General features: G+C 41.7%; 2 protein-coding genes and 1 pseudogene across 2 annotated transcripts; 2 read left to right on the top strand and 1 right to left on the bottom strand.

The window, feature by feature from the left end:
- Positions 1–4,272: 4,272 nt before the first annotated feature.
- Positions 4,273–41,043, bottom strand: LOC130028096 (regenerating islet-derived protein 3-gamma-like). Its single transcript, XM_056118828.1, has 5 exons — positions 40,953–41,043; positions 5,717–5,835; positions 5,352–5,489; positions 4,624–4,741; positions 4,273–4,340 (listed from the first exon to the last, which is right to left on the bottom strand). Exons 1-5 carry the CDS (start codon positions 41,020–41,022, stop codon positions 4,273–4,275), a joined length of 513 nt encoding a protein of 170 aa, XP_055974803.1. The 5' UTR covers positions 41,023–41,043.
- LOC130025722 (regenerating islet-derived protein 3-alpha-like) lies at positions 8,667–10,583 on the top strand (annotated as a pseudogene).
- A 3,496-nt stretch (positions 41,044–44,539) lies between the features above and the next one.
- LOC130028107 (regenerating islet-derived protein 3-gamma-like) lies at positions 44,540–46,431 on the top strand. The gene is made up of 4 exons (XM_056118836.1): positions 44,540–44,609; positions 44,892–45,010; positions 45,965–46,082; positions 46,364–46,431. The coding sequence occupies exons 1-4, from the start codon at positions 44,540–44,542 to the stop codon at positions 46,429–46,431; spliced, it is 375 nt and encodes a 124-aa protein (XP_055974811.1).
- The last annotated feature ends 25,658 nt before the right edge of the window (positions 46,432–72,089 follow it).

Here is a 72,089-nt window from a genome sequence, read left to right on the forward strand (position 1 = left end):
GTACTCATCAATACACTGGCTCGGCTCTTCACACGCTACCTGTCTGAATGCAAGGTTCCATCCCAATGGAAAACCAGCAGGACCGTACTACTGTTCAAGAAGGGAGACATCCATGACATTGGCAACTATCGCCCGATCTGCCTATTGTCTGTCATCTACAAGTTGTTCACTCGAGTCATCCTAAATAGGATTGGCAGAACACTAGATGAAGGACAACCATGCGAGCAAGCCGGGTTCCGCAAAGGATTCAGCACCATCGACCATCTCCAAACGATAACCAAGCTAATTGAGGTTTCTCGGGAGTTCAAGATGCCGCTCTGCTTAACGTTCATTGATTTAAAGAAGGCCTTTGATTCTGTTTAGACAGAAGTGGTCATTGAAGCCCTAGCCAATCAGGGCATTCAAGCCCAATACATGAGGATCCTCCGTGAGCTGTATTGCGGATTCACTACCAGGATCTCACCATTCTACAAAGAAGTGATCGTTGATGTCAAGAGAGGGGTGCGGCAGGGTGATACCATTTCACCGAAACTCTTCAGTGCCACCCTCAAGAACATCATGCGATGACTGGAATGGGAAGGAATGGGAGTGAAGATAGATGGTCGGCAACTACACCACCTCCGCTTTGCTGATGACATTGTTTTAATAACACCAAACATCAGCCAAGCGGCACAAATGCTGGCCGACTTTGACCGTGAGTGTGGAAAGGTAGGACTACAGCTGAATCTTACGAAGACAATGTTTATGAGAAACAGCCTCGTTCCTGACGCCCCATTCGCTCTCAACGGAACAACCATCTCCGAATGCAACAGCTATGTGTACCTAGGTCGAGAGGTCAACATGACAAATGACCTGGCACCCGAGCAGCGCAGGAGGAAGACAGCGGCTTGGAACGCCTTCAAGAATGTCGAAGAAATAGCTAAGAGGACGAAGAACCTCCGGCTCCAGGCACATCTCTTTGATTCCACTGTTCTTCCTGCATTAACATATGCCTCAGAGACCTGGGCCCTACGCAAACAAGATGAGAACGCTATTCAGGTCTCCCAAAGAAGAATAGAAAGAGCTATGCTTGGAATATCACGTTTCACTCAAATGAGAGAAAGAATCCAGAGTTCTGACATCCGTTGACGATCAAGAATCAGGGACGCTGTCTCATTTGCCAAGGTGTCGAAAATCAGATGGGCTGGTCACGTAATGAGATTTAAAGACGACCGCTGGACTAGAGCTGTTACTGACTGGATTCCACGGGATGTCAAAAGACCGCGTGGCCGCCCACCTACCAGATGGTCAGACTTCTTCGTCAAGATCATGAACGATCAGTTTGAGGCCCTCCATGTTCCTGGAGCGAACAGATGCCATTGGGCTACACTAGCACGCGACAGGGACAAATGGAGACGTTACTGGCGCCCGCTCGAGCAAATCGACGACTACCGGGAAGTTAAGTGATTAAGTGATTAAGATATATATATATAAAGAGAGACTATATAGACATAGCAGCATAAAAACTTGAAACCAATTTTAAGAAGCATGAGGAAAACCTTTTTTAAATTACCTCTAGAAATTTTAGCTATCAAAATCCACAGACCAAATAAAACACTGGTAGGGTAAGTTTTGCAACCAATTTTATAAATCTAGAAACTCATGTTTTGAACAAAACCAGTACCTTTTGAAACTGTTTTTGGATACCACAATTTATTTCAAGTCGATTTTAACAATCCAATGCAATGCAGATAAAAACAAACAAAACAAGAACAACAGCTATATATACAACTATATATAAGCTATATAAACGATATAAGCAACTGTATATATGCTTGTTTGAGGGTTCTAGCAGGGAAACACAGCTACTTGTATGCCCTCCACCGAAGACCAGTCCATCTATATTCAGGCAAGTGCGTCATCTTCGACAGAGCACGCAGCATTGGGAGAGATACACATGGAGCGGTAAAGGACACCCGCCTAGCCAACCAGATCAGCCGAAACAACCCTGACGATCAAAGGGGTGACAGATGTTCCAGCCAGATCGCCCTCATATCCGGGAGGTCAGTGACAGTGATATAGATAGATAGATAGATAGATAGATAGATAGATAGATAGATATAGATATAGGCATAGCAGCATAAAAGCTTGGAACCAATTTTTATGAAGCATGAGGAAAACCTTTTTGGACTTCATTTCAATAGTTTTTATACTTCAGTTATTTCAAATCATGAGCTTTCTACACCTAATACTTTAGCAAGTTTTACTTTAGGTTCAATATCTATCTCTACAGTTCTTCCTACATAGCGGCATATTTTTAAGTTCAAAAGAATTTCAACTGTTAATAACCATTAATTAATGCTTTTCCAATAGGAGATTTTAGGTTGGGATTTTGTTGAGATTTGTTGACATTTGAAAATTTGTTAGGATGTTTTTCAAAATGATTTGTTTTGTCATCAATGGAATTGGACAGAGTACAAAATAGAAACACACTAAAGGTGCTGAATATTACTGAGATCGCTACCAAAGGTATTTCTTTTGTGAGGTTATCCAAAGCAACTAACCAAAACACTATTCACTATTTCCACCAGTTTAAGACTCAAGTAGCTTTCCCTCTCTCTCTAGGTATCCATAGATGGACGGACCCTCCATATTCTGGTGATTAAGGGTGAAAAGCAAATAAAAACTTGTTCATTTATATGTATCTCCATTGCAAAAATACAAGAATTTGTACTATTCTGCCTAGGAAGCAGAATTCCAAGGTACAACTTTTACTGGTTTGGGTAAAATTATAATCCAGGGCACATAGAGAATTGAGGATAAATGCAATCATTTTGGATCAGTCAGATGCTACAAATAGGAGACAGATGTGTATCATGTCCCGATTTCGACTTGATGCCCGATGGTTCCCATAACACACCTGGATTCTCATGATGTCCACTGAAACTACAAGCACAGCAGCATTGTGGCGCTGTGCTCACATCACACAGCAGCCTGTGCCAATTGTTGATCAAACTACATATGATCGATCTCAGGTACAATGATCAACACTGCTGCTGCTGTGGATCAAAAAAACATGGATTATTACTGAACGAATGAGTTCAGAGGTGTTGTTCTGTAAATATCACGCTACAGGAAGACAGAACATGCATAAGTTACTAAGACCAGCACAGGCTATGGTAGGGCAGTGTGAACAACATCAGCACATCATGCTTACATAAAAAGGACCTAAAGATTGCAGAATCTCATGGGTGGGAAAAGGGAGTGAAACAAGTGTCGGACCCAAGGCCAACCCAGGTCTGCTCCATGGATGGTGAAAGAAATTAAAAGGGAGCTGAACTATGTAGGGAAGTCAATGAACTGAATGCAGGTCCAGTCATCAGATGGACACAGCTGAAGCCTCCGGTGAGAGTCGCTGATAGCACCGCTTTGGGATTTATAAATTGTGTGAGTGTCTTGGTTGTTTAGGCAGAAGGTTCTGCTTCTTATAAATCGGTTCTTTCTGGGAAGTGGGAAGCAAAGTACTTGAAGCAAATCTAGATGAGCAAAAGAATGGAGCTACGAGGCAAGGGGGGGTGCGGGGAGAAGAAGGGGGTTGGTCTAGGATGTCCCAGTATAGCTGTGAGCGGGTTTCCTGGGCGAGACTCAGCCTCTCAGACTTCAGAATCCAGGACATAAGCCAGGAGCGATAGCACAGCGGTAGGGCATTTGCCTTGCATGCAGCCAACATCGCTGACCTGAGTTCAATTCCTGCGCCCCTCTCGGAGAGCCCGGCAAGCTACCGAAAGTATCTCGCCCGCATGGCAGAGCCTGGCAAGCAATCCGTGATGTACTCGATATGCCAAACACAGTAACAACAAGTCTCATGATGGAGACGTTACTGGGCCCACTCAAGCAAATCGATGAAAAACGGGAGGACTGTGACCGTGATCTTTGTGGTGGTATGCTCTGGACAATCAGTGGGGATTTAAAACTGGAATTTTCCTAGGGATCAGGATGAAGGTGGATAAAAGAAGAACTAGATTTCTCTCAGGCACAGTTATTATTCAGTGATGGTCTAAGAACAGAACTCAGAAGACATCATATGGATAGAAGTGTTTATTGTAATTATTTGAAAAACCAGGCTTTAAACATAAAAGAAAGGCATTCAGTGAGACTGAGGGAGGAGGTATAAGGGACGTGGTGTCCAGGGTTGAAATTCGGTGGAGATCTCCTTCTAGAATGAATTTTAAGACCGGAAGAATAACCTCGAGAGGCTGCATGTGGATTCAACTAGCAGGTTGCTGACCTTATTTAGCTCTCAAACTTGCAGACGTATGGCAGTACAAACAGACAGTCATAATTTTGCCATTTTTCATAGCCTAAAGAGACAAGAAGAGGAGGGATCAGTGGAATGCTTAAAGCTGGAAACAGGAGAGAGAGGCATCACAGACAGGGCCAAAGTCCCTCCCTCTTTTTGTGTGTCATGCTCCTGCTCCAAGGAGAAGGGGCTCAGAGAAAAGAGAGCTGAGAGAGACTAGGAAAGGGCTAGTGAGTCATGAATTCAGGAATGTACCCCCTTCCAAAAGGTCAGGCTCAGAAACTGGTTTTGGGGATATGTCAGAAGTGGAACAGATATAAACATAGAAACCTGTTTGTTCTTACCTGTGTGGCTTAGAACGGCCCCACAGTACCCGGAATTGGTAGGGACTCCTTTCTCCCAGGCCTCATAGTTCAACACATCGCCATTACTCCACTCCCATCCACCTGCATTGGGTTTAGTCTGTGAAGACAGGACAGACGGACACCTGAGTCTCAGTTGCTCCTTTGATGCTCTGGCAGCATGTTCACTGGAATCCCTGAGTGACACCCAGCACCAGAGAATCTGTTTGGCCCTTTAAAGAGGAGATCTGGAGAGGAAATCTAAAAATTGTCTCTAAAGCCTTGATCTAGTGTGTAAGAATCAAAGTCACCAACACCACTGAGAGTAGCAGGATTGTTGAGCACAACATGTGGTGCAATCCAGGCTAGGCACCTCTGGGCCACAAAGGTCACGCAGATTCTGAAGTGGACAGTGTACCCACCCTTCACTGATGAACAACTCAGCACATCTTAGGCACACCATCACTGGCCGCAACAAAAAAATTGACTTAGGAAGTCTTCGGTACACATTGTTTGAAAAGGGGGACTGACATCAGCTAGAGATGAGGCCATGCCGCACAAAGCACAGCTGCATATGGGCTCAGGGCTTCATTCTCCAGAAGAGCATCTGAATACTCTGGAATTCAGGGTGGCCTAGTCTAGTTATTGGGCAGACTAAGGGAATCAATCGGATGACTCAGAAGGGCAAATGGAGCTGTAAAGTTACCCGAGAACAGAAGACGCAATCTCACCTCTGTGTTGTCATGGAGTCCAATCCAGACAAGAGAGGGTGCTGTCCCACTGTTCTTGATGAGGGAGCCCACGAAGTAGCCCTCAGACTGAGTGGACACAGACACGAGGTGTCCATTGCGACGTTTCTGGCATTCCGACTATGAGAGGAAGAAAGAGATTGGAAGAAGCTTGCATTACACTGGGACTTAAGACGTGGAGGAAGATAAGGAACTGCAGGTGTACTGTAAATTGTGCTTGTCATTCTACCTAGTATGTCCCAATAAAATGGAAGCTCCCCTGAACACCATTGTCTAAGGGCCCCACCCCCCAACCCCTCCCACCCCCAGAAATACACATCATTCCCCTTTCAATTACAGTTACTCACATCCGCATCCATCCAGGATTTTGCTGTCTTAAAGAAAGCATAACAGTGGTTGCCATAGGCATTGGAGCCTTTGGGGCACCTGGCTCGTGGAGACAGCTCTTCATTCTGCAGGTCTTCCCCTGACATAGGAAAATGTAAAGGAGTGACGGAGTAAAAAAAGAAGAATGGGTATTGTGTTGGAATGGGCACCACGGGGATATGCGTGAGGGCAGTACTTGAAATAGTGAACCATGACCATCCCTCAGCCTTTCCAACACATTCAGAGTGTTTTCAAGAGTCACCAGAAACTTTTGATGAGAAATCCTCTGTTCCACTCTTTCACATGGATTTTGTAAAATGCCCAAACTGTGCTCCCGGATCTGAGTATCCCACGACACAGGGGCTGGATATGGGAACGCTTACCTTTCACCTGGGCTTGGAGCACCAGTTAGGAGAGCACCAGCCAAGGAACAGTGGCCATGGGAGGCAGCATCTTGTCTCACGTGAGAAGGCTGTCAGAGGCAGGGATGGAATTTGGGTCAGGCAGAAGGCAAGGAGAAGTCACTGCTTCATCTCCCTGTCTCCTTTGTTTTATTCTCATTGACCTGACTAACTCGAGTCTCGCAGTAGGGTGCCAGAAGTGATTTGATATTCTGAGATTCTACCCATGAAATCTCTCAGGTTTACCAGTGCTGAGTCTGACAGTGCTTGTGTCCTCTCAGGATTGGGAATCTTTCCCAGCCTTCCCGTGGAATCTGAGAATGAGCCCTGACTTGGAGAGCATCTTGTATCAACTCCCACTCACCTTACTTGCCGGGTTGGTTAATGTTGTGTCAGATCAAGAAGGAACACACTTTTAAAAGATGTTCTGAGGGCGGGGCACTGCAATGAATGACACCAAATTCTGACCTTGTTAGAGCTGCTGGGAAAGGCAAGTCAGGGGTTTTACAAATTTCTGAAATGGGGAGGAGTCTTCCTCTAAGTGGCTGGGAATTGCCACAGGTGTAGCCTCTTTCAGGTACCAAATTCACACCTCCTCTGGACTACTGCCATCTGTAATTTTCCCCATATCAATTTTTGCTTATAGCCTACAAGATATGAAATCAGATTGCATCACTTTTTTCCTTTGGTACCATGTAGAAGAGGAAGAATTTCTAGAAATCAGGACAGGGAGACTAAACTTGAGAGAAGAACTCTGTTATGTTTCATCAGCACATTGTTCATGTTGTAGGTGCTCTAACTTTGTCATGTTTTTAATAAATAATTTTATAGTTATATTACACCATCATATGAATTAGAAAGTAAAATGGTATTTGATCAGTCAATACCTGCACAAAATAATACTATACATGATACATACCTACTGGTGTAGCCCTCAACACAACACAGACACACACACACATATGCACACATATACACACTCACACACATACACATGTGCACCTTCAATCTGAAAGGCGGAATGATTGTGCGTTGACAAAAGGCAGCACCTTTCATGCAACAACCCGTGTTAAAACACTGTTCCCTGAAAGACCCTTGTGTGTTACTTTGAATATCTTGGACTCTGTAAGATATTTCCAGTAATGCCTAGCACTGACGGGCCAGGGTGGCACCTCATTCTTGGACGCCCTCCTTGATGAAGTGCTGTCCTGTTGTCATGTTTCACCATATTGTACCTGGAAGTCCATTGAATCACTTGGAATATCGCAGTTCCCAAAACCCAACGCACAGGAGCAGACACATTTTGAAGACAAAATAGTGAAATGGATAATCATCAGGAGATATAGCCTCAGAGAAAAGAAAATTAAAAACAAATGGTTAAAGAAGCGACATGAAGGTGGTTTGGAGGAAAGTGAACTGTAGTTCCCTAAGATCTGGCTTTGCTGGCGTTGATATATTCTTCCATCTATCAATCTCCTTAAGATTACACGTAATATTAGAGCAACATATCTACACATTATTACTTGCTTTCTTTTTCAAATTTTCTTTTTACTTCACTCTAATTTAACTTTAAAACACCTATCAAATCACAGACTCATGTTTCTTTGAAAAAATTTCATTGAAAAATTGTCTCTAAGGTTATATGGAGAGATTAAAATATGTTACTAATTAAACCTGTGTTTCAGTTGAGAAATGTATCACCCTTTTTGTTCACATTTACATCTTATATGAAATTATAAATATACTTTCAAATGAAAAGTATGTCTGTATATATATATGTTATACTGATAAATTCCTTGTAGACTGCTTATGAATAAAGGGAAGTTTTCTGTGATTGGCATGAATGTTTCTCAATGGAATTTTTCTGAAAACAAAATTTTCTAAGTATATATAACATGACACTGTGAAAATTTTATACATAAAGAGAGAAGACCAAAAGAAACCACAAGAAAATTAGTGCTAAAACTCTATTCCATGTAGTCGTGAGAAAAAACTAATGTATAGGTTGTTTGTAGTCCTGAGGAGATATTTCTCTGGTATCTGAAAGAGGCACAGCTGTGGCAATTCCCAGCCGCTGCTGGAAAGACCCCTCCATATCTCAAGAACCTCCAGGAATCCCCGCCTACTCTTTCCCAGCAGGCCCTCAAGGTTGCAACTTTGCGTTCTTCATTGAAGTTTCCCAACCCCAGAACATCTTTTAAAAGGATGGACTCTCCTGACCTACAGACTCTCAAAAATACCTACAAGAAAGGTAAGTGGGAACTGATGCAAGACACTAGAGGGAGGAGGGAAAAGACTCACACTCCGAAGAGAATACAAGCGCTGACAGGCATAGCAGTGATAACTTTGTAAGGCATCCTGGGAAGAATATTCAGAATATCAAATCTGTTCTGTCACCGTACTTGGAGATATCAGTCGTCTGGGAATTAAACAAATATAACAGGGAAATGGAGCAGTGGGTTCTTCTCCTTGCCTTCTGCCTGACCCAAATTCCATCCCTGCCTCTGACAGCCTTCTCCCGTGAGACAAGATGCTGCCTCCCATGGCCACTGTTCCTTGGCTGGTGCTCTCCTGCCTGGTGCTCCAAGCCCAGGTGAAAGGTAAGCGTTCCCACATCCAGCCCCTGTGTCGTGGGATACTCAGATCCGGGAGCACAGTTTGGGCATTTTACAAAATCCATGTGAAAGAGTGGAACAGAGGATTTCTCATCAAAAGTTTCTGGTGACTCTTGAAAACACTCTGAATGTGTTGGAAAGGCTGAGGGATGGTCATGGTTCACTATTTCAAGTACTGCCCTCACGCATATCCCCGTGGTGCCCATTCCAACACAATACCCATTCTTCTTTTTTCACTCCGTCACTCCTTTACATTTTCCTATGTCAGGGGAAGACCTGCAGAATGAAGAGTTGTCTCCATGAGCCAGGTGCCCCAAAGGCTCCAATGCCTATGGCAACCACTGTTATGCTTTCTTTAAGACAGCAAAATCCTGGATGGATGCGGATGTGAGTAACTGTAATTGAAAGGGGAATGATGTGTATTTCTGGGGGTGGGAGGGGTTGGGTGGGTGGGGCCCTTAGACAATGGTGTTCAGGGGAGCTTCCATTTTATTGGGACATACTAGGTAGAATGACAAGCACAATTTACAGTACACCTGCAGTTCCTTATCTTCCTCCACGTCTTAAGTCCCAGTGTAATGCAAGCTTCTCCCAATCTCTTTCTTCCTCTCATAGTCGGAATGCCAGAAACGTCGCAATGGACACCTCGTGTCTGTGTCCACTCAGTCTGAGGGCTACTTCGTGGGCTCCCTCATCAAGAACAGTGGGACAGCACCCTCTCTTGTCTGGATTGGACTCCATGACAACACAGAGGTGAGATTGCGTCTTCTGTTCTCGGGTAACTTTACAGCTCCATTTGCCATCCTGAGTCATCCGATTGATTCCCTTAGTCTGCCCAATAACTAGACTAGGCCACCCTGAATTCCAGAGTATTCAGATGCTCTTCTGGAGAATGAAGCCCTGAGCCCATATGCAGCTGTGCGTTGTGCGGCATGGCCTCATCTCTAGCTGATGTCAGTCCCCCTTTTCAAACAATGTGTACCGAAGATTTCCTAAGTCAATTTTTTTGTTGCGGCCAGTGATGGTGTGCCTAAGATGTGCTGAGTTGTTCATCAATGAAGGGTGGGTACACTGTCCACTTCAGAATCTGCGTGACCTTTGAGGCCCAGAAGTGCCTAGCCTGGATTGCACCACATGTTGTGCTCAACAATCCTGCTACTCTCAGTGGTATTGGTGACTTTTATTCCTACACACTAGATCAAGACTTTAAAGACAATTTTTAGATTTCCTCTCCAGATCTCCTCTTTAAAGAGCCAAACAGATTCTCTGGTGCTGGGTGTCACTCAGGGATTCCAGTGAAAATGCTGCCAGAGCATCAAAGGAGCAACTGAGACTCAGGTGTTCATCTGTCCTGTCTTCACAGACTAAACCCAATGCAGGTGGATGGGAGTGGAGTAATGGCGATGTGTTGAACTATGAGGCCTGGGAGAAAGGAGTCCCTACCAAATCCGGGTACTGTGGGGCTGTTCTAAGCCACACAGGTAAGAACAAAGAGGTTTCTATGTTTATATCTGTTCCACTTCTGACATATCCCCAAAACCAGTTTCTGAGCCTGACCGTTTGGAAGGGGGTACATTCCCGAATTCATGACTCGCTAGCCCTTTCCTAGTCTCTCTCAGCTCTCTTTTCTCTGAGCCCCTTCTCCTTGGAGCAGGAGTATGACACACAAAAAGAGGGAGGGACTTTGGCCCTGTCTGTGATGCCTCTCTCTCCTGTTTCCAGCTTTAAGCATTCCACTGATCCCTCCTCTTCTTGTCTCTTTAGGCTATGAAAAATGGCAAAATTATGACTGTCTGTTTGTACTGCCATACGTCTGCAAGTTTGAGAGCTAAATAAGGTCAGCAACCGGCTAGTTGAATCCACATGCAGCTCCTTAAGGATATCTTTCCAGGCTTAAAGGGAGCCTGGAAGGAAATCTCCACCCGCTCTCTACCCTGGACACCACATTGCATCTACCTCCTCCCCAGTTGAATCCTGGTTTGCCAAATAATAATAATAAACACTTCTATCCATATGATGTCGTTTGAATTCTTTCCTCTGAGCATCACTGAGGAATAATTCTGTGTGAGAGAAATCCAGTTCTTTCTTCATCCACCTTCATCCGGATCCCTAGGAAAATCTCAATTGTTAATCACCACTGAGGGTCCAGCAACACATGCCTGCAAAATACTTGGCTTAAGTCCTGGATTCTGAAGCATGACAGACTGAGTCTCACCCTGCAAGTCCACTCAGCTGTCCTGTCTCTGCTCCCACTGTCCCCTATACCGGGACACTCTAGAGCAACCCTTCCGCTCCCGGCCCCATAGCTCCACTCTGTGCTCATCTAGATTTTCTCCAAGTGTTTTTGCTTCCCCCCCCCCCCACACCTGAGAGTACTAATCTATAGGCAGCGGAAACTTCTGCCTGAGCAACCCAGCATCACACACAATTAAGGGATCCCCAAGGCTGCGCTATGCGCGACTCTCACTGGAGAGTTCAGCTCTGTCCATCTGAGGACTGGGCTGGCTTTAGGTTCATTGACTTGGCTACATAGTGTGGCTCCCTGTTAATTTCTTTCACCTCCCATGACGCAGACCTGGATGGGCCTTGGTTCCGACACCTATCGCACTCCCTTCTCTTTGCGATATGTTAGGGTCCTGTTCAAGCACAGGTGCTGGCATAGATTGTATTGCTCTGTCACATCCTCTACTGCACATTATCTTTGCTTACATGATTAGGTCTTCCCGGAGCCTGAAATTTGTAGACAGTGTCTCTGAACTCATTTATTCAGTATAATCTATATTGTTTTTTAAGTCTCGGCAACACCTGAGTGGCTCAGGTTATCCTGGACCACTGGTAGCTTGACCAGCCAGCGGCACATGTTTTGGTTTGATGTGAGGTCACAGAGCTGCAGTGCTGCTGATCTTGTAGGTTCTGTGGACACCACTGAGAACCCAAGTGTGATGGGGATCATCTTGTATCTGAAGTTAAACTGAGGGATGTGGATATGATACACATATGCCTACAATTTTCTAGCATCCCACTTGTCCTGAATGATCGAAATGTCTCTTCAATCCTCCGTCTACCCTGGATTATAATTTATCAAGTAATACAAAAATTTTACCATGGAATTTTATTATCGAGAATAGGAGAAATTGAAAGTTCTTTTCCGTGAAACATATACATTTAAATGAACAGCTTATCATGTGTTCTTTACTCTTGATATCTGCAGAGGGACCAGAAGATGTAGGGTACATCCATCTATGAGTGCCTAGAGAAAGATAGAGTAGCTTGAGTATCAAACTATTGGAAATAGTGATATTGCTGTGTATAAACTTCTAGTGGAATGTTCTTTGGGAACTTTCTGAGTGTTTCCGTTTTGCACTCTGTCCAGTTCAATGTGGGAGAAAATAAGTCATCATTTTGAAAAACAGCTCAGCAAAGTAGCTTAAAAAGATAGATTTTATTTTCTATAAATATATTTTATTTTTATTTGTATATATATATATACAGTTCTTAAAAATGATCCGTCATCTTAATCTAAAAGTATTGAAGAGGTCACATACAATGCCAAAAATGAGAAAGTGTATTTTCATTGCAGGTACCACTCCATTTCAGTAAATAGCGTTGCGGCACCTAATTTATAACACAAGCTATAAGACCAACAATCCAAAACTCTGCTAATACACTGAAATAAAATTTCAGAATCTATAGTTTACCATGGAAACCACAATTAATAGCTAATTATTATACATTTAAATATATGAAATATTAAACTCCATGTAGGTGTTTTACTAGCCAACATCTAAATTAAAAAATTAATAATAAAGAAAATTAAATCAAAAATTCTTACAACTTATTTTGTTTTGACTGCATCGTATATTTTTGTTATAATACACTAATTGCATTATGTACATTTTTCTATATAAAATTATACCCATGGTACAATGGGTTGAGCTTGTGCTGTGTAGGCAGCCGACCCGGTTCAATCCCCAGCATCCCATATAGTCTCCCAAGCACCACCAGGAGTAATTCCTGAGCGCAAAGCCAGGAGTAATCTAGAACATTGCGGGGTGTGACCCCCCACCCCAAGAATAAGGCAAATAAAATTATGTCCATAAACTTCAAATGTATAGGAATCAACTATATAAACGATGCAGAAAGGGAGACAGAAAACCCTAATAAACCGAATCAGAAATGAAAAGTCAGACATTAAAACGGAAACTACAGAAATTCAAAGGGTCCTCAGGAAGTCCTTTGAGAAGCTTTATGCCACAAAATACGAAAACCTCGAGGAAATGGATACATTCCTAGTTTCTTAGAGGGTCCCAAGGTTGAACCAAGAAGACCTGGAACACCTGAACAGACCTATCACCATCAAAAAATTGAAACGGTAATAAAAAGTCTCCCCAAGCACACAAATCCTGGCCCAGATGGATTCACTAGTGAAGTTTTCCAAATCTTTAAAGGGGACTTACTCCCAATCTGTTCCACGAAATTGAATTATGAAAAACACTTCTGAACAGTTTCTATGAAGCAAATATCACCCTGATACCAAAAGCAGACAGAGATACCACAAAGAAAGAGAACTACAGGCCAATATCCCTGATGATAGACTCAGACCCCCCATCTTCCAGTAGGTAGGCGTCACACCCGCCAGCTGCTGCCAGCGCCAGGTTGGTCCCATCAACAGCCAAGATGCAGAGACTATAAAACCCAGCTCCCGGAAAAGAACAGCGCAGAGTCTCCTGCCCCCTCGCCTGGCTGTCCTCACCAGGGCCCCTTGGATGGGGGTGGTTGAGTTTCCCTCCCCCCACAACAGAGCCCCAGCAGCTGAGGACCTCCGGAGCCAGCCACAGCCATCCATGCTGGAACCACTCTCCACACTTCCAGACAAGCCTCATGCATGAAAGAACTGGCAAAGGAAGCCAGGCACGCGGGTCTCCCAGGGCTAAGATCTCCAAGCCTGCTCAAATTGGGACTGGGCCTTTTCCACCCAGACCCCCCCATTTTCTACTAGGTAGGCATCACACCCACCAGCTGCCTCCAGCGCCAGGTTGGTTCCATCAACAGCCAAGAAGCAGAGACTATAAAACCCAGCTCCCGGAAGCGCACGGCCACATTTGCAGCACGCAACGTCTTATTTTTTTTTAATTTTTCCATTGGAGAACCTGGCAGGCTACCAAAAGTATCCTGCCCACTTGGCAGAGTCTGGCAAACTTCCCGTCTCGTACTCAATATGCCAAATACTAGTAACAATGATGGGTCTCATTCTCCTAACCCTGAAAGAGCATTGAAATGGCTCTTTTAAAATCTCAGGGCTAGGAAGAAGGAGACGTTACTGGTGCCTCCTCGAGGCAATCGATGAACAACAGGATGATCGTGATCATGATCCCTGATGAACACAGATGCAAAATCCTCAACAAACTGTTAGCAAATAGAATCCAAAAACTCATCAGAAAGATCATACACCGTGACCAAGCAGGATTCCTCCCGGGGATGCAAGGATGGTTTAACATTCGGAAATCGATCAACATAATCTGTCATATCAAAAAAAAAAAAGAAAAGATAAAACCCATGTGATCGTATCAATAGACACAGAGAAAGCACTTGACAAGATCCAGCACGCATTTATGATGAAAACTCTCCACAGAATAGGTGTTGATGGAACTTTCCTCAATATAGTCAAAGCCATCTACCACAAGCCCACGGCAAGTATCATTCTCAATGGGGAAAAACTAAAAGCCTTCCCTCTAAGTTCGGGCAGAAGACAAGGCTGCCCACTTTTACCACTCCTATTCCGTATATTACTGGAAGTCCTGGCCATTGCAGTTAGGCAAGAGAAAGGTATCAAGGGCATACAGATAGGAAAGGAAGAGGTCAAGCTATCACTATTTGCAGACGATCTGATACTATACTTAGAAAACACAAAAGGCTCTACAGAAAAGCTCCTAGAAACAACAAGTCGATTTAGTAAAGTGGCAGGCTACAAAATCAACACCCAAAAGTCCATGCCTTTCTTATATACAAATAATGAAACAGAAGAAACAGACATTAAAAAATCAATCCTGTTCACAACGGTACCTCAGAAAATCAAGTACCTCGGAATCAATTTAAGCAAAGAGGTGAAGGACCTACACAAGTAAAATTACAAAACACTACTTCAAGAAATAAAAGAGGACACTAGGAAATGGAGACACGTCCCCTGCTCAGAGATAGGGAGGATTAACATTCTATCAAAATGGCAATACTGCCCAAAGCACTATACAAATTTAATGTGTTCCCTATCAGGATACCCATGACATTTTTCAAAGAAATAGACAAAAAACTCGTGAAATTCATAGCACTGTCCACTGTCCTCCCATTGTTCATCGATTTTCTCAGAGCGGGCCCAGGAACATCTTCATCGTGAGACTTGTTGTTACTGTGTTTGGCATATCGAATGCGTCACAGGTAGCTTGCCAGGCTTTGCCGTGCGGGAGAGATTCTCTTGGTAGCTTGTCGGGCTCTCCGAGATGGGCAGAGGAATTGATCCCGGCAGGGCCGGGCCGGCTGCGCACAAGGCAAATGCCCTACCGCTGTGCTATCGCTCCAGCCCTGAAATTCATCTGGAACAATAAACCCCCACGAATAGCTAAAGCAATCCTTGGGAGAAAGAAGATGGGTGGCATCACCCTTCCCAACTTCATACTGTACTACAAAGCAGTAGAAATTAAAACATCATGGTACTGGGCTAGAAACAGACCCATAGGCCAATGGAACAGAGTTGAATATTCTGTCACTGACCCGCAAATATATGACTACCTAACCTTTGACAAGAAACAAGAAATTTGAGGTGAAACAAGGGAAGCCTCTTCAACAAGTGGTGCTGGGAAAACTGAATAGCAACCTGCAAAAAATATGAACTGTGACCTCTGTCTAATGTCAGGCACAAAATTCAGATCAAAGTGGAGTAAAGACCTCAATATCAGGCATGAATCCATAAGGTACATAGAGGAAAATGTAGGCAGAACTCTCCATGACATTGAAGCTAAAAGCATCTTCAGGGACGAATGAAACAGCACTGGCCATGCAAGTGGAAGCAAACATAAGCAAATGGGTCTACATCAAACTAAGAAACCTCAAAAGAAACCTCAAAAGAAACAAGTGACAAGAGTACAGAAAGAACCCACAGAACGGGAAAGAATACTTACCCAATATCCCTCTGATAAGGGATTAACATCCAGGATATACAAGACACTAGTAGAATTGTACAAGAAAAAACGTCCAACCCCATCAAAAAATGGGGAGAAGAAATGGACAGAGGTTTCCTCAGAAAAGAAATATAAATAGCCAAAAGGCACATGAAAAAAGTGCTCCACCTCGCTAGCCATCAGGGAGATGCAAATCAAAACAACCATGAGATATCATCTCACACCACAGAGACTGGCATACGTTCAAAAGAACAAAAACAACCAGTGCTGGCGTGGATGTGGGGAAAAAAGGGACGCTCTTTCACTGTTGGTGGGAATGCCCACTAATCCAGCCTTTCTGGAAGACAATTTGGAAAGTTCTTCAAAATCTAGAAATTAAGTTTCCATAGGACCCCGCAATACCACTTCTGGGACTATATCCCGAGGATGCAAAAAAGCACAGTAGAAATGACATCTGTATCTATATGTTCATTGCAGCACTGTTCACAATAGCCAAAATCTGGAAACAACCCAAGTGCCCTAGAATGGATGGCTGGTTAAAGAAACTTTGGTACATCTACACAATGGAATACTGTGCAGCTGTTAGGAGATGGGAAGTCATGAACTTTGCTTATAAATGGATAGACGTGGAGAGTATCATGATAAATGAAATGAGTCAGAAAGAGAGGGACAGACATAGACATATATTCCACTCATTTGTTGAATATAAAGCAACATAACATGAGGCTGGCACCTAAGGACTGTAGATACACAGGACAGGAAGATTGCTCCATAGCTGGAAGCCTGCCTCATGAGCAAAGTGGAGAAAGCAGCTGGAATAGAGAAGGGATCACTAAGAAAATGATGGTTTGAGGAACTGGTCGGGATGGGAGATGTGTGCTGCAAGTAGCTAAAGGACCAAACATATAACCTCTCAGGGTCTGTATTGCAAACCATAATGCCCCAAAGTAGAGAAAGGGTATGGGGAATATTGTCTGCCATGGAGGCAGGGGAAGGGTAGGAAAGGGAGGGGTAAACTGGGGATATTCGTTGGTGGGGAATGTGCACTTTTGAAGGGATGGGGGTTTGATCAGTGTGATTGTAACCCAAACATGAAATCTTGTAACTATCTCGCGGTGATTCAATAAAATTTTTTAAAAAATGCAGAAGTCTTCTGCCATTGTAATATTTAGTTTCTCCTTAAAGAAGTAAAAGAGGATACTATAGAATAGAATTATATTCCATATATATTCATTCGAATAATCAAAATTTCCTGAAGTAGTCATATTCTACCCAAAGCATTATGCTGACAATGCACTTTCTATGAGCATCCCAAAGACAGTCTTAAAGTACCAGGTTGTACATCATATATTTCATATGGAAGCTTCCCACCACATAAGTAGCCAAGATTATCCTGAGGAAGAGAAGTTCAGCTGTATTACATTTCCTAATTTTATTTATACGACACTACTATAGTAATCAAACTGCATGGTGCTGGTTGTCATATCAAAGTGTTTGCAATTTAGAACCAGATTTAGACCTCAGATAAATATTTCACAAAGGTGCTAGTTACATTGGTGGAGCAAGGAATGCTGTTTTGTCAAGTGATGTTGGGGGGAAGAGAGTATAGGAAAACAGGCACTTGTCTTGCAAGCTGCAGAGCCTACTTCTTTTCCATAAACCATATATGTTCCCACATGCACTGACAGCAGTGACCCCTGAGTGTAAAGCTTGCATTAAACTCTGTAGAATATGAACGGTGTCCCACAAACAAAATTGAACAGAAAAGAATATTGTTTTAAAACTGAATACCCACTATCAATAAAAATCAATATGGATCCATAAAAGTTCAAAGTAGATCAAGGATGAGATTAAACCAGATACCATAAATTATGTTAAAGCAAATATAGACAGATATGTCCAGGCTTTGGATTCCAGGCATGTTTTCAATGATTTAATTGCACTAGAAACCATAGCAAAAGCAAAAGTAAGCAGGTGGGAATATGAAAAGTATAAAACTTATTGCATGGCAAAAGGAAAGCGGGCTGAAATAAAAACACTGGAAGAAGTTGTTTGAATATAATACATTAGATAAAGCACTAACATCCCATATTTATAAAACATTAATAAAGTTAAGTAACAGAAAACTACAATACCCCTATCAAAAATTGGGGAGAAGAAATTAAGTAACTCTTCTAACATGGAGACATAACTTGATAGGCAATAAGAATATAAAAAGGTGATAACCGTCATTTAGTGTCAGGGAACCACAATCAAATACACACAAATATGTTTATATACACACACATTTATACATATAGAAAGATACATGTATATATGTTCATATATAGATATATGTCCAGAGTCTCCTGTCCCTGTACCTGGCTGTCCTCACCAGGGCCCCTCGGAGGGGGTGGATTGAATCCCCCCCCCCCCCCCACCGAGCAGAGCTTCAGCAGCCGGAGACCTCCAGAACCAGCCACAGTCACGCTGCGATCACTCTCCACTCGTCCGGACAAGCCTCATGCATGAAGGAACCGGCAGAGGAACCAGGCATGCGGGTCCCGGGGCTGAGATCTCAAAGCCTGCTCGGATCGGGGCTGGGCCTTCTCCACCCAGATCCCCCATCTTCCAGTAAGTTGGCGTCACACCTACCAGCTGCTGCCAGCGCCAGGTTGGTCCCATCAACGGCCATGACCCAGAGACTATAAAACCTAGCTCCTGGAAGCTCCCGGACATCTTATTATCTCATTCTTACTTTGTACAAACTAGCAGGCTACCGAATGTAATCTGCCCACATGGCAGAGTCTGGCAAACTCCCCGTGGCGTACCCAATATGCCAAATACCAGTAACAATGATGGGTCTCATTCTCCTAACTCTAAAAGAGCATTGAATATGGCTCTTTTAAAATCTCAGGGCTAGGGAGAAGGAGACGTTACTGGTACCTGCTCGAGGCAATCGATGAACAACAGGATGATCGTGATATATGTCCAGGAGCATATATATATATATATATATATATATATATATATATATGACAATGGAAATATTTCCTGGAAACAGGGGTGGCAAAAATGAAACAGTTATTCAATATTAGTGAGAATGTTGTCTACTAGTGCCTTTTTAGAAAATGAAATGTATAGTTCTCATAAAAATAAGTTGGAGCTCTCATGTGACCCAGCTATCACACTTCTATCCAACCACCACCCAAACAAAAAAATAATCTTAGAAAGATATACATATAAGTATATTCATATTCAATATGAATATGGATAAATTAAAATGTCTAGTATAATAAAATGGATAAAAATACATACACAATTGAATATTATGCAGACACGTGAAAAATAGTTATGGAGTTATGAAGTGCATAACAACTAGGATGGGATTGGAGGACTTCTTCGTGTGACAAATAAATTAGGCGCAGAAAAACAAATACAGCATAATCTCTCATCTAGAGAAACAACTCAAGTTTAAGGATGATATTAATGGTAGTAAACTGTGGTCACTGGGTTACAGACCAAGAGTGCCCGGTTGCAGGGAACGTGGTGTGGGGAATGATGGGGTGGACTTAAAGTAACACAAATTACAGAAGGAGGGTCTAAAGCACTAAGATTGTATTTCACAGAACATGTCAAATTCCATTCTCCTTAGTTTTTCAGAAAGCTAAACTGTGGGGAAAGCTCGGGTTGGTTGTTGCCCTGGAAAGAAGTTAATCTGCTACTAGAAAGAGATCACATCTTCGACATTTCCCATTCTTTGCTGCAGCTATTCAAGGAATCTCCCAGAATCCCTCCTACTCTTTCCTAGCAGTCCTTTCCGGGCCCCATTTTTGTATTATACTTTTCAGTGTGCTTCCCTTAGAATGTCCTCTACAAGGCTGGCCGTTCCTGACCTGACAGAATATCACAGATCCCAGCAAGGAAGGTAAATGGGAGCTGAGACAAGATGCATTTCCAAACATGTCTGCGTCTCAGGTACCGGAGGGAGGGCGCAGAAGAATGTCTTTCCTAAGGAGACACAAAACACTCTCAGACTCAGTCATGTTCCGCCTAAGAGGTGGAAGGGGTCGAGTATCAGAGAATCAAACCTGTTCAGTCACCAGACAGAGAGGTATGTCAGTCAGGTCCACTTCTTCCTGGGGATCAGACAAAAGGAAAAGGGTGGTGGACCCTGTGCTTGCCGCCTGCCTGAGCACTTCCATCCCTGCCCCTGACAATCTCCTCTAGTCATGTCAGATGCAGCATCCTGTGGCTGTTCCCATTGTTGCTTGGGTGCTGCTCTCCTGCCTAGTGCTCCAATTGTAAGGCCAGAGATAGAAATGTAAGGGCCGCCTGGGCAAATAGTCATGAAAGAGTTAAGTGGTAGGAAAGAGTTAACCAGAAAACTGTAAAGGCTGTGAAAGCTAGAGTTGTAAAAGCTGGCTGGAAAGAGTTATAATGCAGCTCCCACCTACCCCCTGCTAGGACCTTGTGGTTGGGCCTGATATGGGGACATGTGCTCAGATGTTCAGAAGGAGTTAATCTTGTGCAAGTGTCGTTCTGTTCTTAGTAAAGCTGCAGATTGCTGTACTGTAAGATTCCTTTATACTTGATTATAAAAACCCACTGTTCTTTGGCTCGGGGCTCTCTGCCTCTGTCCTGTTTTCGGGACATGCAGTAAGCCCCAGTATGTTGGACAATAAACCCTGTGCCTGTTGCATGAGAAAGTCTCTTGGAGTCTTCCTTCACGGGCGGTGAGCATCTCGACCCTAACACAATCCCAAGTGAAAAGTAAGTGTGCTCACATCCACCACTCCCCTTCCATCCCCCGCACGGTCATGGAATACTCAGATCCACAAGAGCATTTTGGACTTTATGACAGAAACAAGGTTACATAGTATAGTTGGTGGACCCTCATTAGAGGTTTTAGGTCATGTTGAAAGCATGCTGAACGTGCTATTTACTGTGAGGGGTTATCATAGCTCACTCTTCCAAGTACTAGATTCATGCATATCCCCTGGGTATCTTTTCCATGCCAGCTCCCATTATTCTTTTCACCCCACCACTCCTTTAAAATTTTCTATGCCCGGTCAAGTTTTGCAGAAGAAAGAGCTATCTCCACGAATCAGAGTATCCCAGTAGCAACTGAACTTCTTTGTGACCACTTCATATCTTATGCTACAGAGCTTCCAACCCAATCAAGGTGGGTAGGAGTGAATTAACCATGATGTGCTGAACTGTGTTACCCGGGAAGACAATGTCCTGGCTAGATTAGTCTGCAGCGAGAGTCTTTATCAGAGCAGCTGCTACATCAGGTTCTTTCCCATCAACTTACCTCCAATCTCCGAGCCTGAACTTTTGGATTTCAAGATGAGGAGGGAAAGTCATGTTAGTTAACCTACTCCAACCCACTCTCTATTCTCCTTTCCCCGAGTCTCTTTTTCCTAACGCAGGATACGGATGGAAAGGAGGGAGAGACTTTGACATATCTGGAAAGCTTCTCCATCAGGTCTGTTGGTGCCCAACTAGATCATGAAGATGAGTCCTTGGACGCTGCCCTGCAAGCACGAAGCAGAATCAGAAAAGCACATTGCATTGAGTGGTCGAACCTAAGCTTGAGAGTCTGACTGAGATGGAAAAGGCCAAAACTGACCCTTCGTGCTCAGCAAGTGCCCGTAGCACAAAGCAGCAGATTCCTCTTCTCACATATTAAACCTAGCTCAAATTTAGATTTTAACATCCTCTACTGTTTATCACAGACCCCGGGTGTGAGGAAGTGGTGACTTGTGGAGCTTAGTGTTGGGCATGTGGAGAGTGTAACTGACCATGTTGTCCTTCCTGTAACTGATAATGTTTCCTTTACCTGCGGTTCTTTGGTTTGATTCTTCCTAGCTGTTGCGTTTCATTGGACATGATTATAATAAGCCGGCAAATACAAGGAGGCTGAGAAGGCTGCTGTTGGTCACAAGATATGAGTGAGCCTTGTGATCCTCCGTGAACAACAATTTCTCTCGCCTTCCTTGTCTCAGTGCCTCAGACCACCCAACCCAACGTTTGTAAAACACAGGTCCATTTTTTCTTTCACTCTTCCCATTCACTTCATTTCTTTTATTTCTCTAGGTTGTAAAAACGGAAAGAATTGTGACTATAAAATGACCTCATCCTATATCTGAAAGTTTGAGAATTAGATCAGGTTGGAAGAATACAGGCTGAATATAGTATTCCGCTTTATGTGTGGATACTATAAGTTTAATATAAGTATTATAAGTATCTACCCTGGAAGTAAATATACTCCACCCAGTCTTCATACATGAACTCTACTTCAATCTCTCTCCTCCCCAGTCTCACTTCAAGCCATTTTTTATTTTCAGCGCCTAAATTATCAGCGAATCGCAATATGCATTTTCATTGAAAATTGTATTCTGGTCTTAGACCCATCAGCGAGGAAGAATTGTTTTTGAGAAATATCTAGGTTTCTCTGTTTTTCTGACTTCCTACAGAACCCACTTCGCGCTCCCCCCAAAAAATAGGAATTGATTTTCAATCCCCGGCAAAGTTTTTATACATTGTAGAACCACTTTGTTGCTCTTTACCACTGTACTGTTTTGGGGCCAAGATATTTGTTCTGGAATCTTCCAAGAAAGATCCAACCTGAGACAAAGAGAATCTTCCTGTAGGCAGGCCTCTGTTGCATATGGGGCCTATTGCTCAGAGAGAGGCACAAGAAGTTGGAGGCTAATGATTTTCTTTTCTTTTTCCTTTTTTCTTTTTTTGGGAAACTTCCAAATTGTTCACCTTTGAGAATATACTAGAGAATGTTTTCACCAAGAGTGCAAGAGAGCTCATTTTCCACAACATCCCTGCCAACACTATCTTCCATCTTTTTAATATATACCAATCTCACTGGAATCAGATAATATCTCATTGTCATTTTTGTTTTCCAGGAAGTAAGAGATAGCTAGCACTTTTTCACATTACCTAGTGTTCACATGCTCTCTTTGGGGCATATTACTTCGCTTTCTCTCCCAAGTTTCAGTGATTTTTTAGGATTTTTATTTGCTGTTGAGATTTATTTAATTTTTGATTTGTGGATCACACCTGGCGATGCTCAGGGTCACTCCTGACTCTGCACTCATGAATCACTCCTGGCGGTGCTTGGGGGACCATATGGGATGCTGGGAATCGAACCCAGGTCGACTACGTGCAAGGCAAACGCCCTACCCACTGTGCTATCACTCCAGTGCAGTGGTGTTTACAATTAATTGATCACAGCCAGTTACAGATTTCTTCCCTCTCTGAGAGCCCGGCAAGCTACCGAGAGTATTCGGTATGCCAGACACAGTAACAACAAAGTCTCCAATGGAGGCCCACTCGAGCAAATCGTTGAGATTTATGAGATCTTTTTAAAGCTTTGATTTTAGCATTTTATCTGACATGTGATGTGCATCTATTTCTTCAACTCTTTAGACTGCCTGCATATCTTTTAATTGAGTTAAAATTTCTTCTATAAAATATTTGTAAGTTCTTTTCCCCCTACACTTGAGGTAAGCGCTGTGGTTTACAAAGAAGTTTGGGATCATTTATTTTAGCTCCAATGTCCAAAACCAATCCCACTTCACTGTCACCTTCCCTCCACCGTTCTCCCCAGTTTCCCTACAACCCCTGAGCCTGCTCCCATACCGGGCCCACAATAACATTTTATATTGCTTGTCACCGTTAATGTGCTAACGGAATGATAAAAGTACGTGCATCTTTAGAAGAAAATTTGTCTAAGATGTATCTCACCTTGGAGACATCAAGTTCATGTAGAAGGAATTACTAAAATGCTGTTACAAGTTGACCTTTCTGGGTTCATGTTTTCCTTATCAAGACTGGTTGTCTTCTACATTGCATCCCGTTCAACTTGGTATGCTGCTACTGGATTATCAGTGCTGTAGAGTTTGGAGATGTTGCATGGCTGTGAATGAGTCTGTGAGCTCAAGGAAATCTACACTTTTTGATTGGGCAGTGCAAAAGTAGACTATGGACTGAACATGTTTGCCTCTCAATGCCTCTTTTGCAGACCACAACGCCCAAAAGGAGAGAGAGAACAAAAGGGAATGCCCTGCCACAGAGGCAGGGTGGGGTGGGGGGGATGGGGGTGGGAGGGATATTATCCATGGTGGTGGAAAATGGGCACTGGTGGAGGGATGGGTACTTGATCATTGTATAATCGAAACCCAAGCACAAAAACTTGTAAATCTACAACTGTACCTCATGGTGTTTCACTAATAAAAAAATTTTAACGGGGTGGCAGCTTTCAGGGCTTCTGAAAGTAGAGGAGGTGGTGGGGCAGGGGAGAAAACTGTGAGAAAACCTGGAGATTTCAGTCACAGGGACCTGTGTACCTCTGTTTTGGACGGGTTAATTTCTCTATGAGGCTCAGCCCAAGATGAGGGAGTCCAACCAGAGAATTGGTAGCAATTTTGGAGTAAGGGAGTGAGCGGCTACTGGGGTTTTGTTTGGGTGGGTGCTGCCCCACCCCCCTCACCGTCTGCTGTTCTATGCTCTGGTCTCTTCTGATAACAGATTTTAAGTTTCATTTTGGAATTAAAGAGCCACGAGTAACAAAGTGATTCATAGTGGAGTCTCAGGCTACAATACTCCAATACCAATCCCACCACGAGTATCTACTTCCCACCTCTAGTGATCCCACACTTCCTCCCCCCGCTTCCTCACCCCTGCCCTGCCACCTGCCCCCTTGACAGCTATGTCTTAAAGTTCAGTGGTTTTAGTTGAGATTTCATGTTGGCTGATTTCAGTTGCTAAATCTCTTCTTTGGAATTATGGCTATACCTCTCTCCCACGTCACTGGCAGATCAGATATCCCTAACGCATGTTCCTCCATTACTTCACTGTCTCACCTTCTTCCTTCACACCTCAATTTCTTTCTTGCTTTTTCCTTCTGTAAGTTATACAATAAAGATTAAACAATTTAAGCTGACCTGAGTTTTATCTTTCAAATTCAGAAGGAACACTCCTTCCTTATTCTACAAGATTCATTCAATGAGTTATGATACATTGCTCATAATATTGATCAGCTTAAATTCACTGCTTTATAAACGTGTCTGTGCATACTTACCATCCCCCTAATGAGAAGAAACACAATTAACACTTAAGTCAGTTTTCTTTTAAATTAATCGTTGAGTTGTAGCCACCGGTATTTTAGTACAACTATTTGTGTAAAACTACTAAGATTTTCCTCTTCTCTATGACAAGGTCACATTTAGTTCTGTGCATCCATATTAACAAGAAGAGAAGAAAAATTTAGGATGTTCTTGTTCGGAAGAACAGAACTAACATCTCCTAAATATCCTACTAGAAATCCATCAACTCTATCTTTATCTTTATTTTCTCATTAATATTATTAGCACACCATAAAGATACTCCCTACATATTTTTCATGATTACCACACCATATTCGATGGGGTTCAGACAGTAGACAACAAATCATAGAGGGATATATATATATTATGTATTTATAAATATATATTTATAAATATATACATGTATATTTATTAAAATATATGCTTCTCGGAGAGCCTGAAAGTTACCATGAGTATCCTGCCCGCACAGCAGAGCCTGGCAAGCTACCCGTGGCATATTCCATATGCCAAAAACAGTAATAATAATGGGTCTCATTCGCCTGACCCTGAAAGAGCCTCCAATATGCCAGCATTGGGAAAGACGAGCAAGGAGAAGCTGCTAAAATCTCAGGGCTGGGACAAAAGGAGACATTTCTGGCACCCGCTTGAGTAACCCGATGAACAACAGGATGACAGTAATACAGTGATTATTAAAGTATTGTAGTGAACATTTTTATAGACCACGCGTGTTATTCTTCGGACTGAAGAACTGTTTTCTTCATTTTTCCTGTAATATTAGTTTTTGATGGCTCCTGTCTGAGTCTCTCCTTAGGAATAGCATATATGTGAAAAAATTTACTCACTAAAGAACACACTGCCCTCGAAACTTTTGTACACAAATAGCTCAATATGGGGTCTTGTGAAGCGCCTTAGTCCATGAAGTCTCTTGAGATACTTTCCAACTCTAAAGTTCTCGCTGGGATCAGTTGAATGGATTTTCCCTATCAATCGCAATTCAAATTATACCAAATCACAATCTTATATTTCACAACTAGTATAGATTGCTATTTACTAAGATCGTACCATAATTACCTGCATCAACACCACCGTGAAAACAAGAGTCTCTGAATCTGTTATCCAGGGAAAATATTAACAATATTTGGTGTATATTATCTTAAGAGCAAAATTCTAAATGGGATTTGGAATCTATATCAACAGTCATTGGCTGGCAGGATCGATGTTATCATAGGGATATGAAACATAACTGTTTTTATCATGTCGGTTATGGAAGTTTAGCTAGTTTACTAGTAGTATCGAACTAGAATGAACACCAAAGAATAAAAATGCATTAGGAAATGCAATACTAGAGATGTTCAAGTGTTTTGATTAAGGAAATAGGTATGTATATTTTCATGTCGGTGTTAAAGGGTGAGTCCTTTCTCATGGAGTAGTAGGCAATTTCTACAAACTGGGAAAAATACTAGTTGAAGGGACATGATATCATGTCTTCATAGTCCTAGAAAATTAATGCAACAGAGAATGACTGCACCAATTTGTGGAATATAACATAATATAACATACTATGAGAATAACACGTAATGATAGTAGAGATAAAGGCCAGGAGGGTGTTCCCACGGCTTGGAAGCCGATCTCATGAGCTTGGGAAAAAGGGAAGGTGGGATGGAGAAGAGACCGTTAAGCAAATGATGGTTGAAGAGATCATTCTGGATGGTAGATGCATGCTGAAAGTAGGCTATGTACCAAACATGATGGCTGCTAGTTGCCTCTGTTGCAAACCTTAACACCTCAAAGGAAAGAGATAGAAAGAGGGAATGTGTCTGCCACAGAGGCAGGGGGTAGGAAGAGATGGGGGTGGCAGGAGGAACAGTGGGAACGTCGGTGGTGTAGAGTGGGCACTGCTGGAGGAATGGACACTAGAACATTGTTGGATTGAAATGTAATCACGAAAATTTGTAAGTCTGTAACTGTATCTCACGACGACTCGTTAAAATTAAAAAAAAAAGAAAATTAATGCAGGATACTGATAAAATACAATTAACAGCTGAAAATATTACCAATCATCTGAGTGATAGCTTTCAGGTTGAGCTTAATTAAATAAAAAATATTAAGTATGACAAGACATTCATTTGTAGCTTAGTCGTTTAGAACTTTCACACTTTTCAGCAACAAGGGGTATATATTAGACATGTAGCTATGCGGTGATCATTTACTTGATTATTATCTGTTAAGTGACATATAAGCATAATTTGAGATGGGAACTAAAATGATATTTTTAAACATCTCCATTAAAATTAAACCCTAATATTATGGCCCATTTCAAAGATGTCTATTGAAGTTTTGAAGTGTCAAAATATCTGGATCCAGGATGACATTAGGAGAGTGAACTACTATTACGGAGTAAACAGTTCTTGAGCGTGAAAGCACTTTTAAATGTGTTTTCATTTCCCCCAGGGCAAGACATCTCAGCTCTGAATAATTGTAGACTCCATGCCTTAGAACTGGTTGGGAAATTATAATTTTGAATAAAAGGAAATCTATAAAGGATAACATTCCAAGCACTATAAGAAACTTTTTACTTGTCCCTTTTTCAATGTCTCTCCAGCAAGACGTAAAGAAAATCTAATATACTTATTTAATTTTGAGCTCATTAGGCCAAGTTCAAGTATGGTGGGTTCATTCATATAACTTGGCATTTATTTTTATGGACTGTCTGATTCTTCTTTCTTCGTAGTAAGAATTACAGGAAGGATCAGGGCCCAGGAGGAAACTAGTAAGCTTTTCTATCAAACCTTTCCTTCTTTTACTTTTTTGTGTCTCTTTCACTGTTTTCTCAGTTTTGCATGATTTTTGCTCCTTATATCTAGGTTGGCAGTTATCCTTAGTTTTCTGTGCCTACAAAAATTAGAACAGATACAGGCCGATCATATAATGGTTATCATAAATAGACACCAAGTATGGCTCTAGTCATCATATTTGAGGCAAATAACAGACAATAATGGGAAAAACATGAGTTCTCGAGAGTAATAATGATAAGATTATAAGTAACTTTATTGTGTCGTCGTTCTATTTTTGCAGTTAAATCGTATCTCAATTGATGGGAATAATACACGACTGAGTAAAGTGCTCTTTTCTGTTTTTAAGTTTTATTTATTTATTAAATATTTATTTATTTATTCACATATTTATTTATTTATTTGTTTATTTTATTGAATCACCGTGAGAACAGTTACAAAGCTTTCCAGTTTAAGTCTTGATCATGCAATGACCATACACCCCTCCCCCTGCCTGTGTGGGAGATGATTTCCACTTTTTACTCTCTACACTCTGATCACATTCAATATTTCTACAAAAGACCCACCATTATTCTTTGGATTTTTCCCCAACAATCAGAACTGCTGACCAGACATCTTTAGATAATTTGTTTTCTGTTACTGATTATGAAGAGTATATGATGTCGTGGGGCTGCTTTGTGTGATTTTGGATTTCTGAGGTTCTAGTCATAAGCCTGGAGGGATTTCTGCTATAAGTCGCTGGGTTCCGAGATTGGTTTGTGTGCCTCTGGGTTCATGTCCGTTCTGGAGCCAGAGGAGCCACTTATGGGTGTCAACTTGGGGCCTCGTCAGGACAGGGAGATGGGACGGTTCCACCCCCCCATTCAATGAGGCCCCGCGTGCCGTGTCACTGCAGGCTCAAAACGCTCTGTCCAGTAGACCCTGAAAGGTGGCAGCCACCGTGCCGCCAGGGGGAAAAGGGAGAGGGACAAATGCCTCTCCCCACCCGGAGTGGCACAACGTCGTGGTTTAATGCTCAGTCCAGATGTATTTCTGTCAAAAGCAGCTGCATTCTGAGATTGGTTTGTATGCCTCTGGGATCATGGCCATTCAGAAGCCAGTGGAGCCATTCGTGGGTCGCAAGGGTTCTCTTCTTGAAAAGTTCGTCTGATCCTTTGCACTCTTTAACAAGTAAGTCTTACTGATAAAAATATAATTTTCACACTAAACATTTAGAAAAATATGTGCACAAAAATGTTGATTTTATATTTATAACAACTTACATTGAAACATGATGCAACACATCATAAGAAAATACCCATCTTCCAAGATTACCACACCATATTTGATGGGGTCCAAATATGGTTTGAACCATGGGAACACCTGCAATGGTGATTAAAGGCCACCTTAAAAGACTCTACCACTGTCGGAGAGTCCAGCAAGCTACCGAGAGTATCCCGCCCACACAGGAGAGCCTGGCAAGCTATTTGTGGCATACTCGATATGGGAAAAACAGTAAATGCAACTGTTCTCATTCCCCTGACCCTGAAACGGTCCCCAATATGGCAGCGTTAAGAAAGAAGATGAAAGAGAGGCTGATAAAAATCTCAGGGCCGAACCAGGCTGCCAAAATGAAGAACTAAAACGACTGACTGTCTATACTTTCAACGCATGTACACTGGCATCAGATGAATCTGTTGAGGACCTGATGGTGCAAGCATGAAAGATCAAGTACGAAATCACAGGTCTGACCAAGACGAGAAGGCAAAAAACACATCACGTCATTTTTGACACTGGAGAAGCACTGTTCCTCAGAACACACGACACAAGAGGTGTCGGTGGTGTCGGTGTCCTTGTCAACACGAACTTGACCATGAGCATTGATTCATTCAAATTCCTAACAACCCGAATCGGATGATTACACTTGAATAGATTTGGCTCACTTCTGGCAGATTCTATCTTTGTTGTCTATGCACCAACATCCAACTACGATGAAGAAGAAAATGAGAAGTTCTACATGGAGCTGAAGAAGTTCGATAAAGAAGACCTCACCTTCTACAAGATCATTGTCGGTGATTTTAATGCCAAGATAGAGCTGAGAAGATCAGCTGAAGAACTCCACATCGGAATCCGTGGCCTAGAATGGAATGAACACGGTGAAAGACTGTCTGAGTTCATCATGTCGACCAAGACCATCCACGGTAACTCACAGTTCCAGAAGACCGAATCTAAACATTGGATATGGGGGCATCTCCCAATGGACAGTTCCAGAACAAAATCAACCATGTCATATTCAGCTAACGGTTTTGCCTGACTGTCGCTCTTGTCCCAAAATTCCAGACAGGTTTGGACCACCATCTCCTTTGTGTAAATTCCACTATATGGAGTGGGGAGAAAAGGATGCAAAGTTTAAGGAGAAAACTCCCAGAACGACCACCACTCATGAGCTCTTTGACACTATTGCTGCAACATGAGAAGATGCAGTCCTTGAGAACATTGATAAAGAATACGATCGACTGGATCAGCACCTCCATGATGTGCAAAGAACACCAAGAGAGAGAAAGTCACAAAAAGTGGCCTGTCTTTGAAAACTCTCAAGCTCATTCGCCAAGGAGGCTTGGCGCGAGCCTTAGGAAAGCAAAAGTGAACGTCCGATCTCCAAAAGCACTGCAGAGAAGCGATAAAGGAAGACCTCAAAGAGAGGAGCGCAGCAGTGCTGGCCGATGCGGCAGAATCCGGGAAAAGCACTCGCAATGCCCACCTATCCTTCGCAAACTACAAGACCAAGATGACTGCCCTCTGAAATCTTGATGGACATATCAAATCTTCCAGAACGCCAATGGAGAAGATTACCCATGACTTCTACTTGCATCTCTTCGATAGCCACGCCCACTTGTCAAGACACCAAATTCCACAGAATGGATATGTCATTTCCCTTATTCTTCCTTCGGAAATCCGACAGGCCATTTCCCCAGAAACAAACAAACAAACAAACAAACAAAAAACAGCCCCCAGCCCAAACATGGTCAGACCCGAACACTTGAAGAATCTGCTGTCAGTACTCATCAATATACTGGCTCAGCTCTTCGCGTGCTACCTGTATGAATCCAAGTTTCCTTCCCAATGGAAAACCAGGACTAGAAGGGAGACATCCACAATATTGGCAATAATCACCTGATCTGCCTGTTGTCTGTCGTCTACAAGCTGTTCACTTGAGTCATCCTGAATAGGATTGGCAGAACACTAGATGAAGGACAACCATGAGAGCAAGCCAGGTTCTGAAAAGGATTCAGCACGATCGACCATATCCACAGGGTAACCAAGCTCATTGAGGTTTCTCGGGAGTTTAAGATGCCGCTCTGTCTAACGGTCATTGATCTAAAGAAGGCCTTTGATTCTGTTGAGACGGAAGCGGTCATTGAAGCCCTAGCCAATCAGGGCATTCAAGCCCAATACATCAAGATACTCTGTGAGCTGTATTACGGATTCACTACCAGGATCTCAGCGTTCTACAATGAAGTGATCATCGACATCAAGAGAGGGGTTCGACAGGGTGATACCATTTCACCAAAACTCCTTCGACATCCAAGATCAGGGACACCGTCTCGTCTGCCAAGGCAGCAAAAATTAGATGGGCTGGACACGTAATGCGATTTGGAGACAACTGCTGGACTAGAGCTGTTACCATCTGGATTCCACAAGATGTCAAAAGATGTATGGCTGCCCCCATACGAGATGGTCATACTTCTTTGTCAAGACCCTGAACAATCGGTTTGAGGCTCTTTGTGTTCTTGGGGCGAGCAGACGCCTTTGGGCTACACTAGCACACAACGGGAACGAATATAGACGTTACTGGCTCCGCCCAAGCAAATCGATGAGTAACAGGATGTCAAGTGATCAAGTGATATCGGAACAATCTCTATTAACCAACAAAATCTTTAAAGGCTATCAATGTACAGGATATGAAAAGGTAATTTAAGAGAGAATTATGAATGTGAGTAAAATGTGCATAATTCAGCAAAGATCTGAGAATGAGTAAAATAATCTTTCCAATACATTGTCATGGATGCATTTACTTAACAAATCTGTAGGATAAAAATAATAATAATAATAATAATAATAATAATAATAATAATGAATACTGGCTAGTAATCTTATTGAAAATCTATTCATTCAGTCAGGTGCTGTGTGAAGTACGTTCCATACACTGTAGCAATCAATTCCCATTGTAAATGATATAGCTGTTTTCTTATCTTTATTTATAAAGATATAAAGTTAAATTCAAGGAGTGAATAATTTTTCCGCTTATTTATTAACTGATAAGCTCAGGTTCAAGACTACGTGGCTATAAAAGCAGATTATTTTTTTTTAAATTATTTATCGAATCACGGTGAGAACAGTCACAAAGCCTTTCAGTTTAAGTGTCGGTCGGTCATACAATGACCAAACACCCATCCCTTCACCAGTGCACATCTTCCACCACCAAGAACCCCAGTGCGGCCCCCTCCCTCCCCTCCCCCTGCCTATGTGGCAGATTTACACTTTAATCTCTCTCTATGTTGATCACATTCAATATTATGACAAAAGACCCACCATTATTATTTGGAATTTTCCCCAACATTCAGACCTGCCAAAAAGACATCATTAGATAATTTGTTTTCTGTTGCTGATTATGAAGAGCATATGATGTCGCACGGCCGCTATTGTGGCCACGTGGTTTGGGATTTCTGATATTTTGGTAATAAGTCTATGGGGATTACTGCCAAAAGACGCTGCTTTCTGAGATTGGGCTGTGTGCCTCTGGGATCTTGGTCGTTAGGATCCGAAGAGGCATTAGTGGGTGGCAATTCGGGACCTTGTCAGGGCGAGGAGCGAGCTGGTTCACCCCCCATCCCATGAGGCCCCGTGTGCCTCATCACCGCATTTTCATAATGGGCTGTCCATTAGGCTCTAAAAGATGGAACTGCCAGGCCCAGTGGCCCCATCCGGTTCCGGAGAATTGCACTGGTGCCCACACACCGGAGCCATGCTTGTGGAAGCACACGGTCACCGGGATTCCATCTGGCGAAGGGGGGAAGACTGCATCTACTCCATCTGACATAAGAAATGAATTTCAAAATGTGATAGCAGCAAAATGTGTATACCAAAATATCAATGCCATTGAATATATTGACTGTTTTCACATTAGTAATATTGAAAAATAAAGCACTTATACAGTTTCTCCTTTACTTAGACCTTGACTTCTCAGCTCCATCCTGGTTTATGCCAAAGTGGTCATAGACCACAGGGCCAGGAACACTGGGAAAATTTCAGTCTATGTATAAGAAAGTCATTCCATACTATGCAGCTGTAACGAGAGATGAAGTCATGAAATTTGCTTCTATGTGTATAGACATGGAGAGTATCATGCTAGGTGAAATGAGTCAGAAAGAGAGGGAGAGACATAGAATGACTGCACCATTTGTGGAGTATAGAATAACATAACACGAGACTAACACCCAAGGACAGTTGATACAAGGGACAGGAAGATTGCTCCATAGCTGGAAGCCTGCCTCATGAGCGGGGGAGGAGTGGGCAGCAGGGGGCAGCTGGAATAGAGAAAGGATCACTAAGAAAATGAAGGTTGGAGGAATCAGTTGAGATGGGAGATGTGTGCTGAAAGTAGATAAAGGAGCAAGCAAAGTAACCTCTCAGTGTCTGCATAATGCCCCAAAGGGGAGAAAGTATGAGGAATGTTGTCTGCCATGGAGGTAGAGGGAAGGTGGGAAAGGTGGGGGTATACTGGGGAGATTGGTGGTGGGGAATGTGCACTGGTGAAAGGATTGGGTGTTTAATCATTGTGTGATCTTAACCCAAACTGGAAAGCTTGTAACTCTATCTCAAGGTCGTTCAATTAAAAAAAAAGAGAAAGTCATTCCATTAACCACCTGTGTAGACAAGGGGTGATCCTGTGACCCTTCAAAGGATGACAGTTTTTAAACTGTTCATTGAATGCTTGTAAGGAGGAAACTACTCTATTTAGGAGTAATTTTAACAGAATTTTATAGGAAATTGAAAATTTACTTTCCCAACTTTAAAATTAATTTTTAAACACTTTACCTTAAATTTACATTTTCAAAATATTGTAATTTTAACAGAGTGAACTGAAACATATCTTGTCCCAAAATTTTCTATTTTTATATGTTTTAGCATAGAACTTGCTACAACAAATTAATTTTATGGATGCATCCATACTAATTAAAACTCAAAACTGCTTCAGGTTTTTTTTTACTTTTCATATAATGTCCTTTAAACTTATATTTTTGTGTGTCTGTTGAGACTACCAAGCAGTGCTCATCGGAGACAGCTGGCTCTGTGCTCATGTACTCAGGCATCATTCCTGAAGATACCCAGGGGAACAGATGCACCACAAAGGAATAAGCTAAGGTCAGCGCAGCAAGACCCTGAACCATTATATATTCTCTCTGGCCACCAGGTTTGTCTTGTATTTAGGTTGCCCTTGGGAATTTGAAGTGTTAGCCAGAGATTGGTCACATACAATTATTGAAATTTGTCTTATTTTTACTTGTGGGGGTTAGTCTGATGTCATGTATTTGGGTTTAAAGTTTCATACAGACAAAGAGAATAAAAGGTAAAGGCCCTTCCGTTGATCGTCGATTTGCTCGAGCGGGCCCAGTAACGTCTCCATTGGAGACTTTGTTGTTACTGTGTTTGGCATATCGAATACTCTCGGTAGCTTGCCGGGGGGGCTGGAGCGACAGCACAGCGGGTAGGGTGTTTGCCTTGCACGCAGCCGACCTGAGTTCGATTCCCAGCATCCCATATGGTCCCCCCAGCACCGCCAGGAGTAATTCCTGAGTGCATGAGCCAGGAATAACCCCTGTGCATCGCTGGGTGTGACCCAAAAAGCAAAAGCAAAAAAAAAGTCACAGACAAAGAGAATATTATCTTCATATTTTTATCAATGACCTAGAACATCAACAAGACAGAATTTTGATTGATCTGCTGATGAAGTCTATGAAACTTTTTCAGAATTAAATTACATATCCCTTTCTCCTCCCCCTCAAAATTCTCTTTCCCATTTTGCAAGCATTAATTTTGTCACAAAAAAATTTCAAAAACAACATAAAAAAGTGCTGGAAATTATACTCGTCCTGTTTGATGAGGGAAGTGACACATGTATTGCTTACCTTTTTTTTTTTAGGAAGATAGTCTTTCTCTTAGTTTTTATATGTTACTTTATTATTTATATTTTATTTGTTTTTATATCAATATTTATCTGACAATACCTAGGTGGGTAACGCATTGCTTTGTTTTGTTCCCAAATTCTTCCAGAATTGCAAATAAGAGCGCCTTTCTTTTTTTTTTTTCTGTTTTCCTTTTTGGGTCACACCCAGCGATGCTCCGAGGTTACTCTTGGCTCTGCACTCAGGAATTCCTCCTGGCAGTGCTTGGGGGACCATATGGGATGCCGTGGATCGAACCCGGGTCAGCCGTGTGCAAGGCAAATGCCCTACCCGCTGTACTATTGCTCTGGCCCCTGCACAGAAGCGCTTCTTAATTTGTTTTCTTGCTTAAAAAAACAATATTGAAAATGTTTTTTAATATCTTTCAAAAGTTTTGTAATAAGGGATAATAAAAATGAGCATATAGATGTTTCAGAATTATCTTATGTATATGCTACCCAGAGATATATTAAATAATTTCTTGAGAAAGTACTGTTTCTTTTGTTAAAGTAATATATGTAATTTAAGATATGAACATCATTTTTGATAAAGTTCTTGAGTTCTTGCTTATTTTCTCCAGCAACAATGAAACAATTTAATATAAAACAGTTTATGGCTAATGCATAAAATTCAGTAAACTACAGAAATTGAATACAAGTCTTCTTCTAAAAAATATATATATACATATATATTCAAAAATCCAATTTCTGTTGTTTTTCCAATTTGAGTTTTATTTTGGGTTCTAAAACATCTAACAAAAGTTTTAATACTTATCAATTTCTACGTTTTTATACCTTGTCATTGTAATAGTCCCTTAGTGGTAATAGATGCCTCAAGATTTATCTCACAGTATTAGCTTGGTATTGGAAATTTGGTGGTTCAACCTGTTTTATTAAGGTGGTGCAACATAAATATATAGTTGAGAACTACATCATAAGATAGAGTGGCACCAGTAAATAAAATGTAGTTTTCCAAGGTTTGTGATAATTTTAGCAAGTTGTGGGCTGGGAAGATAGCACAGCAGGTAGGGCGTTGGCTTTGCAGGTGGCCGACCGGGATTCGGTTTCCTCAGTCTCGGAGAGCCCGGCATGCTACCGAGAGTGTTCTGCCCACACGGCAGACCCTGGCAAGCTCCCCACGGCATATTCAATATGCCAAAAACAGTAACAATAAGTCTCACAATGGAGACGTTACTGGTCTTCAGTGCTGTGAATTTAGATGAGTGAAAAGATTTAAGAAAATGATCATTATAAATTTAATATAATAATAGTCTTTCAAAACTCGCTATCTTCTTGGACTTGTTTTGTGGGGATCACTGTATCACTTTATCATTGTCGTCCTGTTGTTCATAGATTTGCTCGAAAGAGTACCAGTAATGTCTCAATTCGTCCCTGTAGCCCCAAGGCGTATTGGGAGCTCTTTCAGGGTCAGGTAAATGAAGATCATTGTGACTGTCTTGGGCATATCTAATACACCATGGGCAGCTTGCCAGGCTCTGCCAACCTTATGACGGGTAATAATCAGCCCGTCATAAGATTGCTAATTAGCTCTAGAAATTTTAGCTACCAAAAGCCTCATATCAAATAAAACACTGGTAGGCTAAGTTGTGCAACCAATTTTATAAATCTAGAAACTCATGTTTTGAACGAAAGCAGTACCGTTTGAACCTGTTTTTTAGACACCACAATTATTTCAACCCTCATTTTAACAATCCAGTGCAATACCGCTGCAAACAAACAAAACAACAACAAGAACATTATGTAGCACTGTCCTGTAGCACTGTCCTCCCGTTGTTCATTGATTTGCTCAAGTGGGCACCACTAAGGTCTCACAACAAATTGTGAGACTTGTTGTTACTGTTTTATGGCATATTGAATATGTCACGAGGAGCTTGCCAGGCTTTGCCGTGTGGGCGAGTACTCTCGGTAGCTTGCTGGGCTCTCCGAGAGGGGCAGAGGAATCGAACCTGGGTCGGCTATGTCGGCCAAGTGCAAGGCAAACAAGTTACCCGCTATGCTATCACTCCAGCCAAACAACATTATATAGATAGATAGAGATATTGATACACATATAGATATAGATAGGTAGAGATAGATGTAGATATAGAAACAGATAAAGATATAGCAGCATTAAATCTTGGAACAAATTTTTACGAAGCATAAGGAAAACCCCTTTTGGCTCAATTTCAATAATTCTTATACCGTACTTATTTCAAATCATGAGATTTCTACACCAAATAAGTAAGTTTTACTTATTCAGGTTCAGGCTCTAATTCTACAGTTCTTCCAACATAGCAACATATTCTTAAGTTGAAAAGAATTCCAACTGTTAATAACCATTAATGCTTTTCCAATAAGAGATTATATGTTGGGATTTTGTTGAGACTTGTTAGCATTTGAGATTTTGTTTGATGGTTTTCAAAATGATGATTTACTTTGTCATCAATTGAATTGGACAGAGTACAAAATAGAAACACATTAAAGGTGCTGAACATTACTGAGATAGCTACCAAAGTTATTTCCTTCGTGAGTATATCCAAAGAAACTAACGAAAACACTATTCACTATTTCCAACAGTTTGAGACTCAAGTAGCTTTCTCTCTCTCTCTCTCTCTCTCTCTCTCTCTCTCTCTCTCTCTAAGTACTCATAGATGGAAGGACCCTCCATATTCTGGTGGCTGCAGCTATGAGGGTGACTTGTTCATAAAACAAGTCCACTTGTTCATAAAAATTTGTTCATTTACATGTATCTCCATTACAAAAAAGTACAAGAATTTGTACTATTCTGCCTGGGAAGCAAAATTCCAAGATACAACTTTTACTGGATTGGGTAAAATTATAATGCAAGGCACACAGAGGATTGAGGATAAATGCCATCATTTTGAACTATCAGATACTACAAATAGGAGACAAATGTGTATCATGTCCTGAGTATCACTTGATGCTGCTGGTCCCCATAGCACACCTTGGTTCGCAGTGTTGTCCGCAGAACCTATAAGCACAGCAGCACTGTGGCACTGTGCTCACATCACACAGAAACTAGTGCCAATGGTTGATCAAACTACATATGATTGATCTCAGGTACACTGAGCAACACTCATTTTGTCATAGATTATTTTTTTAAAAAATGGATTATTACTGAAAGCATGAGTTCAGAGGTATTGTCCTCTAAATATCAGGCTCCAGAGAGAGCAGAACATGCATGAGTGCTAACATCAGCACAGGGTATGTCAGGGCAGTATCAACTCAGCACTTTACGCTTACATAAACAGGACTGAAAGATTTTACAAACTCATAGGTTGGAGAAGGGACTGCAACAAGAGTTGGACCCAAAGTCCACCCAGGTCGGCACCATGGGTGGTGAAAGAAATTACCAGGGAACCAAACAATGTAGGCAAGTCAGTGAACTGAATGCAGGTCCAGTCCTCAGATGGACACAACTGAAGTTTCCAGTGAGAGTCGCGCAGAGCGCAGACTTGGAATCCCAATCAAGTCTCAATCATGTGTGCCTCTGGGCTGCTTAGGCAGAAGTTTCTGCTTCCTATTGATAGGTTCATTCTGGGAAGTGGGAAGCAAAGAGACTTGAGAAAATCAAGATGAGCAACAGAATGGAGCTACGAGTCGAAGGGGGGTGGGGAGTGGTCTGGAGTGGCCAGGTATAGCTGACAGTGTGAGCAGAGACAGCAGACCTGAGTGGGTTTCCAGGGTGAGAATCAGCCTGTCAGACTTTTGAATCTAGGACTTAAGCCAAGAATCTTTGCAGGGGTATGTTGCTGGATCACCTCAGTGGGGCTTTACAATTGGATGAAGGTTCCTAAGGATCTGGATGAAGGTGGATAAAGGAAGAACTAGATTTCTCTCAGGCACAGTCTTTCCTCAGTGAAGGTCTGAGAACAGAACTCAAAAGACATCATATGGATATCAGTATTTATTATCATTATTTAACAAATCAGGCTTTAAGCATAAAAAGAAAGGATATCAGTGAGACTAGGGAAGAGGTACAGGGTATGGGGTGTCCAGGGTTGAAAATGGGTGGAGATTTCCTTCTAGAATGTATTTAAGACCAGAAGAATATCCTCGAGGAGCTTCCTGCGGATTCAGTCTGTAGATATCTGACGGGATTTAGCTCTCGAACTTGCAGATGTAAGGCAGTACATTCCTACAGTCAAAATTTTGCCATTTTTCATAGCCTAAAGAGACAAGGAGAGGAGAAATGAGTGGAGTTTTGAAAGCTGCAAGTGTGAGAGAGAGGCATCACAGACAGGTCCAAAGTCCCTCCCACCTTCTGTAAACCATGCTCCTGCACCAAGAAAAAGGGCCTCCGTGAAAAGAGAGACAGAGGCTAGGAGAGGGAAAATGAGACATGAATTTTGAAATTCATCCCTGTCTAAAAGGTCAGGCTTAGAAACTTGTTTTTGGGGATATGGCAGGAGTGGAACAGATCTGCACATAGAATCTTGTCTCGTTCTTACCTGTGTGGCTAAGAACGGCCCCGCAGTACCCGGAATTGGTAGGGACTCCTTTCTCCCAGGCCTGATAGTTCAGCAGATCACCATTACTCCACTCCCATCCACCTGCATTGGGTTGAGTCTGTGAAGACAGGACAGACGGACAGCTAAGTGTCAGTTGCCCCAGGGATGCTCTGGCATCATCTTCACTGGAATCTCTGAGTTACACCCAGCCTAAGAGAAATGTTTGGCGCTTTGTGGGCTCCTCTCTAAAAATTCTCTCTAAAGACTTGGTCTAGTGTATAAGTGTCAAAGCCATCAATACCAGTGAGAGTAGCAAGGATTGTTTAGCACAACCTGTGGTGCAGTCCAGGCCATGCACCTCTGGGGCTCAAAGGCATGTAGATTATGTAGTGCACAGTATACCCACCCATCAAGAAACAACCACTTGACAACCTATTCGGCACCATCACTGGCCACAGCACATAACTGAACTAGGAAGACTTCAGTACTTATTGTTTGAAAATAGGGATTGATATCAGCTAGAGACAAGTACACACCACACAGCACAAACATCAAATGGACCCAGGGCTTCATTCTCCAGAAGAGCACCAGACTACTCTGGATTTCAGGGTGGATGGTCTAATTATTGGGCAGAGTAAGGAGATCGGCTGACTCGAGATGGCAAATGGAGCTGTAAAGTTACCCGAGAACAGGAGCTGTAATCTCAACTCTGTGTTGTCATGGAGTCCAATCCAGACAAGAGAGGGTGCTGCCCCACTGTTCTTGATGAGGGAGCTCACGAAGTAGCCCTCAGACTGAGTGGACATAGACACGAGGTGTCCATTGCGACGTTTCTGGCATTCCGTCTATGAGAGGAAGAAAACATTGGGAGAAGCTTGCATTACACTAGGACTGAGGAAGTGGAGGAAGATAAGCAACAGCAGGTGTAATGTAAATTGTGATTATCATTCTACCTAGTATGTCGCAATAAAATGGAAGCTCCCCTGAACTCCATTGTCTAATCCCCCTCCCTGCACACACACACGAATACACATTCCAGTTGCAAGTCCAACTACTCACATGCGCATCCATCCAGGATTTTGCTGTCTTAAACAATGCGTAACAGTGGTAGCCATAGGCCGTGGAGCCTTTGGGGCACCTGGCTCTTGGAGAAAGCACTTCATTCTGCAGGGCTTTTCCTGAGATAGGAAAAGTAAAGATATGACAAAGTAAAAAGAAGAATGTGCAATTTTGTTTAAAAAGGCATCAAGTACTTCATGAGGGCGGTACTTGGAACAGTGAACCATGACCATCCCTCAGCTTTCCAACACATTCAGAATGCTTCAAGTGTCACCAGAGACATTCGATGAGAAATCATCTATTCCACTATTTCACTTGGATTTTATGAAATGCCCAAACTGTGCTCTCGGATCTGCGTGTCCCAAGACACAGGGGCTGGATGTGGGAAGGCTTACCTTTTACCTGGGCTTGGAGCACCAGGCAGGAGAGCACCAGCCAAGCAACAGTGGTCATGGGAGGCAGCATCTTGTCTCACGGGAGAAGGCTGTCAGAGGCAGGGATGAAAACTGGTTCAGGGAGAAGGCAAGCAGAGGGGCCACTGCTCCATCTCCCTGTTTTGTCTCATTTCCAGGTGAATGGTATCTCCTAATAAGGTGACAGAACAGGCTTGATATTCTGAATACTCTACCCAGGAGGCCTCTGCGATTTATCACTGCTGAGCCTGACAGCGTTTTTGTCCTCTCAGGAGCAGGAATGTGTCTCACCCTTCCTCTGGAATCCAAGACTAAGCCCTGTCTTGTAGAGCATCCCGTATCAAATCCCACTTACCTTACTTGCCGGGGAGGTTTGGTGGTGTGTCAGATCAAGAACGACCAGACTTTTAAAAGATGTTCTGAGGGAGGGGCACTGCAATGAATGACACCAAGTTCTGACCTTGCAAAGGCAGGGCAGAAGGGAAAGGCAGGGCAGGGTTTCTAGTAAATTTCTGAAATGGGGAGGAGTCTTCCTCTAAGTGGCTGGGAATTGCCACAGGTGTAGCCTCTTTCAGGTACCAGATTAACACCTCCTCTGGACTACTGCCATCTGTAACTTTCCCCACATATCAATTTTTGCTCATAGCCTACAAGATATGAAATCAGATTTCATCACTTTTTTCCTTTGGTACCTTAAGAAGAGGAGAAATTTCTAGATATCAGGACAGGGAGAGTGAATTTGACAGAAGAACAGTGTTAGAGTGTCATTGGCAAATTGTTCGTGTTGTAGGTGCTCTAATTTTGTCATGTTTTTAATAAATAGTCCTTTAATTATATCACACAATGATATGAATTCTAAAATAAAATGATATTTGATCAGACAATACCTGCACAAAACAATACTATAAAAGACACGTACCACTGGTGTAGCCCTCAAAACAGCACACATACACACACACACATGCACACATAGGCATACACACACACACACACACACACACACGCACATGTGCGCACATGCAATCTGAAAGGGAATGATAGTATGTTGACCAAAGAGAGGACTTTTCATGCATTCACCCCTGTTAACACACCGTCCCCTGAAAGACCACTGTGTGTTACTTTTAACGTCTGTGTCTCTGCAGAATAATTCTAGTCACACCTAGCACTTATGGGCCAGGGTGTCCCCTCATCCTTGGACCCGCTATTAGAAGTGCTATCCTGTTGTCGAGTTTCGCCATATTGTCCCTGGAACTCCGTTGGATCAGTTGGAATCTCTGCACTTTAGCACTGTCCTCCCGTTATTCATCCATTTGCTCAAGCGGGCCCAGTAACGTCTCCAATTTGAGACTTGTTGTTACTGTGTTTGGCATATTGAATACATCATGGGGAGCTTGCCAGGCTTTTGCCGTGTGGGTGAGATACTCTCGCTAGCTTGCTGGGCTCTCCGAGAGGGGCAGAGGATTCGAACCTGGCCCGGCCGGGCGGACTGCGTGCAAGGCAAACGCCCTACTGCAGTGCTATCGCTCCAGTCCTCCGGAATATCACAATTCCCAAAACCAATGATCTGGAGCAGACACATTTGGGAGACTCACAGTCACTGTCCTCCCGTTGTTCATCGATTTGCTCGAGCGGGCCCAGGAATGTCGCCACTGTGAGACTTGTTACTGTGTTTGGCATATCAAATACATCGTGGGTAGCTTGCCAGGCTTTGCCGTGTGGGCGAGATACTCTTGGTAGCTTGCCGGGCTCTCCGAGAGGGGCAGAGGAATCGACCCGGGTCGACCTGGTCGGCTGCGTACAAGGCAAATGCCCTACCCACTGTGCTATCACTCTAGCCCATTTTGAAAATGTTAGGTCCCTAGGGACCCTGAGGGAGATTCCAGAGTTAAAACTCTATAAATTAGTAACTCTCCCTTTCCTGCCCTCCTTATCTGTTACCTCCCTTAAGAACTATTCCCTTATCCACCTCCGGAATGCAGGGCTGAGAATCTGAGGAAGCAAGGTGATAACCAAATGTCCAAGTTACCTGATGCCCACTAGTCACAATGCCTATGTACGTAAATGCTGATCTTTGAATCTATAGGCTAAGGAGTGATGTACTTCTACATGGATTGGTTAAGAAAGCATATGTTGTTACAAATCTATTGGCTATGAAATGCGCGGGCTTTGCTGTAACGGCCAATGAAGGCCTATATAAGATCCCCTTTGAAGAGGTTCGGGGTCTTGCCTCACCTAACTGACCTGCGTGTCTGTGTAGGCGGCTTGACCCTGGCTAGCCAGTCTTACAATAAACCTTGCTTGCTGTTTGCAGTCTCTGGAGTCTCTTTGTCGTTAAAGGGAGATCACGATCCGTGCCCTAACAGAAAACAAAATTGTTAAATGAAATAATCATCCAGAGAAATTTCCCCAGAGAAAACTAAATTACAAACAAATGGTAAAAGTAGCGACACGAAGGTAGTTAGGAGGAAAGTGAACTGTAGTTCCCTAAGATCTGGCTTTGCTGGTGTTGATATATACTTCCATATATCAATCTCCTTAAGGTTACACGTAATATTAGAGCAACATATCTACACATTATCACTTGCTTTCTTTTTCAAATTTTCTTTTTACTTCACTATATTTGAACTTAAAAACACCTATAGAATCACAGACTCATGTGTCTTTGAAATCATTTCATTGAAAAATTTTCTATAAGGTTATATGGACTGATTAAAATCTATTACTAATTAAACCTGTGTTTGAGTTGAGAAATGTATCATCCTTTTTCTTCACTTTTCCACTTATATAATATATGAAATTATAAATATACTTATAATAAAATCATATCTGTATATATTTGTCTTAGTGATAAAATTCCTGGTAGATTGCTTATAAATGAACGGAGTTTTTCTCTGACTGACACAAAATTTTCTGAACAAAATTTTTAGAAAGAAAAATTTTCTAAACATACATAATATGACACTGTGAAACTGTTATACAAAAGGAGAGAAGAACAAAAGACTCACAAGGAAAATAGTGCTAAAACTCTCTTCCATTTAGTCATAGTGAAAAGATTAAATATAGGTGCTTGGAGTCCTGAGAAGACATTTCTCTGCTATCTGAAAGAGGCACACCTGTGGCAATTCCCACCATATCTCAAGAACCTCCAGGAATCCCTGCCTAGTCTTTCCCTGCACGGCCTCAAGGTTGTAACTTTGCATTCTTCACTGCTGTGTCCCGCCCCCGAACATCTTTTAAAAGGCTGGTCCCTCCTGACCTATGGGCTATCAAAAATCCCTGCAAGAAAGGTAAGTGGGAACTGATGGAAGACGCTAGAGGGAGGAGGGGAAAACTTCCCACTCCTTAGAGGACACAAGCACTGTCAGACTCAGCCTTGATAACCCTGATTGGCGTCTTGGTTAGAATATTCAGAATATCAAATCTGTTCTGTCACCATAATGGGAGATAACGATCATCTGGGAATTAGACAAATACAACAGGGAGATAGAGCAGTGGCTTCACTGCTTGCCTTCTGCCTGACCCATCCAACTTTCATCCCTGCCTCTGACAGCCTCCTCCAGTGAGACAAGATGCTGCCTCCCATGGCCACTGTTCCTTGGCTGGTGCTCTCCTGCCTGGTGCTCCAAGCCCATGTGAAAGGTAAGCGCTCCCACATCCAGCCCCTGTGTCGTGCGATACACAGATCCGAGAGCACAGTTTGTGCATTTCATAAAGTCCAAGTGAAATAGTGAAATAGATGATTCCTCATTGTATGTTTCTGTTGACACTTGAAAGCGTTCTGAATGTGTTGGAAAGGCTGAGGGATGGTCATGGTTCTCTATTCCAAGTACTGTCCTCATGCATATCTCCGTGTTGCCCTTTCCAAAAAAATACCCCTTCTTCTTTTCCACTCCATCACTCCTTTACATTTTCCTATGTCAGGGGAAGACCTGAAGAATGAAGAGCTGTCTCCAAGAGTCAGGTGCCCCAAAGGCTCCAAGGCCTATGGCAACCAGTGTTATGCTTTTTTTAAGACAGCAAAATCCTGGATGGAGGCTCAAGTGAGTAGCTGTACTTGAAACTGCAATGTTTATTCCTGTGTGCAGGGGCGAGGGGGCCTTAGACAGTGGAGTTCACGGGAGCTTCCATTTTAGTGGGACATTCTAGGTAGAATGACACGCATAATTTACAGTACACCCGCTGTTGCTTATCTTCCTCCACTTCTTAAATCCTAGTGTAATGCATGCTTCTCCCAATCTCGTTCTTCCTCTCATAGTCAGAAACCCAGAAACATCGCAATGGACACCTCGTGTCTGTGTCCACTAAGTCTGAGGGCTACTTCGTGAGCTCCCTCATCAAGAACAGTGGGACAGCACCCTCTCTTGTCTGGATTGGACTCCAGGACAACACAGAGGTGAGATTACGGCTCCTGTTCTCGGGTAACTTTACAGCTCCATTTGCCATCCTGAGTCATCCGATTCTCTTAGTCTGCCCAATAATTAGATCAGGCCATCCTGAAATCCAGAGTATTCAGTTGCTCTTCTGGAGAACGACGCCCTGAGACCATCTGAAGTTGTGTGTTGTGTGGCATGGCCTCATCTCTAGCTGATATCAATCCCCCTTTTCAAACAGTGTGTACTGAAGGCTTCCTAGGTCAGTTATGTGCTGTGGCCAGTGATGGTTCCTAATATGTGCTGAGTTGTTGATGAATGAAGCGTGGCTACACTGTTCACTAGAGAATCTACAGGACCTTTGAGGCCCAGAGGTGCGTGGCTTGTATTGCAGCACGTTGTGCTGAGCAATCCTTGCTACTCTCAATGGTATTGGTGACTTTGATCTTACCCACTAGATCAAGGCTTTAGGGAGAATTTTTAAAGTTCCTCTCTAGGTCATCTCCACCAAGAGCCAAACAGATTCTCTGATGCTGGCTGTCACTCAGGGATTCCAGTGCACATGCTGCCAGAGCATCCCAGGTGCGTCTGAGAATCATCTGTCCGTCTGTCCTGTCTTCACAGACTCAACCCAATGCAGGTGGATGGGAGTGGAGTAATGGTGATCTGCTGAACTATCAGGCCTGGGAGAACGGAGTCCCTTCCAATTCCGGGTACTGTGGAGCCGTTCTTCACTACACAGGTAAGAACAAACAAGTTTATATGTTTATATCTGTTCCATTTCTGACATATCCCCAAAACTAGTTTCTAAGCCTGACCTTTTGGAGAAGGGTAAATTCCAACTCCTGACTCATTTGCCCTTTCCGGGCCTCTCTCAGATCTCTTTCTACTGAGCCTCTTTTCCTTGGAGCAGGATCATGATACACAGAACAAGGGAGGCACTATGCCCCTGTCTGTGATGACTCTCTCTCAGGTTCACAGCTTTAAGCATTCCACTCATTTCTCTTCTTCTTGTTTCTTTAGGGTACGAAATATGGCAAAATTTTGACTGTAGAAATGTACTGCCCTACGTCTGCAAGTTTGAGGGCTAAATCTGGTCGGAAATCTACAGGGTCAATCCACATGCAGCTCCTCGAGGATGTTCTTCCAGTCTTAATATGGAGCCTGGAAGGAAATCTCCACCTGCTCTCATCCCTGGACACCACATTCCCTCCGCCTCCTCCCCTGTCTCACTGCGAGCATTTTTCATTTTCAACGCCCAAATGAATAGCAATAAATATTTTCATTTAAAATGGTATGCTTTTTTGTGTTGTGCCCTTTGAGCCATCAGTGGGGAAGAATTATTTGTGAGAAATATCTAGGGTTTTCTCTCTTTCTGACTTCATAGATATCCCTCCCTGAAAAAAAAATAGGGATTGATTTTCAATCCCCCAGCAAATTGTTTTATACATTGTGGGACCTCTTCGTTGCTCTTTGCTGCTGTACTGTTTGGGACCTAGATATTTGTTCTGGAATCCCCCAAGTAAGATCCAACCTGAGACAAAGAGAAACTTCATGAAGGCAGACTCCTATAGCAGATGGGGCCTATTGCTCAGAGAGAGGAACAGCAAGTTTGAGGCTCATATTTTCCTTTTCTTTTTGGAAACCTCCAAATCATTCACCTTTGAGAATATACTAGAGAATGTTTTCACTAGCAGTGCAAGAGAGGTCATTTTCCACAACATCTCTGCCAACATTATCGTCCACCTTTTTAATATATACCAATCTCACTGGCATCAGATTATCTCTCATTGTAATTTTTTTCGTGAAGTAACAGAAAGCTAACATTTTTCACATTACCTACCGTTCACATACTCTCTTTTGGACACATTATTTTATTTTCTCTCGCCAAAGTTTTGTAATTTTGAAAACTTTTTATTTGCTGTTGAGTTTTATGAGATCTTCATAAAGCTTTGATTATAGCATTTGATCTAATATATGGTATGCATATATTTCTTCAACTCTGTAGACTGCCTGGACTATCTTTTAATTCAGTTAAAGTTTCTTCTTCTACATTTTCATTTATAGCTGACTCTAGTCCTACTTTTTAAATTTTTTGGGTTTATTTTCTCTTCTAGTTTATTTATATCATTGTGCTTTATTTGGAGAATATCCCATGGTCGCTGAGAAGAATGCATACTTGGCTTTAAGAGATGGAGAGTTCTATGTATGTCCATTAGTCTCAAGTCTTTTAGTGCCTCTGGTAGAGCTTCTATTTACTTACACATAATCTTTCTGGTTTATTTGTCTAAAGGAGAATGAGGTGTTAAGGTCTTTGATTACAGCGGTATCATGCTGTCATTCATCTATAACATGATTCTACTAGTATAACTTCATTCTAGTATAGTTTTATAAATTCTCTGTTCCTTTGTTTTGTGCCAATAGATTGATAATTTTAAAAATTTTTATTGAATCACTGTGAAATATACCATTACAAAGCTGTTTGTTCATGATCAGAGTTCAGTCATACAGTATTACATCACCCTTCCCTCCACCAGTGTACATTTCCAGCACCAGTGACTCCAGGTTCCCTCCTACCACACCCTAACCTGACCCCCCAGCCTGCCTCTATAGCATATGCTTTTACTCTCTCTCTCTGTCTCTCTCTTTCTCTCTCTTTCCTTTTAACACTCAGATCTTGTCCTGATTGATCATTCCAAGTTTTTACTGTCAGACTGGTCTCTTCTCTAACTTACCTAACCTCAGCCCCCCACACGCCTGTGGTTAGTTCCAACCATTGATCAGTCCCCTTACCCCTGTTTTTCCTGGCCATGGATATCAACACATTGATAATTTTTAAGTCCTATTGTCTTATTCATCCATTAACTTGTGTATTATGTTTATTTCTGGCATTACTTTCTTTACTTGAACACTTTCTGGTCTGCCTCAAGTATAAACTTCACTGCTTTATTAAGCCTACCATTTTCTTTTACAAATTTACTGACCTTTCATTTTAATTCTCCTTTTATTATCAGATTTCCAGTGTGTGTCTTGTAAGAAGCAGACTACTGTATTATGTTTCCTGATCCATCCATTCCCTCTGCCTTATGATAGGAGTTTAGTCTACTCCCATTAAGAGAAATTACTGATATGAAGGAATGAACTAGTCGCCTATGAAGAATTTTATTTTCGTGCATTTTGGCTATTGATTTTTATAGATGGACATTCAGCATTTCTTGCAGAAAATTTTTATATCTAAAAAACATTCTCAACTGTAGTTTGATAATTTTTATAATCATCCCTTCAAATATAAATCAGATACTTTCAAAGAAGAGGATTCTTGGTTTTAGGTTTTTTGCTTGGGCATTTGACGTTCATTCTATTTTCTTCTTGTGTATAATGTTTCATTTTATAAATCTCTTATAATTCGTATGATGCTATGCTTGCATGTAAGTTCTTGTTTTATCTTTTCCCCCCTACACTTTATTTAAACACTGTGGTTTACAAAGTAGTTTGGGATCATTTATTTAAGCATTCAATATCCCAAAACCAATCCTACCACCACTGTCACCTTCACTCCACCATTCTCTCCAATTTTACCAAATACCCCTCAAGCCTGCTCCCATAGTAGCCCACAATAACCTATTTTGTACTGTTTGTTACCATTAAATTTCTAGTGGAATGGTTAAAAATATATATCTTTAGAAGAAAACTTGTGTAAAATTGATCTCACCCTGGAGACAGCAAGTTCATGCGCAAGGGATTACTAAAATACTGTTACAAGTTACGTCTTCTGGGTTCATGTTTTTGTCAGTCAGTATTGGTTGTCTTCTACGTTGCATCCCATTTAATTTGGTATGCTACTGCTGGATTATCAGTGTTGTAGAGTTTTGAGGTGTTGCACAGCTGCTTATGAATCTGTGAGCTCAAGGAAATCTGATTTTTTAATTGGGCAGCAAAGCTAGAGTAAAATTTTAACTGGGTGGCAGCGTTCATGGCTTCTAGAGGTAGAGGAGGTGGTGGTGTAGGAGACAGCAATATTATCTGCACCTAGAGGTAATGATACTGGTTAGTTAAAGATCAAACAAATTAAACCCATTAAAATAACAACTGTCCTCACGTTGTTCATCGATTTCCTTGAGCAGGCCCAGTAATGTCTCCATTGTGAGACTTGTTACTGTGTTTGGCATATCAAATACATCACGGGTAGCTTGCCAGGCTTTGCCGTGTGGGCGAGATACTCTCGGTAGCTTGTCAGACTGTCTGAGAGGGGCGGAGGAATTGAACCCGGGTCGGCCACATCGGCTGCATGCAAGGCAAATGCCCTACTCGCTGTGCTATCGCTCCAGCTGACTAACAATACTTTACTAAATTCTTTACTAAATTAAAGAAAAAGGAAATATTTTCTTATTTCTTCTTCCTTCTACTAATATTTCATGAGTTCAACATTGTGCTTTAATTTTGATTGTATGAGTCTCAGCTAGTTCTCTCTAAAATTATATGATAAGGTGATATACATACACATCAGCATCTTTCACACAATGTTTTCACACAAAGTTTTCACACAAAGTCTTTCACACAAAGTTTTGCACATTTGTGGCTCATATATGCATTGAAGCACCCTGACCATCGTCAACGTGAATTTAAGAGGAATAGCTTTTTAGGAGAGAAAGATAAGATTGTAAATATCAGGGAAGAGAACATTGATATCAAGTGTATCCACAGACAAACTTCGAATGTCTGGACAACGTAAAGTTACCAAGGATTAAATTGGATAGAATCTGACTACTAGTGAAAGAATTAGTTGTTCTACATTAGGTCACGGTCCTCCCGTTGTTCATCGATTTGCTCAAGTGGGCCCAGTAACGTCTCCATCATGAGACTTGTTGCTGCTGTGTTTGGCATACTGAATATGTCGCGGGTAGCTTGCCAGGCTTTGCTGTGCGGGCGAGATACTCTTGGTAGTTTGCCGGGCTCTCTGAGAGGGGTAGAGGAATCGAACTCGGGTTGGCCAGTTGTCCGCTTATAACGCAAATGCCCTACCCGCTGTGCTATCGCTCCAGCCCCTACATTGAAATATTCAAAAGTGTTTACCAGGGTAAGAAATTTATAAAACTTTCTGGAAGAGTTTTCCTCAATTTCTGACCATGGCTCCCTTCTAATCTTGCTTATTGTAGTCTCCAATGTCCTCTCAATGGCCACCCCTAGTCTCATTCTATGGCTCCCCATTTACATATTTCAGTGGTGGTGTGGCCTCCTTGGAACTCTCAGGCGACTCTACGGCTCTTGGCTGGGATATGTTGGTGTAGAACAAAACTTGATAATGAGTACACTCTTAGGGAAAAAAGCTTAAGGGAGGTAATCACAGTCTCTAATGATCGATATATAAGCACCGGAGCAAAAAATTCAAGTGATTAATTTTTTCGGGGGGGGGGGAGGGCAGAGCTCCCAAGTGGTACTCAGGAAGGCAAAGAGTCACCTCTGAAAATTCTCAGTCAACTGAACTATTGGGTAATGCAAGGGCCATGGATGTAGTGTTGTTATGGCCCTGAGGTACCAGGAATTACCTGGTTTGTGCCAGTAGTATCCTCTAGGATTATGTCCAGAGATGCTCAGCGGAACGTGTTGTATTGGAGATTGAATTTGGATCAGAAGCATGCAAGGCATCTTGATTTATGCCCTGTAGTCTCTTCCCCAAGTAATTAATTTCTTTTCCTTTTCTTTCTTTCTGTTTTAGATAGATGTGGCAGACCCAATGTTCTCAGGGCTTATTTCACACTAGGCTTAGGGAACCATATGTGGTGCCAGGCATTGAGTCAAGGTTGGCTGCATGCAAGGAAAGAAGTTTTTCACGATGCATTTAAATAAATTTCATAGTCAACAAGTGATATGCTCCTATCAATTAATCAAGCGTATAAATTAATTAAGTGTATCACTTAATCACTTAATCACTTAATCCCCGTTATTCATCGATTTATTCGAGCGGGTGCCAGTAACGTCTCCATTCATCCCGGTTGCGTGCTAGCGTAGCCCAATGGTATCTGTTCGTTCTAGGAACATGCAGAGCCTCAAACTGATCATTTAGGGTCTTGACGAAGAAGTCTGACCATCTTATAGGTGGGCGTCCACGTGATCTTTTGATGTCTCGTGGAATCCAATCAGTAATGGCTCTAGTCCAGCGGTTGTCTGTAAACCTCATTATGTGTCCAGCCCATCTGATTTTTGATGTCTTGGCAAATGAGACAGCGTCCCTGATTCTTGAGCGTTGACGAAGATCAGAACACCAGATTCTATCTCTCATTTGAGTGAATCGTGATATTCCAAGCATATTTCTTTCGATTCCTCTTTGAGAGACCCAAATAGTGTTCTCATCCTGTTTTCGTAGGGTCCAGGTCTCTGAGGCATATGTTAATGCAGGAAGAACAGTGGAATCAAAGAGATGTGCTCGTAGCTGGAGTTTCTTTGTCCTTTTAGTTATTTCTTCAATGCTCTTGAAGGCATTCCAAGCCGCTCTCTTCCTCCTGTGCAACTCAGGTGCCAGGTCATTCATCATGTTGATTTCTCGACCTAGGTATATATAACTGTTGCATTCGGAGATGGTGGTTCCGTTGAGAGCGAATGGTGCGTCAGGAACAAGGCTGTTTCTCATAAACATTGTCTTCGTAAGATTCAGCTGTAGTCCGACCTTTCCACATTCACGGTCAAAGTCGTTCAGCATTTGTGCCGCTTGGCTGATGTTTGGTGTTATTAGAACGATGTCATCAGCAAAGCAGAGGTGGTGTAGTTGCCGACCATCTATCTTCACTCCCATGTTTTCCCATTCCAGTCGTCGCATGATGTTCTCGAGGGTGGCACTGAAGAGTTTTGGTGAAATGGTATCACCCTGCCTAACCCCTCTCTTGATATGGATGATTACTTCTTTGTAGAATGGTGAGATTTTGGTAGTGAATCCGCAATAGAGCTCACGAAGGATCCTGATGTATTGAGTTTGTACGCCCTGATTGACTAGGGCTTCCATGACCGCTTCCGTCTCAACAGAATCAAGGGCCTTTTTTAAATCAATGAACGTTAGACAGAGCGGCATCTTGAACTCCCGAGATAGCTCAATGAGCTTGGTTATTGTGTGGATATGGTCGATGGTACTGAATCCTTTTCGGAATCCAGCTTGTTCACATGGTTGTCCTTCATCTAGTGTTCTGCTAATCCTATTCAGGATGACTCGAGTGAATAGTTTGTAGATGACAGACAATAGGCAGATTGGGCGATAGTTGCCAATGTCGTGGATGTCTCCTTTCTTGTATAGTAGTACTGTCCTGCTGGTTTTCCATTGGGATGGAACCTTGCATTCAGACAGGTAGCGTGTGAAGAGTCGAGTCAATGCATTGATGAGTACTGATGGTAAGTTCTTCAGGTGTTCAGGTCTGATCTTGTCTGGGCCAGGTGCTCTTTGTTTCTTTACCGACGAGATGGCATGTTGGATTTCGGAAGGAAGAACATTGGGAACAACATATCCATCATGTGGTATGTGGTATGTGGGCAAGTGGATGTGGCTATTAAAGAGATCTGAGTAGAAGTCATGAATAATCTTCTGGAAGATGTGATAGATCCATCATGATGTCGGAGGGCAGTCATCTTGGTTTTGTAGTTGGTGAAGGACAGGCGGGCATTACGAATGTTTTTCCCAGCTTCTGCTGCATCTACCAGTACTGCTGCTCTCCTGTTTTTGAGGTCATCACATAAAATTAAGTGTATACTTTAATTAAATAATAACCATTCCTACCAAATGATTTCAGAGTGCTGGTCTACAAACTGCAAAACACCCCCTCTGGTGTTTCCTTCACAATGTATATTATCTTCACAGTGATATTTTATAAGTGCTGAATCCATTCTCAGCTTCCCACTCTACTGTTGATTCCACCCTAGAGTGTGAAATCGAGTCTCTGCTCCTACAGCACTGATACATCTCGGGTTTGCCATATGGGCTAGACTGTGAGTATATAGAGAAGTTTAGGGTAGCACTGTCCTCCTGTTTTTCATCAATTTGCTCGAGTGGGCACCAGTAACGTCTGCATTCATCCCTGTCTTATGCTATTGTAGTCCAATGGCATCTGCTAGCTCCAGGAAACAAGGTGAGACTTGTTGTTACTATTTTTGGCATATTGAATACACCACGGGTATCTCGCCAGCCTCTGCTGTTTTGTTGGGATACTCTTGGTAGCTTGCCAGGCTCTCCGAGAGCGACGGACGAATTGAACCCAGTTTGACCGCATTCAAGGCAAATGCCCTACCCTTCTGTGCTATGGAAAGGGCCATGGGACATTCTTTCTGATTAAAAAAAAAGTAACAGGGAGAGAGGGGAAAGAGAGGTATGGGGACCAGTATCTTCAACCCCCATGCTTGGGACACCAAGGGATGGTAAGCACCACTGGAGCCCCATCATAAGCATGAGAAAAGAGAGGGGCAGGGTCATCTCTACCCTTTTGGGACATGATCCAACCATTGCATTGAAGCCTCAATATCTCCTTGTGGGAAGCACAGCCCCTACTTGTGGGCATTGCAAGCAATGAACGTGTTTCAAGTCACCATATCATCATGCTTCAGGTAAAGACTTAAGGGCAAAAGGACATTTAGTCATGTCCCAAGCAAGGGAGCAGCTGAGTCAACCACCGTTCCAGATGCAGACCTGTCTGATATCAGCTTCTGGAAGGTGAATGAGAGCCCTGCTTTATGGAAAGTGAAGGACAGGAAGTGAGAATGTGAGCCTGTGTTCAATCCCATTGTGGGGGGAGGGTCACATTGTCTTTTTTTTTAATGGAGTAAATAACTGTTTTACAAACCTCAGGGATTTTTTGGTTTGTCTTAACAAATACTGGGTTGTAGGACCACTCCTGCATTGTTAGGGTCTTCTTTTGGCGTGCTGCTCAGTAATACTTTATCAGAGCTTCCTGTCTGGGAGGGAATCGGGGTCCTGCATGCAAAGCACATGCCTTTCTCCGTGGAAAATTTTGGGGAAATAAAAAATTATCATGTAATAAATTAAAAATTTAAATATCAACATGATTTAAAAGCAAAATGCAAAATCCATAACAAAATGCTAAGGGCATCAGACTTACCAATGTAGAGAATACATAATGAGGAGGAATATTTGGTCTCATGGACATCAGAATAGTTCATTAGGAAAAGCTATTTATGTAATAAAATCTTTCTTTATAAAAAATTAAAAGAGAAAAAAATAACTTTTAAGAAAAACTAACTCAGAGAAATAAACCAAAGAATGGCACAGAAGATATTATTTACCAAGATTAAAAAAAAATACAGCAACTGAAAAGTAAAAAAAAGGATTGTCTTTATAAATGAGGAAGATCTCATTCTTTCACCGATTATGTTTTGAAATACCATATTGCAAACAGCACACTTAGATAAGTGGAACATGTAAAAAGTGAAGAAGTGAAAATAACACCTGAGTATTGCATATTTTTCACATATAGATAATATTGTTTTCTAAGATGATTTGTTAAAATCAACAAGAAATTTAAGGAAGAAAATAAAGAGTTAACAAAATCTTATTTAACAAAATTTTTAAATGAAGGTTTTATTCCATAAACAAAGAGATCCATATCCAATAAAGATAACAATTACAGTGGTTGATGGATATTGATAATCTGGTGGTGAGAGAGGTATAGAAAAATTGTCTTCTTGCAGCACTAATTTGGAGAATATTATAAATTACAATGCCTAAATACAGGTTTTAAAATATATCCTTCAATTGAAAGAAAATTATACAATACCAGTGACTATAATATATGGTTATATCTCATTAAATAGAAGTCATGTTCTACAAAATTTCTCAAAGTATCTAAATATAAGGACCTAAATATAATTTTATCAAAATATAAGTTTATATATAAACATATATAATGTTTACAAGGGAAAATGCTCATATAATAAAGATGCTCCTTTGTGTAGTACATTGATCATGAGATTGCAAGTAGAATACAAATGCTATTTGCTTCCAGCGTGGGAAATGATCCCCTTACTCTAATCCCAAAATTGGGAGAGTCCCCTAAGCAAAAACAGCTGAGGTCTTAGAATATAAATGGGCATCCAATTTACACCCAGGAAAAGAACAGAATAGGTTACAGCCAAGCAAAAATATACACAGGAAGGAATAGTATAAAATAACTTAGGGTCTTCTAGACATAGAGTGCAATGTGGGCAAAAAATAGAATAGGAAGTTCTAAGGACTCTGTACTTTGAGTGCCTGCTGATTGACTGTCTGAGATATCCCGGTCTCTGTTCTTGATGTCCCCATTGAGTATTTCTGTGCTTACTGTTCTTGATGTCTGTGTCAACTTAACAATAGATCACATATTGAGAAACGGGTTGGGGCGGTGATAGGAGTGATATCACATTGGCTACATGGCCAGTCTGTGTGCTCACCCGGGACTGTCCAGGCGACCCTAAACCATGGACACTCCATGATCGCTTTTGGTTTCTTTCATGTGTTTGTGTTAGTTTTCTTTCTCTGTGACCACTGGACAGAGGTTGAGGGTGGCTCTAGACATCCAGATATTTTAATAACCCAATTTAGCAATTTATTGAACAAAGAAAAAAATCAGAGCAGTCAACTCCTTTTTGAGGAACGCAGATATGATTATTTCATTTGATCAGATATAGTCTTTTACTATGTATGAGTGAGGACATAAAATAAGCCTATCCAATTACAGGAGAGATCCCTGAAATTTAATTTTGACATATGGAAGTTGGAAATATGGAGGATCAACACTGAAAATCAACAAGGTAGATTAAATTAAAATTATTTTGTTTCACTGATATTCCACTTAAGCAAAATAATAACCTGAATTTTGCTTCTCAAAATATAAAAATTAATTTCTGTGCTCTCCATCCATTAAAAAATAAATTTTAGAGGAGAATATTAAACACCAATTAAATGTGAATTAAGTATAGTCCTTTAACGCAAAAGCCAAATTATAAAATAGTGCTAAATGTGACGTTTTAAAAATTGAATCTCTGTGATATGTAGTTACAAGGTTTTTCGTAATTGGATTTCAGTCATATAATGTCCCAACACCCATCTTCATCATTGTACCTTTCCCACTACACCCACAGTCCCAGGTTCCCTTCTGTCCCCCACTCCCCACCAGCCTCTATGGCACTGTGGCGCTCCTCTCTCTCTCTCTCTCTCTCTCTCTCTCTCTCTCTCTCTCTCTCTCTCTCTCTCTCTCTCTCCTTTCGTACTTCTTGGTTTACAACACAGTCAATGAAAGATTGTCAGGTGTATCCCTTTACCTATTGTCAACACTCAGTTGCTGTCCAAAATGATCATTTCCAACTATTATTGTCATGTTGGTCCATTTTCTATCCTAAGTTATATAGTCTCGTACTATCTATATATTGTTTATATCCCACAAATGAACGCAGTCTAAATATATATGTGTGTGTGTATATATATATATATATATATATATATTTTAGAATAGGTTGTTGGTTAGGCACAAAGAGAAAATGCTTGAGAGAAATAGTTTTCAGATTAGAACTGTTTCAGAAGCTCATTTTCAAAACAAGTCTTCTCAGCTGTTGTAACATTTGGCCTGAGAATTGCTTCGAGCATGGCACCGGACACTTACGGAAGAGAAACTACCATGCCTCTCTAATTACCAGGAAGAGTTTAAAGTCAGAGCCTCTCTAATTAATAATAATAATACTCTTATCAGAAAAAATTATGACCTTTCTATATGACAAAGCAAAGACTGAATTACCTGAATTACTAAGAAGCAATTCTGCTTAGTTTTACTAATTACTGTCCCCTTTGAATTCCCAAGTTTTTATTTCATTCCTTATATCAGGGTGGTATATATATAACATTTTTGTTTTATGTATAATATATTTTGTTGTATAAATTTTTATGTATATTATATATATATATAGAGAGAGAGAGGGTAGGGTGTTTGCTTTGCACACGGCTGACCCGGGTTCTATTTCTCTGCCCCTCTCGGAGAACCCAGCAAGCCCAGCAACTTGTCTCTTTAGAGAAAGCTGTCAGAGGCAGAGATGAAAGTTGGTTCAGGGAGAAGGCAAGCAGTGGGGCCATTGCTCCATCACTAACCTGGGTTCTATTCCTCCACCCCTCTCGGAGAGCTCAGCAAGGTACCAAGAGTGTTCCGCCGCTCGGCAAAACCTGGCAAGCTACCCATGACATAGTCAATATGCCAAAGAGAGTAACAACAAGTCTCACATGGAGACTTTATTGGTGCCCGCTCGAGCAAATTGATGAACAATAGAAGGACAGTGACAGTGACAGTGATAAATATTATGGAAAATAATAAATGTTTTATATATATATAAATGTTTTATATGCATATATAAAACATTTGTTCTTCGGACCTCTGATAGACATTTTAGGCTTCTATAGGTATGCACTTAAATTGATTCCCCCTCCTCCCCTTGAGGAGATGGTGTACCTAGTGGTGCTCAGGGATCAATCCTGGTAATGTTCTAGGGACCATAAGCTATGCCAGGGAAGGAAAGCAAGTACATTCGTCCCTGGCTTCATCTCAGACTCCTATTGCCCTGTTCTAATTTCAATGAAGAAAAAATTAATTATTTCGCCAATGGAGATATGTGAGTGGAAGAAGATACATTCCCTCCCAGCATGCATATAATTGACAAATGGGTGATATCTGGAAAATGTATATAGTACTAATAACCACCTGAGGTATCTCATAGTTAAACAATATGAGAATTTTGATTCTCTCCTTAACGAAAAGGAGGCATTTAAATTGAAGTGATGCGATCATTCTTGATGCATGGGGTAGTCAAGGAAGTCGAGAGAGATAGAAATAATTTTGTGAAATGGATAAGGACTAAACAGTTAGGAAAGAATTCTGGGGGCAGATTACAAGGAAAAAGCTATAACAGAGAAAAATAAACTTCTATGAACTGTACCTGGAGCTTCGGCTTTATATTTAGTGATTTGGCTATCAAATTCTTTTTTTATTATTTTTATTGATTCACTGTGAGGTGCAGTAACAAAACTTTCATGTTTGAGCTTTGACCATACAGGCAACAAACATCCATCCCTTCACCAGTGCACGTTTCCCACTACCAAAATCCCCAGTATCCCCTCCCCCCTGCCCATTCCATACCTGCCACTGCCTGTGTGGCAGACAATTTGCACAGTACTCTCTTTCTCTACTTTAGTTACCTTCGATATTTCGAGACCAATCCCACCACCCCTCATACCTGCCAAAAAGCAATGCTGGACAATATATTTTGTATTGCTTGTTATGAATACAATATAATGTTGCACGGCTGCTCTCATGGCCTTGTGCTCTAGGAATTCTAAAATTTTAATAATTAGGGTCTGAAGAGATCACTGCAGCATGGTGCTCAGGTCCGAGATTCGTTTGTGTGTCTCTGGATCATGGCCCTGTGGGAGCTTAAGTAGATGGTGGCCGGATGTGGCATCATCTCTGAGTACCATCGGGGCAAGCCCACTCCTCCCCTGTCCCATGAGACCTCGCATGTGCTGCCACTGCCACTCATACCTGGAGCTTGTCGCTGACTTTTAGAAACTGGCAGCCACTGGGGATCCTAGAGGGCAGGCGGAAGGATAGCACCTGCCCCCATCTGGAGCAGTTCGGTGGAAACAGCCTATTGCAAAGTCCAGGGTCATCTCTGAAGCAGGCTGCTTGGGTCCGAGGTTTGTGTGTCTTGCTATCAAATTCTTCATTGCTTACAAATTTCTCAAATTAGCAAAGTTAATCATACTGGTTTATCATTTCTTTCTCCTTATTTTATCAGTATCTGGCTAATGTTTCACCCCCTAGAAGTGGACTCTGAAAAGACGGTATTCAACGTACTGACCAAAGATAAAAAATTCCATAAAGGTCAATCCAATTACCTTTCCCAAATAAAGTTGTCCATTAGCAGGGAATGGAAAACTTAATTTCATATAACTATTCATTAGATATTTATTTCTCTGTTTAACTCAAAAAGCCTACCCACTTTGAGATCAGTTTATGTAACCTGTCATGCATCTAATTTTGAGGTCAGGCTTTAGCTAAGGCAATTTCTTTCACAATGCTATAAAGTACTCAGACATAAATTCTATTTGGAATTCCCATTTTCTGGTTGAAAACTCCAAAGACATCAAATTTTTTAAAAATTTAGCTGTACATTTTTGGGAAATTTGATATTATCCAGTGCATAAATTTTATTAAAAGACTAGTGTACATAGATCAACATCTGTAAAACTAGTAACTTTAACAGAGTTAAGACACTAGAAAGGCAAATCCTTGATCATTTCCACTTAAATCCTCAGCAATAAAGTTTCAACCCCAATATGTTCATTGAAATTCTCTCAAAACTAATTGGTTTCAGGAGCTGGAGTAGGTAGGGTGTTTGCCTTGCACGCGGCCAACTAGGGTTTAATTCCCAGCATCCCATACAGTCCCCTGAGCACCGCCAGGAGTAATTCCTGAGTACAGAGCCAGGAATAAGCCCTGTGCATCACCAGGTATGACCCAAAAAGAAAATAAATTCAACTAATTGGCTTCAAAACTCAGTAATCACCAGTCTTTATAGTCAAGATTATGATGTAGAGTTGGAAGGTAGAGTTCTCATCCTCACTTTGCTTGCTCTATTCAACTGTCTAAAATTACCTTTTCCAAACAGCTACCTTACTTTAATTAAGCATTGTTAAAATTTAGAGACAAAGAGAGTGTGAGAGACAGACAGGCAGACAAGACAGAGAGCTCTGCACAGCTCTTACAGACCATGACATTATGGGGAAAGGGTTGGGACCACTCCTAACAGTGCTCAGGGTTTACTCCTGGCTCTGTGCTCAGAGATTACTCCTGGCAGTTTGGGGGAACCAAGTGTGTTGTCAGAGATTGAACAATTCTAAGTGGCATGAAAGATAGTTCCTTCATCCCTGTATGATCTCTCCAGTCCCATGAATATTTTTAATCTTTGCTTTGATATCATATCTTATATTTTCATTCATCCTGTAAAACAAGACTCTAAATCATAGATAATGCTAACCTGTAGCTCATCGCATTCTATCTATTTATAAAGATTTTAATCCTAAACACAATTAATGATATGCTTCATTAAAGAATTTATATGCAGCATTTAGAAGAAACAAGCATTACTAAATAATATGTTGAAAACAATGCAGTTGAAATAATTATCCATTCATGAATAAATCCCCATGGATTTATCATGCAGTGATAAAGATAGAAAATTTTACAATGATGCACAACTTCTCATTTAAGTCAAATTGTAATACTCATATATAATACATGGAAGTGTTATTCTAATAAATCTTTATGAACTAAAATAGGCAGAGGGCCATATTTGGATTTTCCCTATAATTTGCTCACTCATATTTGAATGTGCTTCATTCTATATATGCTAACTTTTATTAAAAGTAGAATAAGATAGTGTTTGAGATAAGACCAGACATATAAAATATGATTGATTTATCAAAGCTAGTTTGAATATCATTACATGAACTAGTTCATTGCTTATAAACTATTCCTGTCTCCAGAAATTAAGTGATGCTGAAAGCAAAATTAGCAAGTTACACAACCCAAAGAAAAATGTCTATGTGCTTAAATGAAAAGAGAGGAATATATTATCTAGATTTTCAAAAGATATTTAGGTTTTAGTATTTGGCATTTCAAGCCATAAACAAAAATAGAAAGCAGCATTTATAAAAACATGTGAAATATATTGTAGAATGTTGTCTGTTGTATAAAACCATACTTGCCTCAATTTTACTTGATACAAAGCTAAAGAATGCACAAACATATTTGGTAACACAGGAAACAAAATAAAAATCTAATAATATATTATAGTAGCAGGGAATACCTGTGTATATTTATATTCTATGTAGTATTCTGAACAAAAGGCAGACTGACTACAAGATGGAGAAAGAGAGATCAATATGGTGTAGAAGAAAAATAGGGTTAAATTAAACAGTGAAGACTATAAGAAGAAAGAACCAAGAACAAAATTATTTTTCAAGTAATTTAGATTATAAAGATCATGGTATCTTTCTATGGGTTTTTTTCTGTACACTTTGTCATGATCTCAATATTTTTTTCTCCCCTAATAAAACATCATTTTATCTGTGTTTGAATGACACAGAACTTGAGAGGAAGGTTGTTAGTTACAAAATAACAATAAATATATCCTATATAGAAGTAACTAATGACCAATTGAGTAATGTTCCTTACTCAGTCTGTTCTTAAAGGCTATCTTTTGGATTGAAATTTCCATTATCATATAATTTTTGCAGCTATTTTTCTCCCACTAACCTTCACTAACAGAAGACTGGATACTGATGATGGCTACATGCCAGCATAATTAACGTACACTCAATTTCTCAAAAGACTTTGCTCATTCTACTCCATATAGAAAGCTGTAGTTAGTAAGATGCCATCTACATGATCTCAATGGAGTAGGTTGTATATATTAATCTTTTAGTTACTATTTTGGAAAAACAAACAAAAACTCTGGAAAAGAAGCCTAACAATTAACACCGTTCTATGAACACTGAATGGAGAGATAGTTGAATAAATCACTCATGCTGTAAGTATAATCGTTTTTTTTTCCTGTAAAATAAGGGAATATTATTAACTTGCCTAGATTGTGATTTCAAAATGGTTTATATAACCTCAAGGCACACACATCTGTGTGCGCATATATATATATATATGAATATGTATACATATATGCATATGTGCACATATGTCTATAATGATCTTTGCCAATTTTGATTGATATCCATGAAGTATAATATACTGAAGTATAATATACTAAATTATATGAAAATATTAACATTGTGTTTCTAATTGCTTTAGTTATTGTCTTCCAAAAAGGTGAAAAGGGAGATAGAAAGTTTATCTTGGGAGAGGAAGGAGGTGACAATACACGAAAGTATTTTCAGGTAGGTAACCATCAGCATGCTTGGAATATCACGATTCACTCAAATGAGAGATAAAATCCGGAGTTCTGATCTTCGTCAACGCTCAAGAATCAGGGACGCTGTCTCATTTGCCAAGAAATCAAAAATCAGATGGGCTGGACACATAATGAGGTTTACAGACAACCGCTGGACTAGAGCCATTACTGATTGGATTCCACGAGACATCAAAAGATCACGTGGATGCCCACCTATAAGATGGTCAGACTTCTTCGTCAAGACCCTGAATGATCGGTTTGAGGCTCTGCATGTTCCTAGAACGAACAGATACCATTGGGCTACGCTAGCACGCAACCGGGATGAATGGAGACGTTACTGGCACCCGCTCAAATAAATCGATGAATAACGGGGATTAAGTGATAAGTGATTGAACCATCAGCATTGTCTAGTTAACATTGGACTTAACAGCATTTGTACTTCATATTCCACAGTCTTTGTAGAATGTGACTCATAAAGGCATGTATGAGGCTTGAAGAAGGGAATTTATGCCCAGTATTTCATCAGTTTAGGCTTTTCCAGTAATTGCCATTCTGCCACATTTGTATACACAGTTGATTGATCAGGGTGACTTCAGATTCCCACACTGTGTATCAGAGTAAATCCAGAAAGAAATACCATGCTTTGGAGGTCAAATATTGCCTAGTTCCACCTACATAAAGATGTTTGCCATAGAATAATTCATAGGAAAGAAGAACTGAGACATCATGAATTAGGGTGTAAGATCTCAATATACTATTTGAAAGTCTTATGAATTACTATCATAATACTTCTGAAGTTATTGAGTAAAGCATTGAAGAAATGTTAGTCTCTCAAAAGTATAAACAGAGTATAGAGTATTTCTTCCACCTTAAAAATTTGTTTAACCTAGGGGGTATGGTGTCGCCAGCAGGTCAGTCTGTACCTGTGAAGCGAGTGCATCAGCAACCTGATGGCACCTTCAGACTTCCAGATACCCCAGAATTGCTCTGTGCCTTTGGCCAGACCCCAAAAACTTGGGGCAAAGTTTACCAAGAAAGTAAAAGGCCAAAGTTAGGTATGTGGGAAACACACCCACAAACCACCTCCGGCCCAGCTATATAATTGGAGGCATGGCCTCTCTGGTTCCTGATTGAACTGCTTAATGGCCAGGATCCCAGAGACTCAGAAACAAATCTCGAAACCCAGCAGCTTTTGGCAGAAATCCGTTGAGTTGCTGCAGTAGGTTACTGGTGCTGGGCCAACCCAGGTTGGGAATAGGTTTCGTGCCTTGGACTGTTCCCCCCAGCGGTGCAGTGGCTGCCATCCTTCAGAGGCCACTGGACAATCAGGTTTAGGCCCCCAGTGACAAGACATTCAGGGTCTCACAGGATGGGGGTGGAGCCGGTCCTGTCCTCCCCACCCCAACGAGACCCCAAGTCATCGCTCATTAATGGCCTCTCTGGCTCCTGATCAAGCTGCTTAACGGCCATAATCCCAGAGACTCAGAAACAAATCTCGAAACCCAGAGGCTTTTGGCAGAAATGTGTCCAGACCCCACAGTAGGTTACTGTCACTGAGCCACCCAAGGGAGGAAAGAGTGTTGTCACTCCACCTGCTCCCCCTTGGTGGCTCGGTGGCCATCATCCTCCAGAGGCCATTGGACAGTCAGGCTTGGGCCCACAGTGACTTAACTTGTTGGACCTCATGGGATGGGGGGGAGCCAGGCCTTTCCTCCCCATTCCAACGAGACCCCAAGTCATCGCCCACAAATGGCCTCTCTGGCTCCTGATTAAGCTGCTTAACGGCCATGATCCCAGAGACTCAGAAACAAATCTCAAAACCCAGTGACTTTTGGCAGAAATGCGTCCAGACCCCTCAGTAGGTTACTGTTACTGGTCCACCCCAAGAGGAAAGGGTTTTGTCCCTCTGTTTGCTCCCCCTTGGTGACTCAGTGGCCATCATCCTCCAGAAGCCATTGTACAGTCAGGTATGGGCCCGCAGTGACAAGACATTTTGGGTCTCACAGGATGGGGGGAGAGAGCTGGGCCTGTCCTCCCCACCCCAACGAGACCCCAAGTCATCGCCCACGAATGGCCTTTCTGGCTCCTGATCAAGCTGCTTAACGGCCATGATCCCAGAGACTCAGAAACAAATCTCGAAACCCAATGACTTTTGGCAGAAATGTGTCCGGACCTGACAATAGGTTACTGTCGCTGGGCCACCCCAGGGAGGAAAGGGTGTTGTCACTCCACCTGGTCCCCCTTGGCGGCTTGGTGGCCATCATCCTCCAGAGGCCATTGAACAGTCAGGTTTGGGCCCGCAGTGTGTAAACTTGTTGGGCCTCACAGGATGGGAGTGGAGCCGGTCCTGTTCTCCCCACTCCAACGAGACCCCAAGTCATCGCCCACAAACGGCCTCTCTGGCTCCTGATCAAGCTTCTCAATGGCCATGATCCCAGAGACTCAGGAGTGAATCTCGAAACCCAGTGGCTTTTGGAAGAAATCCCTCCAGATTTAAGTGTTAAAATTTCGGAATTTCAAAATCATGTGGCCCTACTGCAGCCACGCAACATCATATGTTAGCCATAACCAGCAATAGAACACAAATTGTCTACTGTTGCCTTTTCAGCATATCTGAGTGTTGGGGTAAAATCTCAAATGATAATGGTGGGTCTGGTGTCGAAATATTGAATGTGATCAAAATAGAGAGAGTAATGTGGAAATCATCTGCCCCACAGGTAGGGGGAGGGTGTGGGAGGGGGGTATACTGGGGTTTTTGGTGGTGGAGATTGGGTGAAGAGATTGGCACTGGTGAAGGTATGGGTGTTTCATTGTATGACCAAGTCTTAGACCCGAAAGCTTTGTAACTGCTCTCACGGTAATTCAATAAATAAAATTATAAAAAATGAAAAAAAAATTTGTTTAACCAAAGAAGCCTCCACACTTCAAAAAAAACAGTGACTAAAACACAGATAGAGCCCACAGAATGGGCAAGAATATTTACCCAATACCCATCTAATAAGGGATTAATATCCAGGATATACAAAACACTAGTAGAATTGTGCAAGAAAAAAGCCTCCACCTCATAAAAAAAAATAGGGTGAAGAAATGAACAGAAGCTTCCTCAGAAAAGAAATACAAATAGCCAAAAGGCACATGAAAAAGTGCTCCACATCGCTAATCGTCAGGGAGATGCAAATCAAAACAACAATGAGCTATTATCTGACACCACAGAGACTGGCACACATTCAACAGAACAAAAGCAACCAGTACTAACATGGATGTGGGCTAAAAGGGATGCTCTTTCACTACTGGTGGGAATGCCGGCTGATCCAGCTTTTCTGGAAAACAATATGGACTGTCCTTCAAAAACTAGAAATTGAGCTTCCATGTGACCCCATAATACCACTTCCGGGAAAATATCCCAAGGTTGCAAAAAAGCACAGTAGAAATGACATCTGTACTTATATGTTCATTGCAGCACTGTTCAAGATAGCCAAAATCTGGAAACAACCCAATTGTACAAGAACAGATGACTGATTAAAGAAACTTGGTACATCTACACAATGGAATACTATGTAGCTGTTTGGAGAGATGAAGTAATGAAATTCGCTTATAAGTGGATAGAAATAGAGAATCATACTAATGAAATGAGTCAGAAATAGAGGGACAGATATAGAAGGCTGCACTGTTTTGTGGAGTATAAAATAACATAACATGAGGCTGACAACCAAGGACAGTAGATACTAGGGCCAGGAAAATTGCTCTATAGTTGGAAACATGCCTCATGAGCTGGTGGAGAAGACAGCTGGAATAGAGAAGGAATCACTAAGAAAATGATGGTTGGAGGGATTGGTTGGGATGGGAGATATGTGCTGAAAGTAGATAAAGGGTCAAACATGATGACCTCTCAGTATCTATATTGCAAACCATAATGCCCAATAGTAGAGAGAGAGTATGGGAGAAATTGTCTGCCATGGAGGCAGCGGGAAGGTGGAAAAGGGGGGGATATTTGTGGCAGGGAATGTGCACTGGTAGAGGAATGGGTGTTCGATCATTTTATGACTGAAACTCAAACATGAAAGCTTTGTTACTATATCTCACTATGATTCAATTTAAAAATACTATATCTCACGATGATTCAATTAAAAATAAATTGTTTAAAATAAAATGTTAAAGTTTTAAAATTCTGGTAACATTGATTCACAAATTCACAAAGCAAGCAACCCTTTAATGAATGAGCAAAAGCAATTCCAAACATTATATTTAAAGGACAGGCTTTGGGGAGAAGTGTCTTCAAAAGTTAGATGGAAGGAGATAAAATTAAAACAGAAGTAAATAAAATTAAATCAAGGATATAAGTCAATGGAAGCAAATGTTTTGTCTCTGAAAAATAAGCAAAATTTGTGAGCCCCATTTATCCGGGTTCACAAATAAAGAAGATAAAATAGAATAAGAATTAAAGTTCTGAAAATAGAGGGATTCCAGAGATTGTATAGGGATTGAGGTGTTTGCCTTGCAGGTGCCAACCCTGTTTTCATTCTGGCACCACAAATAGTTCCCTTGAGTATCTCCAGGAATAATTTCTGAGCATAGTGCCAAGAGAAATCCTGAGCACTACCAGTATGTCTCTACAAACTAGAGTAAAAACAGAAAGAAAGAATAAAAATAATAGTAGATCCGTAGACACCCTTGGCATTAGGAGGCCCACACAGCTGGACTAGCTGCAATGGAATCACGTTTTCCCATCAGGCCTCTGACAGGTCATTGGTGAGGTGAGGGAGGGCCTGAGTGGTCAATGTCTGCAGGAAATCCTGAAAACATTACAGCTCTGTGTGTAGACATAAAGCTCAGTCAGTCTCATGGTGTTAAAACAGGATTCTTGTACTCAATCACACCAAAGCCATTGTTACAGGAGCAAACAAGGAGATTGCATTAATTGAGGGCTAAATGGACTATAATTAGCAATCACCTGAAATCACAGTTCAGAGCAGAGGTAGAGAGCACTTTAGAGAGCAAAATTCTTGGCAATATCACACTGTGAAACAAAACTGAGAAGAGAAAAAGAATGAAGGTTCTCGATTGGTTGCTTAGTGGCTATACCCTGAGGTACCAAGGTACTTCAATCAGCAGCAAGACAACCTATTGACTTGCTGCCAGGAATCTCTGTGGTGGACACAATATGTTGTAGGTTCTACATAGACGTTTATTAATGTACCGATTGTCTCAGTGTCCCCGTTCCCCTTCACACTTCCACATGTTGGTCTGGTGCATTTCTTCTGTTCTCAATCATAACTTATGACTTATGGCCCATTCATGGCTGTCTAGCCACTAGAATGAGTCATTCATAAGTCCTTCCTCCTTAGCAACCAGTCTATGCCCCTAACTCACCCTTGCATTCACAGGGTGATGATTTAGATCAACCATGCATCAGGATAAAATTTTGTCTCTTAAGTAAAATGTATCAATATTCAAAACCTATAAGAAGATCAAAAACTATCATTTTGATTCTTCCCATATCAAGGAAACCATGGTCAAAATGCAGCTGAAACTCACTTCATCTGCAAAGGTTAAGAGTCAGTCCCTATTACTCTATTATCTGAAATTGGGGAAAATGATGATACTCAGGATGATATGAGACTGCGCTATTCACTGGGAAGTGAGTCCCTATATTCACCTGTTTTAATGTGTTTATGTTACTTTTTTAAAAAGGGTGGCATGAGTTAAACCAAGTAACTTGTTTCCAAAACAAGTATACTACTGAGCTACATTCTCAGCCCTTCCACCTAGACTTATTTTTATTTAGAGGCTTATTTCTCTGCCTCACAGAAGCAAATTTCAAGAGAAGACAAAGTAGTGAAGTGGATGTGTTTTCTAAAAAGCAAATGAGAAAACATAAATACATCCAAAAGAGAACCTGAGCTTCTCCAAAGAGAGAAAAGAGTGGTGCTAGTAAAGGAAGAAATTGCATCCCCAAGTTTGGGTGCAGGTGTGCAGCTTACTCCTGAAAGGATGGCACCAGGTTGCTCCAGGAGGTGCATTGTCTTGGGCTTTTCCCAAGTTGCCTTCGCTTGGTGTGTCTGTGGAGAATAGTTGTTTCTGGGAAAAGAACATGGAGTCTGCTAGTCTTCATTCAGTCTTACTGAGATCTTTGTTCCTGCAGAATCCACTTCTGGTGGGTGCTTGCCTGGAACTTTGAGCTGATATTTTCTATCGTGAAACTATTGTAGGCCACAAGGTAGGACGACTTCCCAACATTCTTTGTCATCTGATTTCATGAAAATTTTTTACAAGGGGAATCCCCATCTGATTGCCAATTATGAAAGGATTATCAGCAACCATGCGGTGAGATTCCATAGCATCACAGAACTGCAAGTCATTTGGGAAAATACAGTTTACCAGAATGAGCAAAGGACAAACAGAAAATCTTAGAAAACTTATCAAAAGTGTGAAAATCAAAAAAGTAATCAACAAAGTAATCAAAAATCCCCCAAAATAAATACCAAGAATGTGGATTTTTCTTCTTTTATTTGTGGTAGTGGTGGTTTACAAGACTCTATTCTAGGAGTAAAATTTTACCATTTTCTGAACCCATGTTATCTTCTTCACCCATTACTGAAATACTAATATTCTTCCAATGGAATCCTCGCCCACCTGATGTGGCTTTATCAAAGATCTTTTTTAACTGATTCAAAGAAAACTTCCATTAAATGGCTGTTATTGTACCTGTGTATCTCAAAAGCAATATGCAAATATTAGCAGAGAGAGTGTTATTTATAAGTACTAATATATAAAAGCAACTGTAGTAACTCCTTCATAGAATTTTAGATAAAGAACCAGTACATTTATAAAATAGTATACTATTTGGCTAAAAAAAAATTTTTTAAAAAAACCCTGTTAGAACTCAGTATAAAATAGAAACCAGTCAAGGGGATGAAATGAAAATTACTATTGCCTTGAGATTTTATCAGTCTCTCCTTCCTCATCCTTCTTAGCACTGCTGTATTGGTGGCTCTTTCAGAGTCAGGGGGAATGAGACCCATTGTATTTATTGGGTTTGACATATCGAATACGCCACGGATATTTTGCCAGGCTCTTCTGTGCGGACGGGATATTCTTGGTAGCTTGCAAGGCTCTTTGAGAGGGATAGAGGCTTTTAGAGTGGCCTCTAATTGCCCATGCAGGTGTTCCCATGGTTCAAACCATATTTGAACCCTATCAAATATGGTGCGGTAATCTTGTATTAAGTGTCTTATGATGTATCGTGTGGCCGCGAAGCGGCGGCACAGTCTAGAAAGCATCCTGGAGTGTGGCAGCATCTGGGTAGTGGAAGTAGTGAGGGTAGTGGAGGTCTGCCAATGAGGTATTTATCTGGTACCGATAGCGTGGGTCTAGAACAGATGGCACTGGACTAGGCTGCCAAAATGAAGAAAGACAAAAATGACTGTCTGTACTTTCAATGCACATACGCTGGCATCTGATGCATCCATCGAGATGGTACAAGTTCGAAAGATCAAGTCCAACATCATTGGTCTGACCGAGATGAGAAGGCCTCAATCACATCACACAGTTTTCAACACTGGAGAAGAACTACTCCCTGGAACATGAGACAAAAGGGACGTCAGTGGTGTTTGTTGGTGTTCTTGTCAACACACACTTGGTCATAAGCATTGATTCATTAGAATGTCTAACAACCTGGATCGGGTGATTATACTTGAATAGATACGGCTCACTGCCAGCAGTTTCTATCTTCGTTGTCTATGCACCAATATCCAATTATGATGAAGAAGAAATAGAGAAGTTATAATGGAGCTGGAGAGGTACAATACAGGAGACCACACCTTCTACAAGATCATTGTTGGTGATTTTAATGCCAAAATAGGACCGAGAAGATCAGCTGAAGAACTCCACATTAGGACCCATGGCCTAGAATGGAACAAACAGGGTGAGAGTCTAAGTTCATCTTATCGACCAAGACCATCGATGGTAACTCACAATTCCAGAAGGCCGAATCTAAACATTGGACATGGGAGTCTCCTGGTGGACTCTTCCACAACGAAATTGATCACATCATATTCAATCGACGATTTTGCCTGACCAATGTCGCTGTTGTCCCAAAATTCCAAACAGGATCTGACCACCGTCTCCTTCCTGCAAAACTCTACTTCACAGAGCGGGGAGAAAGGGTTGCAAAGTTCAAGAAGAGAACTCCCAGAATGACCACCAACTGGGAGCTCTTTGGCACTATTGTGGCAACATGGGAAGATGCTGTTGTTAACAACATTGACAAGGAATACAATCAACTTGTTTAGCAGCATGGGAAGATGCTCTCATTAACAACATTGACAAGGAATACAACCAACTTGTTTAGAACCTCTATGATTGTGCAAGGTATGCCAAGAGGGAGATAGCCACAGAAGATGCCTGTCTTCGAAAACTCTCAAACTCATTCACCAACATGGCTTGGTGCAAGCCTCAGGCAACTGCAAGCGAACATCCGAGCTCACAAAGCAGTCACAATAAAAGAAGACTTCTAAGAGAGAAGAGCAGCAGTGCTGGCAGATGCGGCAGAAGAACATTTGCAATGCCCTCCTGTCCTTTGCCAACTACAAGACCAAGATAACTACCCTCTGATATCCTGATAGATCTATCACATCTTCCAGAAGGGTAATGGAGAAGATTATCCATGACTTCTACTCGGATCTCTTCGATAGCCACATCCACCTGCCCGCATACCAAATTCCGCAGGATGGATATGTCATACCCAAAGTTCTCCCTTCTGAAATCCCACACACCATTTCATAGGTAAAGAAGAGAACAGCACCTGGCCCAGACAAGGTCAGACCCGAAAACCTGAAGAACCTGCTGTCAGTACTCATCAATACACTGGCTTGGCTCTTCATGTGCTACCTGTCTGAATGCAAGGTTCCGTCCTAGTGGCAAACCAACAGGACTGTACTACTGTACAAGAAGGGAAACATCCACAACATTGGCAACTATCACCCCATCTGCCTGTTGTCTCTCATCTACAAGTTGTTCACTCAAGTCATCCTGAATAGGATTGGCAGAACTAGATGAAGGACAACCGTGCGAGCAAGCCAGGTTCCGAAAATGACTCAGCATCATCGACCATAACCACTCTTTAACCAAGTTCATTGAGTTTTCCTGGGAGTTCAAGATGCCACTCTGTTTAACATTCATTGATTTAAAGAAGGGCTTTGATTCTGTTGTGACTGAAGTGGGCATCTAAGGTCTAGCAAAACAAGGCATTCAAACTCAATACATCAGGATCCTCCGTGAGCTGTATTACAGATTCACTACCAGGATCTCACCATTCGACAAGGAAGTGGTCCTCCATGTCAGGAGAGGGGTTTGGCAGGGTGATACCATTTCACCGAAACTCTTCAGTGCCACCCTCAAAACATCATGCGACGACTGGAATGGGAAGCAATGGGAGTGAAGATAGACAGTCTGCAATTACACCACCTCTGCTTTGCTATTGACATCATTCTAATAACATCAAACAAGCCAAGAGGCACAAACGCTGGCCGACTTTGACCATGAGTGTGGAAAGGTCGGACTACAGCTGAATCTCGCGAAGACAATGTTTATGAGAAACGGTCTCGTTCCTGACATTCCATTTGCTCTCAATGGAACGAACATCTCCGAATGCAACAGTTATATGTACCTAGGTCGAGAAGTCAAAATGATGAATGACCTGGCACCTGAGTTGCACAGGAGGAAGAGAGCAGCGTGGAACGCCTTCAAGAGCATTGAAGAAATAGCTAAGAGGACGAAG

This window comes from Sorex fumeus, unplaced genomic scaffold (genome assembly GCF_029834395.1).
Source record: "Sorex fumeus unplaced genomic scaffold, SorFum_2.1 ptg000003l, whole genome shotgun sequence".
In the NCBI taxonomy this organism is placed as follows: Eukaryota; Metazoa; Chordata; class Mammalia; order Eulipotyphla; family Soricidae; genus Sorex; species Sorex fumeus.

Excerpts from the sequence above, each read along its gene's own strand:
- LOC130028107 (XM_056118836.1), top strand. The coding sequence starts at position 44,540 with ATGCTGCCTCCCATGGCCACTGTTCCTTGGCTGGTGCTCTCCTGCCTG. Across the intron at positions 45,011-45,964 it reads AATCCTGGATGGAGGCTCAA|ACTCAACCCAATGCAGGTGG; the intron begins GTGAGTAGCTGT and ends CTGTCTTCACAG. Across the intron at positions 46,083-46,363 it reads AGCCGTTCTTCACTACACAG|GGTACGAAATATGGCAAAAT; the intron begins GTAAGAACAAAC and ends TTGTTTCTTTAG.
- LOC130028096 (XM_056118828.1), bottom strand. The coding sequence starts at position 41,022 with ATGCTGCCTCCCATGACCACTGTTGCTTGGCTGGTGCTCTCCTGCCTG. Across the intron at positions 4,742-5,351 it reads GACTCCATGACAACACAGAG|ACTAAACCCAATGCAGGTGG; the intron begins GTGAGATTGCGT and ends CTGTCTTCACAG. Across the intron at positions 4,341-4,623 it reads GGCCGTTCTAAGCCACACAG|GCTATGAAAAATGGCAAAAT; the intron begins GTAAGAACAAAC and ends TTGTCTCTTTAG.